The sequence below is a fragment of the Muscardinus avellanarius genome (genome assembly GCF_963383645.1).
Source record: "Muscardinus avellanarius genome assembly, chromosome: 9".
NCBI classification, from domain to species: domain Eukaryota; kingdom Metazoa; phylum Chordata; class Mammalia; order Rodentia; family Gliridae; genus Muscardinus; species Muscardinus avellanarius.
In genome coordinates, this window is record NC_137795.1 from 77,193,803 (window position 1) to 77,265,891 (window position 72,089).

Here is a 72,089-nt window from a genome sequence, read left to right on the forward strand (position 1 = left end):
TCCGTTTTAAATGGAATTTCTGAAAGAAAATATCTCAAAGAATAAAATTCTTCAGATTAAAACAAAAAGCAAGACTATAATCTTGAGAAATCTACTATTAGAAATCAAATGTTTCTACATTTTCAAAGACATTCACAAGTTTCATCAAATTTAGTTCTAAACCCAGAACAATAATAATGATGACACTTTGTAGCACAAACCCAACAAGAGTAATCCAGAAAGTTTCTGCCACTGGAAGTTTGCTTCCAAACTTTGGTTTCAGGCAACATCCCTACAAAGGCAAATTTTAAAAATGACCCAAGTATAGTAGCACGTGCTTATGATCCCAGTACTTGGGAGACTGAGACAGGAATATGGCATGTTTGAGGCTAGCCGCAGAAACTTAGCCCAACCCTCAGCGACCTACCAAGACCCTGTTTCAAAATAAAAAAGATTTTTTTGCTGAGAGTTAGAAGGTCATGGGTTCAATATTCGGTACCAGAAATATAAATAAATGGAAAATAAATAAGTAATGATGAAGTAGGAGACAGACTAACATTTTCAGGTGGCACTGTTGAATTTTATCCGGAGATATGCACCTGTGCTCTGCCAACTCTCTTTTAAAAGGCAGGGAGGAACCGGGTATATTGGTGCACTTTTATAATCCCAGTACTTGAGACAGGAGGATCACCGGTTCAAGGCCAGCCTCAGCAATTTAGTAAGACCCTCAACAAATTAGCACGAGCCTGATTTGAAAAGAAAAAACAAAATGGAGTTGGGAATGTAACTTAGAGTTAAAATGCCCCTAGATTCAATCCTCAGTACAACAAAAATAAGTAAGTAAATAAATATGGAAATAGTTATGTGCTTGTTTTTAATAAATAGAAAATTATTTGTTTGTTTGTAATCTTTAGCTTCCTCATCTCTAACATGGTTGACCTCTAAAATAATCTATGTCCCATTTTCTCTATATTATCTAGTAACTTAGAATCCATGAGTTGACTTTTCATGCTGCCTCTAAAAAGACAAGGGCAATTGATCTGCCACCTACTCATTTTTAGTAAATGATGTGAAGAAATTTATTGACTTGCCACCAAGCCTAAAGTTATCTTTGTGGGTATCAAAGGGGAAAAAAATGTGTATACATCGCCCATTCATTTCAGATCTTGTACCTATGCTAACAAAGTTCGGCATCTTTATTTCTCGTGAAGTTGAAGCTGTTTCTCTTTGGTGCCAGCTTCTTGTTGAGACAGGTTACTTAAACCGTTTGTGGTTTTTCCACTCATTAGAAATTCATTTTGGCATAGACATCGCTTGACTGATCATTATGATCCTGTGAGCGGCTGCTGATTTGCCTTCCACATGGACTTCCCCAGCGAGGTTGCCTCCCGCCCCGAATACTGGTTAAGCATTCACTCAGGGGCCTCCCCAGAAAGCCCTTTCCTTGCTGGAATGCAGGACAAGCTCCCAGCGTTCCTGTTGACTTTTTCAGTCAAGATTACTCATGCAGCCAAAAAGCAACAATAGATGAGAACCGGTTTTCATATTTTTTTCCATGGAACAGAATCCTAACTTTGTAGCAAATATTTATGAAGAAGGACTTATATGAACAGTAACCTTTTAACAACGGAGGCACTTTATAACCCACCGAACCTGATACCAGCCTTTTCTACTGATATCATATTTATTAATACACAATTTGTTCAAAGAATTTAGAGAGGCGGTTTGGCAGGAATAAAATTCAGCTTTTGAAGACCGTTATTCTTGTAATGATGAGTAGACAGCATAAAGTCATCTAATATTTGTGACACTGTGATATTTTTCTTGCCATTCCTAGTTGAAACTGATAAATTTTTTTTTGTTTTTTGTTTAACCTAAGGGGCATTCTACCTCTAAGCTACATCCCAGCCCTATTTTTCCATTTTTCTTTATTCTGAAACAGGGTCTCACTGATTTGCAAAGAGCCTCACTAAGTAGTAGCTGAGGCTGCCTGTGAACCATGATCCTCCAGTCTCAGCCTCCCAAATGCTGGGATTACAAGTGTGTGCTACTACACCCGGCTGATGCTTTTTTAAACAAACAACAACAACAAAATAACTTAATGCTAATCACCCTGATTTGATTAGGTCAAACTATGCATATGTTGAAATATCACACAATATTCCATGAATATGTACAATTATTATATGCTAGTCAGAAGTAATTAGTTTACTAAATGACTTGCCTCTTTGCTGTCAATAATAGCAGATCCTGTATAGTTCCCTCATATTTTCATGTGTTCTCTCCATCTAGCTATTTCATTTTTTCAGGGTTTCATTTTCTATTTCCTCTTTACCTCCTCTCCTTCTTCCTATAGTCTCCTTTCTAGACAGCTTGTGTTTTTTTGTTTTTTGTTTTGGGTTTTTTTTGTTTTTTTTTTTTTTGGTGGTACTGGGCTTCTGGGAAACCCTTCTACCTCCATCCCAGACACCTATTTTCTTTATATTTTTATTTGGAACCAGGGTCTCTGGCTTCGAACCTGAAGGATCTGGCTTCGAACCTGCAGATCCTCCTGTCTCCACCTCCCAAGCGTGGGGATTATAGGTGTGTCACCATGCCCCGCCCAACAGCTTTTGTTTTAATTTAACCTGTGCCACTTCATGTTCTCACATTCTGCTCTTTTATTTCAAGTGATTGCATATGGATCCTTAGGTAAAACATCCTTTCTACTTTTTGGAAAGTTAATTTTCCAACTGCTTATAGTAAAAAAGTAAAATTCTTCGTGTGTGTGTGTGTGCGTGCGTGCGTGTGTGCGTGTGTGTGTGTTGCTGGGAATTGAATCCAGGGACATTCTCCCTCTGAGCTACACTCTCAACTGTATTTTATTTTTTATTTAGAAACAGGGTCTTGCTAAGTTACTGACAGCCTCATTAAAGGGGCTGGCTTTGAACCTGCAATCCTCCTGTTTCAGCCTCCCAAAGTATTGGAATTACAGACACATACCATCACACCCTGGTTACTCATTGTTTAATTTTTTCTTGTGCTGCTTTATTAATAAAGAACAGAGAGAAGCCCCCAATTCAGAAACAGATATTTTAATTGCTAACACTCTTTTTGAAGTCTAGTCAATTTGTAGAAAAAAAAAAATCGAGCCTCCCCACACAGCCAAGCACAATTTTAAAAATAAATCATCTCTAGTAATAAACTTGCAGCCCTAATTAAATTTTTCCACCACTGTAAATATTCAGTGTGTTTTATAAATATGGCATAACCTGTTGGCATGAATTTCTTTTGTTCCAGGAAAGATCAGTAATAAAATTATAGAAAAGTTAAACATTTTCATTTCTTATTTCAAAAGCGAGTGGGAAACGTTAAATTGTACATGTCCCGGTCTCCAAGTTTCCATCCACACCGACTAGATGTCAAGGAATATCATCCTATCTGTGCCACACACAGGCTCCCACACAGATTCTTCCCTTATATTTAGATGTGAACTGAACCCAACGGCCCCGGCCATTCTTCATCCCTACCTCGGTGAGACAAGGAGACAGATGCTTCTTAGGCCAGTAATGGAATGTGGGCGACAGGGAGGGAAAATGGCTTAGGATAGGGCAGAGTTCTGTCCGCCTCCCTGGCTGCTCCTACTGGGCATCTCTGCAGTCTCCCGGGCGCCCTCCGCCCCTGCGGGGTGATGCACGGCGCAAACATTTGCTCTCCCCAGGACGCCTCCCCGCGGTTCAGGGCTGGGAAAACGTTGCCCCAAGGTCTGAAATATCTGCCCAAACAGCCTAGCGCGAGGAAAGGCTTTCTCACTCGCTCCGGGCAGGCTGTGGGCGCTCCCCGCCCTCTGCTGCCAGAACCTTGGGGATGTGCCTAGACCCGGCGCAGCGCACGTCCTGGCCAACTGCGAGCAGAACAAACCCTGGCGGGCAGCCAGGAGGCTCCCTCCCAGCCACCGCCCCCCGCCAGCGCCTTTCCCCCCTGTGCACTACAAGATCTTCCTTCCTTAGTTCCCTTAAATCGCAGCTCAGGGAAACCTCCTCAGAGCCTGAATCCAGCCACGCGCCAGCATGTCGGGGGGCAAATACGTAGACTCGGAGGTAGGCTTGGGTGCGGGCGCGCCGCCCTGGGCGCGCGGAGTGCCTGCTTCTGCTATCCCCCACTCCAAATAATCCGCCTGCTTTCCCGGCCCCAGCCCCCTCTCCACTTCGGAGCACTCCTCTTGCGCTGGCACCGCAGAGGAATGGGCCTGGGCGGGGAGGTGGCGAGAAGTCAGGAATGTTTCGTGTTTTCCTCCTGGGGAGGGGACCAGGGGAGCCCCTGAGCTACGAGGCGACGAAAAAGGGGGTCAGGGTCCTGGGGTAGGATCTGCCGCCCCGAAGACACGTTTTCCGGATGGGTCCAGAGAGCTCCCTGGTTGCGGGGCACCCTGGCAGTTCATCCCTTGCGGGCTGGGAGGCGGGGAGCCGGAACGGCCGATGGGGGTCATTTACCCTCGGTCCCGAGGGCAGTGCAGCCAGTCTCCCTGCCAGGCGCCTCGACACGCTGGCCCAGACGACGGCGCGCGAGTTGTTTGCACTTTCCAAAGTTCTTGGGACATCTCAAGAACTCTCCTTGTATCTCGCGGGCTGGAGGGGCGTTCCGAGGTGCGCGGAGAGGACGCCCCTTCCCGGGCAGTTCGCACCTCGGCTAGCAGCCGCCTCTCGGAGCTCGGGCTCCACCTGGGTTTGGATAGCTGGTTCACCCAGACGCGGCCGCAGTTCAGCCACCTGCTGGGCCGCCTGGGAGCGACCTGAGGGTGGGTCGGGGGAGCCGCGCAGGTGAGATAAAGATCTAGGGAGTTTGGGGAGGGGGGCTGGCACATGGTTCTGCCCAGGGATGAGAACTGTGGATGCTACCGCGATGGGGGAACCGCGGAGGGACGAAAGTGCGTAGAGGAGGGGTGGGGACGCGCTCAAGGCGCAATGAAAATAGGGTCAGGGGCCTCCACGGTCAGGAGGCGCCGGCCGGATCTCGTGGAGAGAGCTAGAAGGGTCAGAGGAGCCGGGGTGGCGGGCCCGGGGCCGCGAGATGGAGCAGGTGGAGCTCCGGGTGGGGGCGGCCGGGGCCTCCCCGGGGGTCCCCCAGGGCGCGGCAGGGCGGCTGGCGGGAGGGCGGGCGGGCCGCAGGGCTCGCCCTGACCCCTGGCGGCGGGCGGGGGAGGCCGGCGCTCCCTGCCTGGTACGGAGGGGTGTGGTGTCCTCTCCGCGATCCTCTTAAAAAGCTGGCTGCGCGCAGGAGTTTTCTGTGAGCGAAGCCGTCGCTGCTGGAGCGGTGAGTTAGTTGGTCCGATTGCGAGCTCGACGTTCGCCCCGCCGCCCGGCAGACTCCTGACGCTTTGGTTTTTTTCTTTTTCTTTTTTTTTTTTTTTACTTTTTTTTCCCCCACCGCCGTCGCCGCCCTTCTCCCACCTCCTGGCCGTCCGCCCTCCGCAGGGACATCTCTACACAGTTCCCATCCGGGAACAGGGCAACATCTACAAGCCCAATAACAAGGCCATGGCAGACGAGGTGCCCGAGAAGCAAGTGTACGACGCGCACACCAAGGAGATCGACCTGGTCAACCGGGACCCCAAGCATCTCAACGAGGACGTAGTCAAGGTAAGCGCGGGCGCGCCGCCGTCTCTGGCCCGCAGCTGCGCATCCTTGCCCAGCCTGGGGACACACTCGCACGCACACGCACACGCCCTCTTTTGGCTTGGTTTATGGCAGCTCCTGTGGTGGCCAGAAATGTCGCATCTCCCTCAACTTCCTGCCCGGTAGTTCTACTGGAATTTAGTTGAAGTGAGTTTTGTAGAAGTTCATGTAACTACACGTTTCTCCTGGCCAAGGAACCCCCTGACAACCACAGATGAACCAGTGCTCCTTGGGAGGAAGAGAGGGTTCTCCTGCATCCTCAGGTTGGAAGGACGGTGATGTGTCCTTTTGCACATGGGGTTAAGCTAGTGAAATAATTGTGTATTGTGCCAAAGGTGAGAGTCAAAATGCAGAACAGGGAGGTACCAGGAGGAAACAGGCCAAATAATGTTGTTTGCATATTTTGATATATGACTATGAATCTCGCTAAGATGTTCAGTTTCCGCTCACCAATAAGTAAGGAAAGAAAAAAAAAAAAAAAGAATGGCATGCTTCCCCAACTAAAATAATCTGAAATGATTCTCTTAAGAATAATAAATGGGTAGAAATGCTTAGAATTAAGGGAAAACAACATATATGTGTGTGTAGATATATATTACACAGATACACACACAACATGTATTTTAATGAGGAAAACTTGGCATTGTGCATAGCAAATTCAATTTACAAAACCAAAAACAAAATGTCCCTTTTTTTCCTCCCCTAGAGACCTCTAGTTCTGAGTGGAAAGTTGCTTCTCTAGTGCAGAATATACATGGTGGAATTAGTAATAGATCGATTGCCTAGATTATTGGCTAAATTCACATCTAACACAGTGGTCAGTTTTTGATTAGCACTATGTTATTCAACTTTGACCCTTTTAGCGAATCTAGTAGGAGGAATTTATCGTCTGAACCCATCTGGATTAGTTGGGAAATCGTGGACTTGAGCCATCCTTGGCAGAGGGCTTCCTTTGAGGGGCTGGCAGGGCCTAGGAAAATCCTGGCCTCCAGGGAGAGTGTGCAGCCCCAGTTCTGTACAATCCGGTGCAGCCAATGAGGTGTCTGAGCAATTTCCACCCACCCACCTGCTTCCCATCTATGTGTGGGAGGAGCAGTAGTTTAGCGACTGTTCACATTTATGAATAATGTATTTCAAAAAGGGGAACAATTTAATCTGTAACTGGGAGGAAAGCCTAGCTGTTAGAATTGCCTCTCTTGGCTTGGAGGCAAAGGGAAAATTGGACCATTCGTGGGTTTTTCTACTAGCCAGATTATGGAATATTTAAAAGTAGCAGCACCGACAAAGGGACCTTATGCAGTTAGTGTTGCTAAGAACTATTTGTTAACCACATTAACTTTAAGAAGAAAGGGCATTTTTTGCTGTTTTCCCCTTCTCATGTAGCTTTGGACAAAAGGGAGCGCAGCCAGGAAAAGAGACCGATTTCAGAAAGGCCTTGCGTCCCTGGACCCTCCCTGTTCCACTGTGAGCAGGATTCCCGGGAGCAAATGAACCTCCCGGGATGAGTCAGAGAGGCCAGCAGAGATGTGGGTCTCCACACATAGCATGACTAAGTTGAGAAAGAGAGGTCCCACTGGGAAGAGACTGCAACCCAGATGGAAAAAAAGCATAAGAGGCGTAGAGGAAATAGCCGTTTGCAAAATAGCATTTCAAAGAGCAAGTGTGGGGATCCTCACATTAAAGAAATTAAAAGACAGAGCTGGAGCAAGCTCCTGCTGGCCTGAAGAAACCCAATCCCGCCCACTTGCTCAGAGAACTAGGAGCAAGACAAGAATGTCAGACAAGAAAAATCAACCTTGAGAAGTAGTTGGCAGGACCGCTAGCTAACTCAAATGCCCTGGCTAGGAGGAGGACTCCAGAGATTGCCCGCAAAGAGAGACCAAATTCTGCCCAGAGAGCGGGCCAGTACAAGGGGACCTACCTATACCGCATCAAGACTCTTGTTTTATCCAGGTACAGCGGCTCATACCTGTCATCTCAGTACTTGAGAGGCTGAGATGGGAGGATTGCAGGTTCGAGACAAGCCTCAGCAACTTAGTGAGACCCTCAGCAACTTAATGAGACTTCAAAATAAAGAAAAAAGGGTGTAGCTCTGTGGTAGAATGCCCCTGGGTTCAATTCCCAGTACCCAAGGGGATACCAAAATACTCTTGTTTTATAAAGTTTTATTTTTGAGTCTAAGCGCTAGTATAATGATAGAAACAGGGATGATTCTCTCCCTTGTTACCATGACAATGAATTTCCTGAAATTTTACTTTTGAAAATATTGACTTCTTAAAATAATAAAAAGGCATTCAAAACTTTACTGCAAATTCATGCAGCTTATAACCCCATACACATAATGAGTCAGTATCAGTGGAGTCAACTATTAAAGGTACCAAGTAAGGAAATTTTGCTCTAGAAGGAAGCAGCCTTGTAAAAACTGCTCCATACAATATCTGTGGTTATCATCACATATGTGGCCATTTCAATTTAATTTTCTTGTATTCAGAGTAAGTAGAATATAAAATTCAGTTCCTCAGACACATTAGCTACATTTAAGTGCTCAGCATGTGAGACCAGGGACAGATATCAACGTTTCTCTGTCACTTGTGCAATAGATATAGAACATTTCTATCAACACATAAATCTCTATTGGGGGTTCACTCTCCTTTGGAGGCCCCTAGAAAAGAGGGGAGCTGCTTTTGTCTTCTGTCTTTCTTTGATTTAAAATAAACTTTCATAGCCGGGCATGGTGGCGCAGGCTTGTAATCCCCGCACTTGGGAGGCTGAGACAGGAGGATCGCACAGGTTGGAGCCAGCCTCAGCTACTTAGTGAGGCTTTCAGCACCGTAGTGAGACCCTGTTTCCAAATAAAATATACAAAAAGGTCTGGGAGTATAGCCCAGAGGTAGAACGCCTCCAGGTTCCATCCCCAGTACCACCAAAAAAATAAATAAATAAAATAAAATAAATTTTCATGAATATATTTTTTGTGTGTATTTGTAGTACTGGAGATGGAACTCAGGGGCCTCCTACTTCTGGGCTATACCCTCAGACTTACTTTATTTCTTATTCATAAACAGGGTCTTGATAAGTTGCTTAGCTCCTCTCTAAGTTGCTGAGGCTGGCTTCTAACCTTTGATCCTACTGTCTCAGCCTCCCAAGTACTGGGATTACACGTGTGCATCACCATGCCCAGCAAACTTTCATATTTCAGAAAGCAAGCAAGCAAGCAAGCAAGCAAGCAAGCAAGCAAGCAGGAAAGAAAGAGAGAAAGAAAGAGAGAAAGAAAGAAAGAAAGAAAGAAAGAAAGAAAGAAAGAAAGAAAGAAAGAGAAAGAAAGAAAGGGAAAGCAGGCTCTATTGGACAGTGATCAACTAGTATAATTTGTATTTTAAAAGTCCCCATACCAAGATAAAAAATGTAAAAATATACTGAGATAAAAATTTTTATAAGTAAGCCAGGCGTGGTGGTGCTCGCTTGTAATCCCCGTACTTGGGAGGCTGCGACAGGAGGATTGCAGGTTTGAGACCAACCTCAGCAACTTAGTGACACCCTCAAAAACTTAGTGAGACCCTGCTTCCATATAAAAAATAAAGGGAGTGCTGGGGATGTAGTCCAGAGGTAGAATAGCACTGGGTTTAATATCTAATACAAAAACAAAATTAGAGGCTCACAACCCCACTGTTAAATCACTGCCAAATAACTGAGTCTTTTAGTTTTACTTTAACTGCCAGAAAACATGTAGCTAGACTTTAAAGTCTATTAACCCATGTTACTGTCTTCCACACATGGTTTTGAATTTTCACTTCCTTTTTTAACTGGCCTGCTGTTTTATTAGGTGTCGATTGTAAGCTTTCTCATCATGGTTTTGGAAATTGGCCACCTATATACTATAGCAAATCAAAAGTAAATACTATTGAGTGTTGCATGATAAAGAGGCTTTTCAATAGTGACTAGTATTGATGTTAAGTGTTAGCAAGGCCCTGCTGTGGGCAGGACAACGGGGCATGCGCAGAGAAGGAAGGAGTATTGTACATGGTCCAGTGGAGAAGGGTTTGAAGAAGGCCAATCTGAGCCCTATACTAGAGGACAGATGGAATGCAATTACCTGAGAAAGGCATGGGAGGGTATTCTAAATGAGCAAGGCGGGGAGAAAGGAATGTCTCACACAGGGATGTTTTAGTAGCCTGTTTTGACTGGAGTTTGGGTGTGTGGCAGAGTAGTAAATGATAAAAACTCAAAGGACTGATCGTAGCCAAATTCATTTCATCCTGAATCTGTATTCATGATTGGTTCGACCGTTTTCACCTCAGCAGTAGGAAGCTCTGGAGGACTTCCAGCGTGGGCTTTGCATGATGCAGGTGGCTTTTCAAAAGACGACTCTCATGAAGCACAGGATATAATGAAAGATACCCAGCTGCCAGGCGTGGTTGCGCACGCTTGTAATCCCAGCATTTGTGAGGCTGAGACCAGAGGATCACGGTTCTCGGACAGCCTCGGCTACTTAGTGAGGCCCTCTGCAACTCAGTGAGACCCTGTTTCAAAATAAAGAATAAAAACTAGGGCAGGGGATGTAGCTCAGAGGTCGAATGCTCCCGGGTTCCATCCCCAAACCTGCAAAAAAAGAAAGAAAGATAGCCAGTCTGGATGAGCAAAAGAGTTATGATATTCAAGACATCTGTGACCTGCAGTGATTCAACATGATTATTCGACACAATTGATGCTCTACAGTGCACTGTGTGACTAACAAAAAAGATGTTTGATAGGTTCAAGGTATTAAATGCATTTTCAAACTTCTGATATTTTTTGACCTACAGTAGTTTTATCAGTTTATCAGGAGGTAACTCCATGGTAGCTGGAGGAACATCTGTAATTGCACCAAAGCCCAGATGTGAAATGCAAAGGCAGTGCATGTATTGGGATAAAATCATATAAGCACAGAATGGCAGAATTTTAGGAAACAGTGGTTGCCAGTCTAGCCTCCAGTTCCTTTTTGTTTTATTTTGTTTTGATTACTAGGAATTGGGCCCAGAGCCAGTCTACTGACTCCAAGCTACACCCCCAGCCCTATTTTATGTATTTATTTATGTGTTTATTTATCTATATTTAGTTTGAAACAGGGTCTCACTAGGTTGCTGAGTATTTCTACATTGTTGAGACTGACTTTGAGCCTGTGATCCTCCTGTCTCAGCCTCCCAAGTATTGTGATTACAAATGTGCACCACCATGCCTGGCTCAATTCCTCTTTTTTTGACATTAATAGAAATTAAGAGCTAAAAAAAAAAAAGTAAGAGCTAAATGAAGCTTACAAAGTTACTCATATTTTTCAAATAGTTACTGCTCAAAGCATATATTTTGAAATGTACCATTAAGGAAGAATAGTCAAGATTATGTGACTCATCCTGGATTATTGTCAGAGGGAAGAAATGAGTTTAGAAGATTTTGAGATTAACACTGAGACAAATTAGAACATCTGGGAGATCATCTTTGTTGAAAAAAAAATTTGTGTTTCTAACTTTCTTCCTAAAATTTGAATAAAAGAATTCTTACATATGGAAGCTCAAAATTTTCTCTAGGTATCAAGAAGAGGTACATGAAACAAGGTAATGAGATTCGTGTGGGCCTGATGCCCCTACCTGATAAAGATTCTAGAGCTACGGTGATTGATAGTAGTATAATTATCGCTTATAAAATTATGCTTACTTGATAGACATACCATCAGAGTATATGATTTATTTATAAGACTAGATTGTCTAGAACCACTCGGCACCGTGTTAATTTTCTCTTTTGTTGGAGCTGGCATCAGGTTTGCTTGTTTGTTTGTTTAGGAGGCAGCCTCACGAGATGTTGATCGATAGTTGGCCACACATGATGGAATTCAGAATCCCCAGCTTGTAAAAATATCATCATGATCATCTTTGGTGAGAAAGTATTCTCACATAACTGAGCAAAGAATGACACTAAAGCAGGGGGCATTATTCATTCTTAAGCATCTGAAATGCTTTCAAGTTCAGCCAACAATGATATGCTTCCTCAATGCCTATTAAAAGAAAATCCTTTTTTTTTCTCCATCTCTTAACTGTGGTAAAAAAAAAAAAAACAATGAGAAATTAGCTCAACTTCTATTTTTACTGAATACAATTGTGTAGTATAGATTCAAAATTAAAGCAAGAAACACAAATATCTTTGAATCATGAAAATATTTATAACACAGGATATTCTTTAAGTTAACAGCACCACTGGCTACACTTTTGAGAGTGCACAAGAATGAACAGCTCTGTGATGAGCAGTACCTGGAAGGTCGAGAACTTTCAAAAGCGTCTGCTCGCGCATCCTGCCTGCTCAGGTCATAAAATAGCAGACACTTTCATATTCCAAATGCAACTGGTTTTTAGTTTGCCCTTATTTTTTAAAACAGTTCTCTATGATGAAATGCCCAGAGAACCCTGGTCTCTGGGAGAAGGGGTTTTGTGCAGCAGGGAAAGAGGGCTGCTGTCTTCACATAGAGATGCTTTATGCCAATAAACAAGATAAGATAAGGGACATATTTCTTTTTAACAATTCACCCCAAGCCAGGCATGGTGGCACACACTTGTAATCACAGTACTTGTGAGGCAGAGACAGGAGAATCACAGGTTCTCAGCCACCCTCACCTACTTAGTGAGGTGCTACACAACTTAGTGAGACTCTATTTAAAAAATAAAGAATAAAAAAATAGGGCTGGGGGTTTAGCTCAGATGTAGAATGTCTCTGGGTTCAATTCACAGTCCACACATGTGCACGCGTGTGTGCGCGCACACACACACACACACACACACACACACACACACTTACTCCTGTTTTAGTTCTATAAAAATTGCAATTAAATTGTGGAAAGTATTTCAGTCAGATGCTCAGATCCACCCCAAATCTATTAAATTAGAAGATCTAGAGATGAGGACTGAGCTTCAAATGGTAAGCATTCAGACAGGAAGATCACCCAGGCTTAAGAGACCCTGTTTCCAAATAAAAAAAAAAAATTAAAAAAAAAAATATATATATGTCTGGGAGTGTAGCCCAGAGGAAGAAGGGCTTCCAGGAACCCCAGTACCACCAAAAAAAAAGGACTACATTGTTAAGTCAGATTTAGAAGTGATTGTACTAGGACTGGTTTAAAGATATATACCCTGAGCCAGGGGCAGTGGCCTACACCTGAAATCCCAGTCCTTGGGAGGTTGGGACAGAAGGGTCACAAGTTAAGTTTGTGGCCAGCCTCAGCAACTAGTGAGACCTTCAGCAACTTAGCAAGACCCTGACTCACAATGAGCGTGCATACACACACACACACACACACACACACACACACACACACACACATACACACGCGTAAAAAAAAAGCTGGGAGTGTAACTTGGAGGTAGAATGTCCTTGGGTTCAGCCTCCAGTACCAAAAATACATACATACACATATGTATATACATATATCCAATACCAAATATGTGTGTACATGTAAAAATGTATACACACATATATACCCTATTTGATTCAACTCTAATAAAACAGATGCATCATATGGGTCATAATTTAGAGGTCTAGAAGTTTCCCCTGCCAGAAAGCTGAAGGAGGGAGAGTTTTGAAACATGTGGAGGACTCCCAAATCAACCTTGCTCAATGGTTTTTCCACCTTCGGAGGCCATTTGGGCTTAGAGCCAACTGTAAGCACAGAGCCTCAGGGTGACCTCCTCGTGGGATGACCGTATGTTCTACAGTGTCCATCCTCATAGTGCCCCCCCATTTTTTTTGGTGGTATTGGATATGGAACCCTTCTACCCAGACCTTTTTTTTTTTTTTTTTTTAAATAGGGTCTCTTAAGCCAGTGAGGCTGGCTTCGAACCTGCGCGATCCTCCTGTCTCTGCCTCCCAAGCGCGGGGTGCACCACCATGCCTGGTGATAGTGCCCCTTTTATACTCAGAAATTCCCCATTAAATTGGGCACAGTGGTGAACACCTATAATCCCAGTACATGGGAGACCGAGGCAAGAAGATCGCAGGCTCAAAGCTACCCTCAGCAACTTAACGAAGGCCCTGTTTCAAAAAATAAAAAAGGGTTAGGGGGTGTAGTTTGGAAGTAGAATGCCCCTGAGTCCAATCTCCAGTACTGAAAAGAAAAATGTCCCTGTTTAGAAAAATAAAACTAAGATGGTCACAAATGGAGAAGCCCTAATCAGTCACTGATTCCTATACCTGCAATATGTCAGAAAACCCTACTCATACTTTTTGTAGCAGAAACAGCAAAATGTCTGCCTCCCAGCATGCCATGGCTGCTCCCCACCCCACCCCAGTGCTCTAGTGCTACCCTTCCCCGGCCCTTCATCAGAGCACTGAAGCTGCATTAATGCCTGGAGAAGAAGCACTTGAACTCCGCCCACTTTTCCCTTGGTCCTTCATTTCTTTTCCTAAAACATAGGGTTAATAAAACTGACATCCTTCCATCTCTTATTTTTTAGCTATTCAATCGAAGTTTCAAATGTTTAAAATAGTTTTAACTATTTTTCAGCTAGTCCAGGAAACATAAAATGGCAGGCTTTCATATGAACCATTGTTTAGGGAGGGGGAAGTGTTTTTAATTTTGTCTTAGAGGAAATCTGCATGATCCATGTACTGTGCAACTACCCAGGGAATTAGTTGGTGGAACAGATTTACACCTGAACAGAATACATATTTCCTGCCTCTCACGGGAAATGTGTTGATGTTTCAGATATCAGACACGTTTTGTTTTCTTTATTGAACCTTGAGATGATTTCTCTTGTTGGTTATTTCATGGCAGGGGAAGTACATATTCCTTAAGACACAACTGAGTTTCCCCTTAACCACTGTTGGCTGTTTTGGCATTTAAGAGCCAGGAGACTTTAATAAATGTTGTTGGTGAATGTGTGTTTTATATTCCATTTCATGGTCATTTAAGAGTATATTATTTTTGGTACTGAAGACTATACCCAAGGGCATTCTACCTCTGAAACCCGCCAGCCCTATTTTATTTTTTATTTAGAAACAGTCTCTCACGAAGTTGCTAAGGGTCTAAGTGGACCAGGCTGACTTTGAACCTGTGATCCTCCTATCTCAGCCACCCAAATACTGGGATTACAGGCGTGTACCACTGCATCCAGCTAAAAGTAAACATTGTTAAAGCTGTATTCAATACATAAATCTTTCTGAGCAGAGTAAGGACATTATAAAACTGATGGACATTGATGGATTCTCTGTGGAAAGGTAAATTATATTTAGAGATTACACTGGGTCACGTATGTCACAGATATCAAACACAATTACATTTTCTCATTTGCAATGAATAATGAAAAGATGTTGAGTCCAAAAAGTGAAAAAGGAGGAGATGGGGAGGAAAAGAAGCAGAGATGAAGAAAGTCCCCGCAGGGCCCCTCTCTCTAGCTTCTACCTGTCTGTGCTGGAGTGGGCTGTCCGCATCCCAATGCCAGGATTCCCCAAATCTATTTGTTTGCACAGTGCTGCCTTTCTGAAGACCCCTCAGACTCAGGCATCCAGTGAATAGTTACGTCACAGCTCCTGCCCCCAAGAAAATGAGAAATTAGTGGAGAAACATGAATGTAAATAAATCCGATTGAGATCACATAACCATGGATGGACTCTGATTGGGCACAAAGCAGAGAATCCTCAGCAGTCTCCTAAGCCAAGCACAAGAAAAGGGGCCTGGTGGAGGAAGCAGCCAGGGGCAACCAGAAAGGTAAGGGTGCCTGGCACATTGTGGGCACCTTTGGCAGGTCAGCATGGCCAGAGCCAGGAGTATGAGCAGAAGCCAGGCCAGCAAGACCTGCTTTGCCCAGCCAAGACATTTGTCTCTTTATAGGAAGCAGTGACCCACCATGGGGCTTGGGGGCCAGGGAGTGGCCAGAAGGGATATCCCTTTTCAGTGGACAGCATCAGGGCAATGGTGCTAGATGCAGGTGGACTGAGACAGGACATGGAGGCTTCCTTCAGCACTTCCTCCAGCTGGCTCAGAGCCACAGATTATTTTACTGACTTCACCAGTGGCTCCATGAGCTGAGTGCTATTATTAGTATCACCATCGACTTCATTTTGCAGGTTTGAAATCCAAGAGTGGTGCCACATGCTTGTAATCCCAGCATTTGGGAGGCTGAGACAGGAGGATCGTGGATCGAGGACAGCCTCAGCTACTTAGTGAGGCCCTTTGCAACTCAGTGAGACCCTGTTTCAAAATAAAGAATTAAAAATAGGACTGGGGGTGTAGCTCAAAGGTAGAATTTCCCTGGGTTCCATCCCCAGTACAGAAGAAGAAGAAGAAGAAGGAGAAGGAGAAGGAGAAGGAGAAGGAGAAGGAGAAGGAGAAGGAGAAGGAGAAGGAGAAGGAGAAGGAGAAGAAGAAGAAGAAAAAGAAGAAGAGAAGAGAAAAGAAGAAGAAAGAGGAGGAGGAGGAGGAGGAGGAGGAGGGGGGGAGGAGGAGGGGAGGAGGAGGAGGAGGAAGAGGAAGGGAAAAGAAAAGAAAGGAAAAGGAAAACTTGAGCTTAGAAAGTTGATTAGAATAACACAGGTTCAGAGTGGGAAAATGAGGGTTGGACCCAGACAGTGCAACTTGAAAGCCTGGGTTCTTAACCACTGTGTTCCCGTATCTTCATGTAATAGATCACAATCCAAGCCAGACACTATAGGGTTGCCAGAAAGCTAAAAGAAGTAATGGTGTCCTCACACTGGACAGGTAGCATGTGGAGACAAGGACTCCAGCAGTGGTCTGTGATGAGACACAGACCTTCAGGTCTAGGATCTGCCAGCAGGCCTGGCAGGTGGATGGCAAAGGAGAAGAAGGACCAGTGTCAAGTAGAGGCTGCACAGGCCCGCGCCAAAGCAGGAGAGGTAGGGGTGTGTCTCAGCATGAGAAGAACCAGATAGTTGCAGTGCTGGCTCATGTTGAACTACCTGATTGTTTAAAGTGCCCCGCTTGGTCACACACAGAACCTGGGGTGGGGCTGGGAGGGGTAAGTGTGAAAACAAAGCAGGTCGGGAACCAATCAGCTTCTTTGAAGGCTCTCAATTTTCTGCTCAATTGCTACATTCTTGCCACTAAACCTTACACTGCAAAAACAGGAAGCAATTGAGAAAAACCTCACTTTTATGCTGGTGGGAGAAATACCTATTGAATCCTGCAAGTAGTTTCTGTGAGACTTCCTCCCTAGAAATTACATATTTGTTTTAAAAGACAAACACCAGAAGCAAAGACAGACTCCGTAGTGCATTTCACAGGGCTCCACGGATTCCTCAGAAGAACAATGAAAATGTTTCATCAATCATAACTCACTGTCTTCCTTTTCTATATTATTAGCAACAATGTCTATCTAGAAATGGGCATACCAAATTATGTCAAGGAAAGAAAATTTGCATTCATTAGATTTTATCACTAATTATTCTGGTTACCATAATAAAACTTTCTTCCTTGCTTGATCTTGTGAATCAGGCTTTTTGAAAAATTAATTAATTTGCTTCTGGTACTAGAGATTGAATCCATGGGCACTCCACCTCAGAGCCACATCCCCGGGCCTTTTCATTTTTTTATTTTGAAACAGGGTCTCACTGACTTGATGTGGGCCTTGCTAAGCTGCTAAGGCTGGCTTCAAATCTGTGATCCGCCTGTCTCAGCCTCCCAAGTACTGGGATTATAGGTGTGTACCACCATGCCCAGTGAGAATCAGGCTTCGAAACAGGAAGATAAATGATCTAAAACAGTCATTGCTAACCCACCAGTTTATTTTGGTCAAGGCCTTCTAGTTCTTTAGTTATAAAAGTCTGAAAATGAGAGCCATTCTCTTATACTGTGCTTTCCAGAAAACCCACTCGACCAATATTTAGGAAGCAGGGAGAACTCACTAGAAGTGAAGTCCTGTACCAGGGCCTGCCTGACAGAGCTTCTGCCACCTGCCGGTGCTGGCCTCAGGAAAGTGGACCTCAGAATCAGCCATCTCTTCTCTTTGCTTCTACCATGGTTGTTTTTAACAGGATCACAGCAATTATTACAGGCTTATAACTCTTCTGTTTCACTGTCCATCACATACTCTCCTGTCTCCCCACTTACTGCTTGTGTCTTCAGAGAGGGACAATATCCCCTTGCTTCTGTAGCTGCCTAGTGCCCACAGGTGGACCCAGGGCCCCACACTGAGTTGCCATCAGAGGACAGAGACCGAATTACAACAAAACCCTGAGAATAATAAATACACATATTTAATATACCTTGTTAAAAAAATACTCAGCTATAAAGAAGAAAAAAAAATCATGTCATTCTGAAGAAGATTGAAAGACCTGGAGAACATTATGTTAAGTGAGATCAGCCAGACACAGGAAAAGAAGGGACTTATGTTTTCTCTAATATGCCCAAACTAGGGAGGTTGATTAATGGATGAGCTACATCCAAATATGTGTAAAACTATGAATGTAGCATGGTCAACCTGGACACTCATTGTTGGGGAGGGGAGAAGTGGGAGGGGAGAGGGCACCAAGCACAGTCTGATGTATGCCATTTTCGATATGTTCCACATAAAGTAAAAATAATTAAAATAAGTTAAAATAAAAAATAAATGCTACATTGAAAATGAAAATTACAAAGCATTAATAAAAATAGTAAAAACACTCATTCTATTAAGATAAGGTGAAAAGCCGGACATTGTGTCACACGCTTGTAATCCCAGCATTTGGGAGGAGGAGACAGGAAGATCACTGTTCGTGGACAGCCTCAGCTACTTAGTGAGGCCATTTGCAACTCAGTGAGTCCCTGTTTCAAAATGAAGAATAAAAAATAGGGCTAGGAGTGTAGCTCGGAGGCAGAATGCCCCTGGATTCCATCCCAATTATTGAAGAAAAAAAGATAAGGAGAAAATTTGTCCTAATATGTATATGATGAATATATATGTACATATATATAAGTGTGTTTTAATCACCAATACTAGAAGGACACAAATACATCTCTCTGGAACATTCCAGTGGTGACCCCCTGGGGCCCTGAGAGCAAGGCTAATCTCCTGAATATCTGACAGGAAGTGCAGGCAAATTCCCAGGATGCCATTGGCTGCTGCTTGGCAGTGCCCACAGAACCCAGAGTGTGGAGGCTGGGTGTTGGATCTCAGGCCACCTGCCACAGAGGGGTAGAAGAACTCTCTGAAATTCCCATCCATCCCTCCACAATGGCCAGACTAAGGGGAATGACTAAATTAGGTGACAACTCTGAAGAAAAATCTAAAGCCTTCCATGGCTGGAGGAGAAAATAGTCCAGGGACGCCCAAGCCTCTTCTTCCTTCTCTTTAGTTTTACTATTTCCAGAGCTCTGAGCTTTTTCTTGCTGGGAGCTTGGTGACTGTTCATCCACTATTATGATAGCAGAGAGATTTTCTTTTACCTCAGAGGTGGTCTCTCTTATGGATCTCAGCTCTCTCTTCAGGAAATAAAGAAAGAAAAGAAAGGAAAAGAAAAGAGAAAAGAAAAGAAGAAAGGAAGGGAAAAGAAAAAGAAGAAAGAAGAGAAAGGAAGGACAGAAGAAAGGGAGGAAGGAAGGAAGGAGGAGGAAGGAAGGAAGGAAGGAAGGAAGGAAGGAAGGAAGGAAGGAAGGAAGGAGAAAGGAAGGAAGAAAGGAAGGGAGAGAAGGACAGAGCAGCAAAACACTTAAATGTCTCTAGAACAGATCCAATAACCATTTATTTCTGATGTCTCTGCCAAGTTAAATGAATGTCAGCTCATTCCCAGATATGCTTCCTTCGCTTATCTCCTGTGATAGGATTTACTGCAATATGTATTAAAATAAGACTTATAGTGTTGACCTCAAGTTTCCCTATCAACAGGCTAAATACAAAATATCTGGTTCATTCTTCAGTTAAGAATAGACAGGACTAGGAAGTAGCCACCCAAAAGGGAGAAGATGTGTAGTATGAATTTTAGGTGTGACTTGGTACCTAACATACAGGCAGGATCACATTCCCAGCACATTTAATATTTTATCAGAGACTGGAGTGAACAAGTCAAGAGGACTCTCAACTTAGAAATGATATCCATTACAGTGATCTTCTTAACAACTATGATAAAATAAGATCGGAGTGACTCTGACAAATTACAAATAGCTCATGAAAACAAGATGAAGACCAGTACAAAATACAATAATGTTAAAGGACTAGAAATGAAATAGATACTAACTGGGAAAGAAATAGGTAGGCATATAAAAAATAAGAAAATGCAGAAAGAGGAATGTCATTTTTTGAGGGATCCTGTGATGTGGAAAACCAAGATGCCTGGTGAACCAAATACAAAATGAACCCTCTTGGAACAATTCCACAGCCCTAAGGAGACCAAACTCTTCTGGTTGAGAACCTATTGTAAACATACCCTCAAAGAAATCCACACTGCATACTCCTTGAACAATGAAAAGCCCGAACTGAGTGTGTCGGTTGTTCCGGAGTATTAAATATAATCCAGTAATGTTCCCAAGAAAGCCTAATGAAGCATCTCAAAGGGAATGCCATACGCATGATCGCATCATTTGCTATTGGTCAGACTTACTAATAATGGGGTCCTGTTTTAATCTTAAGGGGGAGGGAGAGATTTTGGAGACATCCCAGAGAAGAGCAACATGTAGTAATAACTAGTAAAGAGGAATTCCCAGGTGAGACCGTGTCGTCTAGAGGACTTTCTGGAAGTTAAGGGAAGATGGAATGACAACTATCTTTGGTTACGCCAGGTTATCACAAGACTTAAAAGAAAAACATTGCCCTGATACAGTCACTATTCAAGACAAGAACTAGGGGGGAAAGCCAGCTTTAAAAAATAAAATATTTTATATTATATGGGGAAAATACTTTCAAGTAATAAGAGTGGTTAATTCCAGAACATGTCATAGGCCACTGTTTGGTAATAGTGGTGTGTTAATTTCCTTACTTCTTCTATTTCTAGAGTTGTAATTAGGAGTATAACAATCTTCCTAATAGTCTCCTAATTAAATGCAATCATACGTATAAACAAGTTCCTCGATTCTAGTAGGATACCTGTTTTGTTTTTTAAGGGGGAGGAATCAAGAGGAATTGATGTGGTATTGTTCTAATCAGTGGTTGAGAAGGCAAGTGGTAAACATTTGAAAGTAGAACACTGAAAAATGCATGCATTGTATGTACCAAAAGGTCAGCATGAAACATCATCTTTATGGCAAGCCTGCCCATCCACTCCCGCCTACACATGGCATACTCACACAATTTTGCAGCTGACATAAACTCCCATTGTGATATAAATGCATGGGAGAGTGTGACTTATGCAAAGTGGGGTGGCTGTGCAAATTTAGACCAGTGGCTCTTCACCCTGACTGAAGACCATCTAGGGGGCATTTTAAAACACTGTTGTGAGCCAAGAGCACACCTGTAATTCCATGCTGAGGAGGGTGAGACAAGAGGATCACACAGTCAAGGTCAGCCTCAGAAACTCAGCAAGAACTTGTTAAAAAATAAAATAAATAGAAAGAAGGGCTGAGGCTGTAGCCCAGAGGTAGAATGCCTTTGGTTCAGATCCCAACACCAAACAAACAAACTACACTGAAACAATTGTTATGCAGACCCATCCCTGGAAACTCTGATTTCATTGGTCAGTGGTAGGACCCAAGCCCACATTTTATTATTTTTTAGATCCCAGGTGCTAATAATACACATCAAAAATTGAGTCTGGCCAGACAAGGTGGTGCACGCTTGTAATCCCAGCATCAGGAGGCTGAGACCGGAAGATCGCAGTTCGCAGACAGCCTCAGCTACCTAGTGAGGCCCTCTGCAACTTAGTGAGACCCTGTTTCAAAATAAAGAAAAAAAAATAGGGCAGGGGGTGTAGCTCGGAGGTTGAATACCCCTGGGTTCCATCTCTAGATGCACAAAAATAAATAAATAAATAAATAAATAAATAAATACGTATCATAATTTTTATTTCACTAGGTCCTCATGGAGAGGGCTCTTAGTATTTTTATTGAAATATGATATTTGCCACTCAAATTCCTATGACAAAAATACTTCTTGAACTCTGCTGCAGCAACTGCATAAGATCCACCTGGAACATTGAATAAGAGCATATGACTATTATGCAATTTGGCTCCATTGTTTCTGATTTTCTTTTACCTGATCTCTGTTCTCCCCAAGAGAAAGGTCTGCTGGCTAGAGTGCCAGGTGTCATCCCACCCTATGGAGCTGACAACATGCACTGGGTTTTTCTCCCCAAGGTGCAAAAAAAAAAAAAAAAAAAAAAGAAAAAATTCCCACAGTGCTGGTGGCCACAGGGAGCCCAGGAATAGGTAGGTGTCATTCATTGTCCAGTGCCTGGCAGCGAAGAGATCCATGCCACCCAGAAGTACTTTACTGATGGAAATCAGAGCAGATGGGGACACTGAATTCAGAGGAATCTGAATTCCAGCCTTGGGGCCCTGGAAAAGCTATGTATAGTCTTGGGACAGCCATATTTTCATCTATAACAATCAGAATGTAAAAGCAGATGATCTTTGAATCACTTTTGTTTTAAAACTCTGTGATGCCAGTTGACCAGTATTCATATGAGTGGGACTCTTCAAAGGCTCAGGGAGGGTGGTGGAGAGGTTCTCAATCGTGTTTTTATTACCCTTTTCCTAGATTTTACCAAATGGTATCTTCACTCTTAATTTTTGGACTGTGGGACTTAATTACCTGGACTTTGAAATACTGAGTTTACAGATGGCCCCTTGGATGCAAATGTACCACAAGTAAACATTTGGCACTGAAGATCAAGAACTGGAATCCATTTTCGCTCTCCAGTCTGAGCTCAGTACTCTGCAATCTTCCTTTTTACTGCCCTGGCCTCCAAATCGGCCGTTTGTGTTCCGAGATGGACCAGAGAGTTCGTTCCGAAGTTGGCTACAAACTCCCAGTATTTTTATTTTCTGCCACGAGGCAACTCATCTTAGTTCACCTAACCGAGAAGTGCATAACTTCAATTAGAACAACGCTCTTTAAAAGGACAACCTTTAAAAGATTTAGCTAAATAGAAAATGCTCAGACTTTCTGAGTGCCGACAGTTGTCAAATCCACCTAGTTCATGCAGCCATGTTCATGAACTTCTAGCAGCCCATCTGTGAGCAATAGGATCAGATGACTAAGAGCTACACGGCAGAAGCCCTGTTACTGTGAGTCACATTTTCCCATCACCCAGCTGTAAAGTTTGTTTCTTTCTGACCCATATGAAGTTTGGCACTGAGGGCCCTGTGTGCTTTTAATCTTGTCACTTAGCCCCCCAGCTCTATGATTATGCAGGTAAACGGAATGCTGTCTGAATTCCAGGCCACCTGAGCAAACCTAGGGAACAGGTCACCTCTCTGAGCAAAGCTGTGTCAAAATCTGTAGGTTGAGTCCAAATTTTATGACAAGCCAGAATTGGCAGTTTGTCTTTCCTGTGATGAGTCGCCTTTTGTTCACTTTTACCAAAATTATGTCTGGCTTTAAAAAATATGGATGCCATCAAATGAATGCAAGTACGAATCTCAGATAATAACACATTCAGAATTCACCTTCCTGAAGGGGATATTATCCGAATGGTGTTCTTGTATATAGGAGAAAGTGAAAAATATAATTTAGAAAGTGGTTGTATTCACTAATTCATTCATTCGTTCATTCGGCCAATAGTAATTTAGTACTCTTGCCTTTCAGAGCGTAGAGTCTAGTAGCAGAAATAATAACCATGCATGCACAGAATCATACCATCAACTAAGAGTGTGGTAGGCTGGATGAAAAAAAGATCCAGGTGAGAAAGGAGGAGGAGGGCCAGAAAGAAATCTTTAAGAAAGAATATTTTGGTTAAGACCTTAGGAATAACTCAGAATTATCCAGTAGTGTTCCAAGCCAAACCAACAGCAAATGGGCCTCTGTGGGGCTGGAAAGGGCTGGGAGATTTTCCTGGGAGAAATTATCCAAGATTCCAGTCAAAATCCTAGAAGTGAGTAAGTTGGAGAGGCGAATAAAAAAGTGATTTCCTCTCACCTTAAAAGTAAGAGAGTGCCAGGGTGGTGGTACACCCCCATAACCCCAGTACATGAGAGGCTGAGACAGGAAGACCCCAGGTTTGAGACCAGCCTCAGCAATTTAATGAGACTCTCAGAAACCTAATAAGATCTTGTTTTCAAAACAAAAGAATTAGGAAAAAAATGGCTGGGGATATAGCTTGGAGGTAGAATGCTCCTGGGTTCAATATTCAGTACCACGTAATAAAACAAGCAAGGGAGTGCATTGCAGAAGACATTGACCTCCATGGTGATGACCCCTGAGCCAGTTTGAGCGGCAAAGGCCGTCTGTATTTTGTTTGCCCTGTCCCCTTTTCAATGACCCATAGCCAACCTTTCGACCTTGACCTGGTCCTGCTTCCTCATTGCACTTGTTCCATCCTAAAAATCAGTGCTTTACAAATATTGAATTGAATGAATCAATGAACCACAAGACCACAGGATTGTAAACCAAAACGTCCTGCCATAGATAAGCAAGCATTCTAGGCTCTAAATATTTCTAAAATTGAGGTCCTGTCACATCACACCACATGGTGATTCTCTAGAGAAGGCTTCTCAGTCAGGTGCAGTTTTGCCTTTCCTCCAGTGGGACACCTGGCAATATCTGGAGACATTTATAGTTCTCACCAAGGAGAGGATGTTGCTGACTTCTAGTGCAGAGAGGCCAGGGATACTGATAATCATCTTTTGGTGCACAAGACAGTGTCCCTACCACAACCAAAAAGAAGTGTGTGGCCCAGAATGCCAATGGTACCCAGGCAGAGAATCCCTGCTGTTGAAGTTAGGTACTGTGTTCTAACCGCCCCCTTATGTAGAATGTCAACAGTTCTGTACAATGGGCTAGACTTTGCAAGAACTATCTTCTTCCTCACTTGCCAAGCAACGTGCATACCTGAAGAGATTTATTTCATTCACTTTCTATTTGTTTAATAAACAGACTCAAAGTACTGGAAGGAAAAAAAATATCCAGCAATGAGGTAAGGTGAAGGCTGCTAGCAAACCCACTTTGACTTGACCGGGAGGAAGCAACCTCTGCCATCGGGAAGTATACCGTAGAAACTGAAGAGAAGTTAACAGTGTTTTAAAAGTTCTGGTTCAGCCGGGTGTGGTGGAGCACACTTGTAATCCCGCGCTTGGGAGGCGGAGACAGGAGGATCGCGCTGGTTCGAAGCCAGCCTGGCTGGCTTAAGAGACCCTGTTTCCAAATGAAAAGGTTAAAAAATAGGTCTGGGAGTGTAGCCCGTGGGAGTGTATCCCAGGGGTAGAAGGGCTTCCAGAAACCCCAGTACCACCAAAAAAAAAAAAAGTTCTGGTTCAAACAAATGTGTCCTTGGACCAATGGGTAGCCTGAAAATGGTGAAGATATTTCCATTTCTTGTGCCTTTTATAAAATAGAAAGAGTTTTTATTTTCTTTAGTGTGGTAATCATTCATATTTGTCTTATGTCACGCCCAGAAGGTTAAACAATAACAAACTCCTGAGCGTAAACAGGGAACTTGGTGAGCAAGCCAACCCTCTGATGAATCCCTTAATTGCATATTTGGATAAACTCAGGCTTCCATGCATTAAATGAGGCAGGGCTTCTCTGTTTTGAGTCAGAACTCTCAACACTCGGCAAGGCTGTAGTTATTTATCTTCAAGGCTGGCAAGCACGAGTTCCCCAAAGCAACACTTGTCTCTGTCCAAGTTCACTAACTAATCACCTCCTATGGCTGGCCTTTGCTTGGCCTATTTTTACACTGTTCTCTGTTCTATGTCACTTGTTTTTACACTCAACATCAACAAGTGCCACCAAATAGATAACAGAGGCTGTGCAGAAAAAAAAATAAAATAAGAGTAAAGAGATGTGCAGGCTGCTTTAGACTAAGCCATCTGCAAATAGATAATTTTCTCTTTTTGTGTGTGTATGTGTGGAACAGGGACATTCCACCTCCAAGCTACACCCCAGCCCAATTTTATTTTTATTTTGAAACAGGATCTCACTAGGTGGTTGAGAGTCTCACCACTTGCTGAGTCCTTGAACCCGTGATCCTCCTGCCTCAGCCTCCCAAGTACTGGGATTACAAGTGTACACCACCATGCCTGGCTAGATGTTTCTCTTAATAATGAAAGTGTGATTTTGCATGGACAAAAAAGGCCAGGTTCTTGAAGAAGTTTTCTTTCTGGCCAGCTGGTCTGGAGTACACCACGTGTGGCTATAGGTTCCAACCTGGGGTCTCCCCAAGAAAAGATGGGCATTCTGCGGGAAGAGGTAAACTCCTCTGGAACCCCAAATCCTCTTCTTATTAAGGATAGGTTTTAGCAACTTCAAAGGGGGATATGTATGCATTTCCAAGAGCTTTCCTAATAAAACACCACACACTGGTGGCTTAAAGCAACAGAAATGTATTGTCTCAGGGTTCTGCAGACTAGAAGTTCAACTCAGGATGTCAGCAGGGCCTTCCCCCCCCCCCCCCCCCCCCGGCAGCCCCATAAGGGCTCCTGCCTTGTCTCTTCCTGGTCCCTGGTGGCTTGCTGGCAGTCTTTGGCATTCCTTGTATTGCAGCCACATGACTCCAGGCTCTGCCCGCATTGTCACATGACCTTTCCCCTGGGATTTTCCTGTGGCTATTATCTTAAAAGGACACCAGTCATCTTAGATGAGGGGCCTACACTACTCGGTATAACCGCACTTCAGCAGATTACATCTGCAGTGACCCTGGGTCCAAATAAGGCCACATTTTTACGTCCTGGGCATTAGGACTTCAACATAACTTATAGAGGAGACATAACTCCATGCATTATTATTTTCTATTGAATGTAAACTAAGAATGCACATCTGTGTTTCAGAGCAGGAGGGCTTAAAATCTCAAAGTATGAGCCCCTTTGAGGTGGTATATGCCTATAATCCCATTATTTGGGAGGCTGGGACAGGAGGATCACAGGTTCAAAACCATTGAGCAGTAATGTAGTGAGACTCTGTTTCTAAATAAATAAATAAATAAATAAATAAATAAACCCCCACAAAGGTCTGGAGGTGTAGCTCAGAGGTAGAATGTCCCCTGGGTTCAATTCCCATTACCAAAAATAAATTTTTTTTTCAGTGTGCATTATGAGCACCACAATGATTCATTCTTCCTCCTAGGAGAAGCAACAGATGGAGAATCCTGGTGCTTGCCTTCAAAAGAAAAGAGGAAAAGATAGAAAGGAAATAGTCCAAAACAGAGAGTCCATCACATGGGGCGGGATGCCGCTTGCTCTGACACTCCGTGCCCTCACCTGACCGGGGCATCTTCTCCCCTACAGCATACCAGCCACAGTGTGCCTCATCCTAAAGAGCACCAGAAGCTCATTGACTTGCTCCTGATGACCTGATCCTTCCTGCTCATTTAATAGCAGGGCCTAAAATCAGAAGCCACTGTGTGGAAGAATTTTAGGAATGCCAAAAGATTCTCTTTTTCCAAGATAACTCCTCCATCTCCCCAATACTGTTCCTGGAATGCCTGACATTTTTTCTCATTTCTCCTGGCCAAGACACTTGGGCCAGAGCTCCTGATGTAGCAGGCACCATCCTAAACATTTTGCATAAGTTAATACATTGTTCCATACAACAAGGAGGCAGGCATCTTCATACCCACACTTTACAAATAAAAACCAAGGCACAGAGACATCTAGTCATTTATGTGAGATAACAGTGCAGAGCAGAGATTTAAACCCAGCTTCTATGCTATCATTATTTTTTTCTGTTTTGGTACTGGGGATCAAACCCCTATCCCTTTTTTTTTGAAACAGGGTCTCAGTAAGTTGCTGAAGATCTCACTATGTTCCTGAGGCTGGCCTCAAACCTGCAATTCTCCTGTTTCAGCGTCCCAAATACTAAGATTACAAGCATGTGCCACCAGGCCCAGCTCAGCCACTATGCTATTAACCAGGGCACCTTTCAAAAGCAGCTCAGTACCATATCACAATCACTCAGATTTGAGTGTGAATTTTTTAAAAATCATTTTTGCCTAGCAGAGAATGAAGCCTAAAAAAGGTTTATTTCTCGGTGTCCTCCCCAGAAGACCTTCATCAAAGTGGGAGGATATGTTAGATCTCTATTTCTGACATAAAGGAGGAGAGGTATAGCAGGTTGTGGGGGGTGCATGCATGTAGTCCCAGTACTTGGGAGGCTGAGGCAGGGAGATCACAGGCTTGAGACCAGCCTCAGCAACATGACAAGACTCTCAACAACCTAGTGAGACCCTGTTTAAAAAAAAAATTAAACTGGGCATGATTATCGTCCCCTAAGACTCCGACCCGCAGGGGCTTAGAGAACGACACAGACACCTCTTCAGCTGAAATATGAATTCTTCTTTAATGGATCCTTAATATGTTTCTTCTTCATATGTCTCTCAATATGTCTAATATGTCTGACAATGCGTACAACAAGCACAATATATATCAGCATCATAATCCCTCCTTCTATTCCCTACCAACCCCAAGCTTCCACAGCTAGGGCATGCACATTTCTGACTCTCTCATAGGCAGGCTGGTGGTAGCACGAGGTGCTGCGTCACTGATCATTCTGCAGGCACGTAGCATGGCACACTGCGCATGCTCAAGGAGACGTCCATCTTGTGAGTCTCATGACTTGGCTGCAAGCCTAGGCGCCATCTTGAATCCACGCTGGCAACAAGCCTGGGTGCCATCTCGGTCCAGCCGAGTGGGCCCCGACACATGATGGCACATGCCTGCTATCTCAGCGATAACGCGGGTAGGGGGAGGTAGAACCCCAGAGACAGAACGAGTCTGCCTGGCAATAGTATCTCATGAGAATCATGTGTTCCCACGAGTAAACCCCACCCCCCGAGATGCATATCTTAAAAGAAGGGCCCTCCCCTTCTAGCCTCGGATGGGCTCGTGGGTCCCCGGAACTGCCCAGCCCCATCCCCGGGAGAACCATACCATTAAAGTTGATACCAAGCGTACTGGACTTCTCTTGTGCTTTACATTGTATATGGACTTGCATTTTACTTTACACCTGGTGGGAGACTGAGACAGTAGGATTGGAGGTTTGAAGCCAGACACAAGTTTAGCAAGGCTCTCAGCAACTCAGCAAGACCCTGTTTCCAAGTAAAAATTAAATAAAGCAGAGATAGAATGGTCATGGGTCACACTTGTAATCCCCGCACTTGGGAGGCTGAGACAGGAGGGATCGCACAGGCTCAAAGCCAGCCTCAGCTACTTAGTGTGGCTTTCAGCAACTTAGTGAGACCCTGTTTCCAAATATAAAAAAAATATAAAAAAAGGTCTGGGAGTATAGCCCGGAGGTAAAAAACCTCTGAGTTCCAACCCTAGTACCACCAAAATAAATAAATAAATAAATTAATTAATTAATTAATTAAATGGCTAAGGCTGTAGTTTGGAGGTAGATGTCCCTGGGTTCAAACCACAGTACCACAATAAATAAATAAATAAATAAACAAACAAACAAACAAATAAATAATAAGGAGGAGAGATTTCTTTTAGCTCGTGGTTTCTGAGATTTTAGTCCATGGCCATTTGGCCCTGTCATTTGGGGCCTGCAGTAACACAGTACATCATGGTGGGGGAATGTGGTGGAAGATGCTGTTCACCTCATGATTCTTATAACCCTTCAGTGCCCGAACTTCATTCCACAAGGCCTCACCTCCCACAGCTCTCACCAACTTGAGGCTGGGAACCAAGCCTTCAGCATGCAGGCCTTTGAGGGACCGTTTAGATCCCAACCATACCGAGAAGGCAGGATGCCTGGACCCTATTCTCAGATGACTGAATCAGACTTAAAGATCAGGGGAACCTGTCTTTTAGCAGGTGTCCACATAAAATCCTTAAGTATACTAATATTTAAGAACTATTAGCCCTAAGGAATAAGGGAGTAAGTCAAACATCTGGACAAATCAGGAAAAGCCAGAAAGAGATGACAAGGTAGTGGGGACCTTGGCACTCAGTTAATGACCCCAGAGTCCTGGATAGAGAAGAGTGAGGTGGTGCAGACATGAGGATCAGCTGAAAGTGGGGAGTGGAGAGCAGAAAGAAGCCAACCTTCCCCCTGCTGGATCGCACACTCTTTCCTCAGGGAGATGGTGAATTGCTGAGTCAGGAAATATGTTTTCCATTAGTTTGGTTGGGAAGTGGGGTGTGGACAACACGGAGCAGCAGGACCCGTGGCTTCACAAATCCCACATGTCTCTGTGTATGATAGCAGACCATGGTAGCACATTCCTGTAAGCCCAGTACTTGGGAGGCTAAGACAGGAGGATCTCAGGTTTGAGACCAGCCTCAGCAATTTAACGAGACTCTGTTTTAACATAAATAGGGCTGTGGTTGTAGCTGGGAGGTATAATGCCCCTGGGTTCAATCTCCACCACCAACAAAACAAAACAAAACAAAACAAAACAGAACAAGATAAAAAAAGAAACCTACATTTATAATACCAGGCAAAGAATTCATAAGAAACAATATCATGGTCAGTGAAATTTTAATGTATCCCTGCATCTTCTATTCAATAACATCACGTCTTTTAAATATCAAGGCTATGAAAAGAAATAACTATTTGCTAGTTAACATGTACATGGAAGTACTAGGCATTATGGGGGATACCAGGACCGCTGCAACAGACACAGCCATGCCTTAAGGCCTAATGTTGGTCCAGTCATTTATTAGTTGTGACCTTTGCTTGGCCCTAATGGGAAATAAAATGCAATTCTCCATTAATATTATGAAGATAATCTAGAACTTCTCAAGTTTGTAAAAGAAGGGGATGAGTAAAACAGGGCACTGTAAAGGTGAACTATTATTCCAAGGCCCCTGTGGTGACTGGGAAGGGATGAATTCTGGGGTCCAAGCCGGAGGGCCAGCCCATGACCACAGGGCCCTGCACACCCCACGCCTCACATCCCAAAGCTCTCCCCAACCTTGCAGCAGTAGGTGAATTCTGCCTGTCTTCTTCCCTCTTCACAATTTGTTCATCTCCCTTCCTCCCCAAGAGGCAATCCTGTGTGTTTGTGCAAGATGAATCTGCCTAGTGTCTGACACGGCAAGGGAGATGCATCTTCAAGCCCAAGAACACAAGTCAGTGTCCGCACCCCAGTCTAGTTTTTTTCTAAATCTGTGAGTGGGTCACTGTAAATGCAATCCCAGGCGCTTACAGTACAACCCGGGCCTCCTGCTTTCAGTACGAGCTACAAGACACTTCAGCCTCTTCCCCAACAGAGCCACTTTGGCCTGGTAAGTCTTGCCTCTGAGAAAACACATTGGTATTAGAGCAAAATTTCTATGTTCTGGTAACATTTAATTGTGCTATTTCTCAACTCCCTGCACCCACATGCTAATGTACAACATTAATCCCATCCACTTCAAAGGCAGCTCATGTTGGAAATATGTGTGGGAAGGAAGAAGGGAGTTTGGAATTGGTCGAAGCCTTCTCTTCATATGACTGAGTTTAGTACATACACTAGGATTTTGGAAATATGTATTTGATTTTTTAAAAACATGTATTTGTTTATACTGGGTGGAGAATAATGAAAATAAATCAGGATTTCTATTGTCTAAATGTTTTCCATGATAAATAATGATCATCCTTGTCCAACAACAAACATTTGTAGGTTTAAATTAGAAAAAATCTTTTTTACAAGAGAGTTTCCATTCATTTATTCACCAGAGTTCAGATGCCAAGTGCCCAAAAAGAAACAAGAAGTAAATCAGGGCTTGGAGGCATGGCAAGGAAAGAGTGGCATGAACAAGAAGCTGTCATTAAACCCAAACAGCTATGGCATACTCTATCTATTGCATAAGAAGGTGGAGAAATCTTATTACAAATGTAGATTCCCAGACCACAACCCAGAAAGTCTGATCAGAGTCTCAACTGGAGCCAGAGAAATAGGCTTTTTTTTTTTTTTTTCCTATTCTTGGGAATTGAACCCACAGACACTCTACCTCCATGCTACACTCCCAGCCTGATTTTATTTCTTATTTGGAAACAGTGTCTCACTAGGTTGCTGAGAGCCTCTCTAAGTTACCAAGACTGGCTTTGAACCTGCGATCCTCCTATCTCAGCCTGTCAAGTACTGGGATGACAAACATGTGCCACCATGCCTGGCCTGAGAAATCTGCATCTCAACATACATCCTTCCCTAGATGATTCTTTAGACACATTAATTCTGCTGAGAACTCCTGAGATGTGAGACCCCTGTGCCAGCATATTTTGGAGCATTATATTTAAGAATCTAGATTTGGCAATTGGTTTTCTAGATGTAGGTGCCTCTTAGTCTTTGCAGCCTATCCGGTTATAAATCCAAGCCATTTGAATATATTTGGGTAGTGCTGTAAAACACTATCAATACTCTAACAGTTTTCTAATTTTGTATTGGCATACTTGCAGTTATAATATAAAGATTGACTATGTAACTTAGAAAAAAGAAGACTTATTTTTCTTATAGTTTTGGGCTCAGTCCATGTAAAGCTGAGGACCATGGATTTCAGGGCATGAAATCCCTGATAAGGGAGGTGGAGAGAGAGCCTATGGACTGAGCATATGGACTGTGCTTCTCACACCACAGAGTCCAGAAGGAAAATAGGAATCAGGAGGAGAAAGAACCATTAATAATATAATCTCCAAAGCCAAACCCCCCAGGGACCACCTCTTACAGCCACAACCTGCGACCCACCAGGTACCACCCAAGATTACAGATTTACCCGCTTCTGGAAATACAGCCCTCATGATTTGTTTACATCCAATCCAAACACTGATAAATGAGCTCTTTAGGGAACATTTTGTATCCAACTATAACAGGCATGAATTGGAGAAAGGTGAAAAGGCTGTATTGCCGGGGGCTCTGTACTAGCAGGTCGGAGGACAACATGATTAAAAAATGCTCTTGGGACTTTATTCCTGTCCTGGAAGAGGTGAGAGGGAAGAAGGCAGGAGAGCCAAACTCCCTGAGAGAAACTCGGCTCTTCCTTCATGACAATTTTCCAGAGTTAAAACTGGGTTGTTAAATCATGGGCTGTCTTTAGCTGGGGAGCAAAGCATTGGGTTAGGAATGCTTCAGAAGGTAAGTTGTTATCTGGCAGTCTTGCAGGTGAGGCAGAGGTTGCTGTCTTCAGCTTCCCCCTCAGGGCAGTTTTCTACTGCCCTAAGGTGTAAACAAACTTTAAACAAAGCAAGCAAAAAGAAAAAAAAAAAAAAGGATTTAGCTTAGTGAAGGGGCATGAGGTCACTGTCTTTAATTCCCTCAAGAAAGGTAATCTTCTACCAAAGCAGAGGAAAAGCTAATAAGTCTTTAAACCAATATATTTTTAGATTTAGAACAGTTTCCCACATTTCTCCATTTTTTTGTTTTATAAATGATATAGCTTCATGAAGGCCAGGAAATTTCCTGTTGTCTTGTGGTGATGTTGAATCTTGCTTTGAAGCTTTTTTTTTTTTTTTTTTTTCAGTACTGGGGATGGCACTCAGAGGCATTCTACCTCCCAACTATATCTCTAGCCCTATTTTTTATTTTTTATTTTGAAACAGGGTCTCACTGAGTTGCAAAAGGCCTCACTAAGTAGCTGAGGCTGTCTACAAACTGCAATCCTCCTGTCTCAGCCTCCCAAATGCTGGTATTATAAGCATGCACCACCACACGCAGCTTCTGAAGCCTTTTGATTACTACAAAAAGAATGAATAATATTAATAGCAAATACAATCACATCCAAATGTATTAACTGAGTCCAGAAAACCATGTTTTGAGGGTTTATCCACTGGAGAACATTCTGTAGGTCCTGTAGCAGATTAAATTGAGTATGTTTTATCATAATTATTTGATATTTTAAATTCTGTGCCAAACTAGTTCTGTCTTGCTAAAGGTTACCTTGAAAAGCTCCTAAAAAAAGCCAGGTGGGGTGGTGCATGCTTGTAATCCCAGCATTTTGGAGACTGAGACCGGAGGATTGCAGTGTGTGGACTGCCTCAGTTACTTAGGCCCTCCGCAACAGAGTGAGACGCTGTTTCAAAATAAGGAATAAAAAGTAGGGCAGGGGGTGTAGCTCAGAGGTTGAATGCCCCTGGGTTTCATCCCCAGACCTGCAAAAAAAAAAAAAAAAAAGCTCCTAAAAGATGTTGTTTTACCCTAGACCAATCATGATGGGTATTATTACTGTTCTCCTATCCAGTGTCACTGGCATCTCTAAGGTATCCAGTCTCATTGCTATCATTGAATCTATGTGTATCTGATGGATCATATTTTGGGTGACTGAAAGGTCATTGGCGTGTCCCCCAGTCGCATAGAGACACGCAGAGATCCATAATCGGTATTACGGATGTCTTTATTCGTGGGAGATCGGCCTCCAGTGCCACGGGGGCTGGTGGGGGGGGAGTGTGTCCCTCTGTCTCTCTGTCGGGCTCCCCTCTGAACTCTCTTCTTCCTGACTGGGAGGCGTGGTCCCCTCCCAGAATCACCGGGCTCCACCTCCTAGCTTCCGGCCCTGCCCCTTTTTGGGGCTGGGGCAGCTCTAACCTTTCAGTGACATTGGTCATAACTTGGTTGTTTGTATGAGAAATATGAATGGATTCAGCAAGGGGATTCCAGAAATATTTTCTATGACTGCAATAATTATGGCAGACACTAGAAAGGTAATTAAAGTGGCAAGGAATTGCTTAGGTCTTAATTTGCCTAATTCTGCTTTGAAAATTTGTAATCCTGAATTTTCTTGCCAAAGATGTGTGAGATTTACAGAGAGCCATCCTTAGGATTGTCTTGTTACTATTCATAAGATGAGGAACACACACCATAACAGAGTCACTAATATGCATAAGGGTCATGATATAATTGGAAGAATGAGTATAATTTTCATGTGAGATTTTTCTAGAAAACCATGGAAGACCCAGCCTTCAAGCATTATGATAGAAGCATCTTATTTCCCAGTTCCATTAATTTGTAAGATGGACACTGAATATCCCCCTATAAAAAGACTATAAAAGCCGGGCGTGGTGGTGCACACTTGTAATCCCCATGCTTGGTAGGCAGAGACAGGAGGATCGTGCAGGTTCGAAGCCAGCTACGCTGGCTTAGACCCTGTTTCCAAATTTTAAAAAGTATAAAAATAGGTCCGGGAGTGTACCCCGGAGGTAGAAGGGTTTCCAGGAACCCCAGTGAGCTTCTGTGTTGTTGAGCGTCTCCTTAGCATACTTGGTGACCTGTTTTATGTTTTCCTGGGTTACCTCTGAACTTGTGAGTATGGTGACACATAAGTGTAAGTTGAATGGAGACAGTATTAATGGCTGGGGGTCAGCATTGCTTCTAATCCAGCAACATTGCATCTGAGGAATTGGGCTGGTTGGTTGATTTTTTCAGCTCATAAGGCAGATAGCCAAAGTTGTGAAGTTTCTGTGCAGACACAAGCATCTCCTCTTTTCCAAGTTAGCAAAGTAGCAGAACAATGCCATCTTCCTTCACCATGTGGATTTTTGTAAAGGACTTAAGGGTCCTTGCAATGAATGTTTTTTGAAAATGTTTATCGATATCACAAACCAAAAAATTAAAAGTACGTAGAACTTTGTTTATAATACCTTTATGAGACAATCCCTGACTCTTTTTTTTTTTTAAATTATGGTTAGGTATATCCTGTTTTGAAGTAAAGTTTGTAAGGTGACAAATAGTTTTAAAAGTTGGCAGTTAGGGGCTGGGTGTGGTGGCGCACGCTTGTAATCCCCGCGCTTGGGAGGCGGAGACAGGGGGATCGCACAGGTTCAAAGCCAGCCGTGCTGGCTTAAGAGATCCTGTTTTCAAATTTTAAAAACGTATATAGGTGATGTGATCACAAGGATGGTGATGCGATTCCGGTCCTCTTGGGCTGTTGGCCTCGGGGCCTCTGCATCTCAGTGGCTGTTGATCAAAGGCCCCATTACTTCCTTTCAACACTCATCATGGCAGCTGGCTTCCAGCTGAATAAGTGAGAGAGCAAGACAGGCAAGCAAGGCAGAGACCACAGTCCTCTGTAACCTCACCTCAGAAATGACACTCTATCACTTTTGCTACATTTTGTTATTTAGAAGCTATCACTAATTCTAGCCCACGCTCAAGGGGAGGTTATTACAGAGGGCAAAATACTAGGAGAGGGGATCGCTGAGACCCATCTTAAATGCTTTCTATCACATCTAAATGTGACTTTTTTTCTGGATAAAATAATATGTTAGTTTCATCCAGTTTGTCACCTAATTCATGCTTTGCTAAAACTAATATTAATAAGAAGCAAATGTTTTCTGATACAGGTCAGGCAGCACATTGTGGGGGGAAAGTCAGGCAGTGTTGGAAGGAAATCCTGAAGTCAGAAATGGAACTTATGTTTCTATATGAGGAGATGGGCACCCACTATGATAACCAACAGGAAAGAGTGTTCTGACAGTCTTTCCTGAACAGGTCACTGAAACCTATAAAGCTGTAGTTTTAAAAGTAGGTCATATATGTGCCACAGAGAGAAGAGGCAAGGATAAAATCTGCTGGTATTGTTTAGGAGCTTGAGGATAGCAAAAGTGGCATCTTGTCCAGATTTTTGTCCTGTTAAACAGGCAGGTCACTTCATGGTCAGGAGATGGCTTCTCTTCATCTAGGCAGCACGGTCCATTCTAAACAGGGTGAAAAGAGCACAGGACTTCCAGACACGCCTCTTTGTCTTTTCATAAGGAATAAAAAGCTTTCCTGGAAGTCCCACCCAACAGACTTCCACATAGATTTCATTGGCCAAAACTGAGTCACATGTCTACACTGAACCAATCAGTCACCAAGAAGACTAACATGGCAACACCAAGCGTAACCAACCATGACTAACCTCTGAGATAAAAGGGTTACTCCACTTACCTGAATCAGGCTTCCATTGACAAGATGTGGAAATATGAATGTTGGGTAGATAATAGATAAGTCTTTGGCAAGCATCTTAAGTAATATATGTGTGTATATATATATATATATATATATATATACACTATATATTGCTATATATATGAATACATAGTATATAAACTATATATAATACATTTTAATAATATATATATACAACATATATAATACATTTTAATAATATGCATTATATGTAAAATATATATAATACATCTTAATACTATATATATGAATATATAGTATATAAATCATATCTATAATACATTTTATTTGCTGGTGTTTATTCAGCAAATAAATCTTCAGGGCTTCTTGAGAGCAATACGGTGTTCAATAATATAATACATTTCATATATTCCAACATAATCATAGTTTCCACTAACAATCTAAAAAGATGTTTTCCTATAGAAACAGAATGTGTAAGCACCATTGCATATAAAATCCCAAATGTATTTAAAGTTTTCTTTTTGAAAATTCCTTATTAAAGAATAAAACATTCAGATTTTGAGACCAAAAAATTAAAAAATGAGCCTGTGCTTCTTTTAATCCATGTACATGTAAACTGTTTTTAAAATATTGCCTTCAGATAAAAACAGGATGAAATCTTCTGAGATTTACTGCGCTAGCCAAGTATTATCAAAACACAACAAGACAGATTGCTTTCCTTGACGTCTGCTGCTAGATTTTTGTTAACTTGTGTCTCTGAAACTGAAGCATCAGAAGCCAATGCTGTGCAAAGGTATTTAATGTCATTTATAAAACTCTAGTAATATAAACTGTTGACTCCTTATAAAGCATCTACTGAGACACAGAAATATCACTGAAGCACACTCATGCCTTTGGTCTTTACATTAGCATATGATTCTTGCCAAAAGGGCAACTCATTCCATAGATTACAAAACAGGAAATCAGTTCTTTGGAGAAATAGCTCAGCTTCATCTGAAGCATCTCATTCTGAAAAACTAAATGGCACCTGCACCTCTTGGGTGGTAGTTATTTTTTAAAGCAAGATCTGAAGGCCTGTGCTTCTCCAAATCAAAGTGAGCTGATAAAGTGCTGCTCCAGGCAAAACCAGCTCTTGCAGAGGGGAAGGTGGAACGAGTCTCCCAGGAAATAGGACCCAAGAGTGATTGTTTGATAGAGATTAACCAAGCTGACACTGCATCTGTGCAATGAGCACGTTAGGTACTATCAGAAAGATGCATGGTTGTTCACTCAGCAAATAAATCTTCAGGGCTTCTTGAGACCAGTACCGTGTTCAAGCACAGATGCAAACCTAGCATCTGTGATTGGAAGCCTGGAGATCTGAAGGGGATAGGCAGGGAAGGTAGTGGAGAGGATGGTGTCAGTTCACAGGGAAACAGTGTACTACAGAAGGCTGGGCGTGTGCTTGGGAATTGTGGAGTTACCGTTCTAATTTCAACTTTTCCATGGATTCACTGGGGACTTTGAGAATGTCTAGCCCATTTTAATCATTCTGTGCCTCAGTTTCCATATCTTCTAAATAGAGTAAACATTCCTGGCTGAGTGCCCAGGATTGTGAGAACATACTGTTCAGGGCCATAAAAATATAATAAGTACTAAAACTCCAAAACATTCTCATTACTAACTGTCCTGAGTTAATGTGGCAACATTAGCAAGAATCGTTCTTTAAATAATCAAAATGTAAAGGTTTCAAGAAGCTCATCTCTCTGCATGAAAATTAAGCCAGTAGGACTATTTTAAGGGTTGTATTCCCAGGATACAGAAGCAAACAGTGCAGACTTGATATACACCAAGTTCCAGCCTTGCTACTTAGCATCTGGGTGACCTGGAGCAATTTCTTAGCCTCCCTCAGTACCCTCATCTATAAACAGGAGATGGCAGCGGGCAGCCCCAGTGGGCTCTGATGAGATGCTAACAGATTAAGTCAGTTCTGTTTAGCCAGTGGCAGGCATTGAATTCACAGCCACTGCGTGCTTTGCAGCTGATTGTTTCCCTCATTAAAATCGTCTATTAAAAAACCGGGTGTGGCCGGGCGTGGTGGCGCACGCTTGTAATCCCCGCGCTTGGGAGGCGGAGACAGGAGGATCGCTCAGGTTCGAAGCTAGCCGCGCGCGCTGGCTTAGGAGACCCTGTTTCCAATTTAAAAAATGTAAAAATAGGCCTGGGAGTGTAGCCCGGAGGTAGAAGGGCTTCCAGGAACCCCAGTACCACCAAAAAAAAAAAAAAAAACGGGTGTGGCGGGGCGTGGTGGCACACGCTTGTAATCCCCGCGCCTGGGAGGCAGAGACAGGAGGATCGCGCAGGTTCGAAGCCAGCCGCACTGGCGTAAGAGACCCTGTTTCAAAAATATAAAATAGGTCTGGGAGTGTAGCCAGGAGGTAGAAGGGCTTCCAGGAACCCCAGTACCACACAAAAAAAAAAAAACCAAAAAAAAACAAAAAAAAACGGGTGTGGTGGCGTACGCTTGTAATCCCAATACTTGGGAGGCTGAGACAGGAGGATCTTGCAGGTTCGAAGCCAGCCTCAGCTACTTAGTGAGGCTCTCAGCAACTTAGTGAGCCTATGTTTCCAAACAAAATATAAAATAGGTCTGGGAGTGTAGCCCAGAGGTAGAAGGCCCTGAGTTCCATCCCCAGTATCCAAATAAATAAATAAATAAATAATAAAAAGATAAAATTGTATATTGAAAAGCCTCCTCACCCAGAGCAAGGAATTGGTTAATGCTGCTACTTACTGAGCATTTACTATACTACAACACTCTGCCTGTAAGAATTTTGCACTGTGTTTTCTTAACCTGCCTTACTTTTTCTTCTCAGCTGAACCTAACTGCTATGCTTTTAGCATTCTTTCAAGCCACTTTAAATTTTCAAGACTAGAGTCACAAACAACGAACTGGCTATACTTATACAACATATTATTTTGGTTATGTTGCTGTCTACATTCGGAGACCTACTCGAAATTCACTTTGGATGTTTAAGGATAAATCATGTTCGCGAGCTGTTCCTAGAACCACTGAAACTGCAGACAATCAGAAATGTACTGAGCAACTTAGAAGAAAGCATAAGAGCTTCCAAGATGTTCATGGAAGAAAGCACTTATATTTACATTAAGAAAAATAGTTATTATCAAGAAATATTAAAGTACACACTCATATGTTCATAGATATCTTTGCTAAATGAATATACTTTTTTTTTTGGTGGTACTGGGGTTCCTGGAAACCCTTCTACCTCTGGGCTACACTCCCAGACCTATTTTTATATTGTTATTTGGAAACAGGGTCTCTTAAGCCAGCGAGGCTGACTTCGAACCAGCACGATCCTCCTGTCTCTGCCTCCCAAGTGCAGGGATTACAAGCGTGCACCACCACGCCCAGCCTAAATGAATATACTTTTATAATATAGACCAGTTGTATGTATGGTGTAACGTTGTCCTCAGAGGCAGGCTATGGGAATTATTATTTACTATGATGGTTAAAATCAGTATTCTTTTCTTTTAACATACCTGTTAATTATGGTGAGATTATTATGAGGTAATTATTGCCCACCTTGGAGAACATTTTTTAAATACTTATGTAAATTGGTATGGTTTTAAAGAAAAAGTTGGTTTCTTTTAGATCAGATTTAAACCTGAAACTCACCTTTTATTGATCTGGACAACTCATTAACATTTAGGAATCTCACTTTTTTCTGTAAAGTGAGAATAACATAGAACTCTCTGAGTTAAATAAGAAGCATTGATCATAATAACCAGCCAACAAATGTTAGGAACTATCTGTTCCCTTGGAAAAGAACTTCAAGACAGAGTCTGTTCTATAAACAGGGAGGAATTGCCTCTCCCCTGTAAAGTATTTCTTATTCTTCTTTAGTAACAGGCTTTATTCTCTAATAAAAGTGATGGACCTTTTCCCTTTGTATCCTCAATGTGTGTGCCCATCTCAGGGCATTTGCAGACCACCATTGCTCACCTTTGACCATGGATTAAGAGCGTTTTCCTAATGTATCAATATCAACTTCATCAAATTCTCTTACAAAAATAAGTTCATTTTTAAAAAGTAAAAATTTCATCAACCTAGCAAGACCCTGTTCCAAAATAAAAATAAAATAGGACTGAGGGAGTAGTTCAGAGGTAGAATGCCCTGGGTTCAGTACCCAGTAACACATATACACACAAAAATAAAGCAAATAAAATTCAACCAATCAATAAGCAGGGCATGATGGTGCATGCTTTTAATTCCAGTACTTGGGAGGCTGAGACAGGAGGATCACAGGTTTGCAGTCAGCCTCAACTACTTAGTGAGATCCTCTACATCTTAAACCCTGTTTCAAAATAAAGAATTAAAAATAGGGCTAGAGGTATAGCTCAGAGGTAAAATGCTTCTGGGTTCCATCCCCAGTACCGCAAAAATAATAAGTAAATAAATAAGTAAATAAATCATAAATGTGAGAGATTTTGCAGTTGAAGGAAGAAAAACCACAGGCCTTTATTTTTCATAGCTTTGGGGAAAATGCAGTGTCTGAACACAATCCCATCACAGACAAATAAGTTTCACAGAAACTTCATGAAAAATTAATCCAATCCATTTCTTATAATCTTTTTCAAAATACAAGTAAATGTTTACCTCTGAGTCTAGAGCAAAATAGGAAAAGAAAAATTCAAAATGACAATAGATTTGTTCATTTACAGAGTCATGCATATTACACTATTATATTGAACACTGTTGCACTATTACATTTTTTGCATATTAGACTATTAGGACACTGGGCAATATATCAAAAACAGAATGTTCTAGAAAACAAACTTGAAAAATTGGTGAGTATCATGTGTGTTTTCCAAAAGACATTTTATTGTGTTGAATCAAAGGTGACTCTGGCACTGAGCATCTGCATGGAACCATCCAAGTCCTCGATCACTAATCCTGAGCTTAGCTGGATTGTGGCTGGCAGTCGTCAACTTGTTTGGATTTTAAACTATGGTAGACGCCTTTGGATAGCTTCCCCACCAAGCAACTGAGCTGGCTCTGTCCTCCTTTTCTGTTAGCAAGTTGCCTTCACCTCTTTTCTTTTGTACAATGACAGTGACCTACCTTCCCAGATAGGTTTGAACCCCAAGATGACATGGAGACAATTCACATAGAATCATGTGGTGACTATATGTGTTATGTGACTGCAAATTCATTTGATCGCTTCCTGGTGGCCACCAACAGGGACTTCTATAGGATGCATTAGGTGTGGACCACTGATATTTGTGATTGTCATCACCTAAAACTTTACTCTCAAGTTGCTTAACTCAAAAGTGGAGCTCTGTCTGGTTATTTTTAACCGCTTTTTCTTTATTTATTTACCCTCTTCTCAATGTCTTTTCTGCAGATCAGAAGCCTCATCCGAAACTTCTCTCTCCCCCAACCTTTGAAGTAACCATGTTTCTTCCCTGATATTCCCAGAATCTCTTTTCTTTGTTTTTGTTTTGTTTATAAACACTTTTCTAGACTGAATCCTACCAACTCCACCTTGAGCTGGAGCAACAGTTTCTCTGCCTGCCATTGACTGTAACTGCCCAATATCTTCAATCAACCACCACTGCACGAAAAATAACATCTAGTCCCGTCTCAGCCTGTCTTTCCAGGCTCAGCCACACCAGTTCTCTCTGACCTGTTACTCACCATCCTCACCGTGGCTTGTTCCCACCACTGTGCTTACAACTTTTCCCAGACTCTTCTTCCTTTCTCTCCACATCATCCCCCACTTCCCAAGCCCTGCCTGAGTCTCACCACCCCTGAAGTCTTCTTGATGCTTCACAGCTGACAGTGAGCGAATTGCCTGGACTAATTCTGTAAACGGTGTTTGAAGAGTCCTTTATCAGTTCTGAACCAACTACTCCTTAACATTGTGCATGTGGGCTTGTCATCGAAGGCAGCTAAATGAGATCACGTCCTTCCCATTTTAGTGAGAACCCTGTATCCTTGTCCAGGTGGCTGGGTTTAACTTTAAGGCAAGGAATTTAATCATGTCCATTTGGTTGACCCTAGAGCAGTAGTTCTCAACCTTTGGCATTGTAAAGAAACACCTGGAGAACATGTTAAAATTCTTTCCAGCTCCACCCTGGAGATACAATGAGGTCAAAGTGGAGGCCAAATATTTGTGTTTCCAATGAATTCCAAAGGATGCTGCTGCTGCTCACCCACAAGCATCTCGCAAAGGACTAGTACATAAATCTAAGAGAGGTGTATAAATACAGAGTGGTGGTTTTCCCCCTCTTTTCTCCAGCTTCACTCTCATAGCCCATCACTTCTTCTTTTTTTTTTTTTTAGATTGACTTTGAAGATGTGATTGCAGAACCGGAAGGGACACACAGCTTCGACGGCATCTGGAAGGCGAGCTTCACCACCTTCACTGTGACCAAATACTGGTTTTACCGCCTGCTGTCCACCCTCCTTGGCATCCCAATGGCGCTCATCTGGGGCATCTACTTTGCCATTCTCTCTTTCCTGCACATCTGGGCAGTCGTACCGTGCATTAAGAGTTTCCTGATTGAGATTCAGTGCCTCAGCCGTGTTTATTCCATCTACGTCCACACCTTCTGTGACCCCTTATTCGAAGCTATTGGCAAAGTATTCAGCAATATCCGCATCGGCATGCAGAAAGAAATATAACTGACATTTCGAGGATAGAAGCGTTCCTGATTCTTTCGGTTTTTTTCCCTTTTACTTTTTCTGGTGCCAATTTCAAGTTTCAAGTTGCCAGTACGGCAAAAATTTATGAACGATTTATCTTCGTTCAGAACAAAGAAATCACTTTCTCAGTTTTCTCCTAACCATTACTGTCTCTTCTGAGCTATTTCATCTAGTTTTGGCAGTCTGGATTTTTAGAGCCATTCCAATTTTTTCTTACTTTTTGATTTACATGTGGATCATTGGTTTATTGGCAAAGAGATGAACATATTGCCGAAAGATAATTTGAGAAAGATATGAAGAACTGAGAAGGGAAAAAAAGAGAACCAATAACCTCAACTGCCTACTCTAAAATGTTGGTCACTTTATAGGAAGGGAAGAATTCCAGGTTATGGCCATGAGTATATAGGTATGTGGGCAAATTTAAGGCAAGCATTGCCCCCCACCATCTGAGGAGTTAGTGAATTGCTGGCATTTACTTTAATAGTTCCAATGGGATCTAGTGGCTCTTATCAAGCTAGAAAGCATGGTCTTCCTGTATTCATATGATCCCACTCATTGCTTTTTTTTTTTAATTTTTAACCTGTGATATTTTCTGTGCCTGAGCATTTGTTGTATAGGATAACAAGAGCCAAGTGCCTTCCTATTTTCCACATTTTGTTTTTCAAATAGGGTCCAACACATCAACTTTCGTTAGCTCAGCAGCCTCCCTGAAGACCGAAATTAGCAAATCCACCACCACCTAGCCCTTTATACTTGTTTCTGACTCTGAGATACAGAATCCAGGGAAGCTCAGTTCTGTGCCTGTTCATGTAGCATCTTTATCCATGCTGAGTATAGTCAACATGGGTCTGATGATAGAAATTAAAGTGGACGAATGGGGCTGAGCCCTCTCTGGGCTGGCAGGGGTGAAAGCCAACTTTCCTGCCTCTCATCAGCTGAATGAGATCAGCATGTCTATTCAGCTTCGTGTATTTTCAAGAATAATCACGCTTTCCTGAATCCAAACTAATCCATCACCAGGGTGGTTTAGTGGCTCAACAATGTGTTCCCTTTTCAGCTGACCAGTGGGCCTCTGGGGAAGGGCTGTCAAAATGGAGGCCATTGTGTGAGACTGTCAGAGTTGAGGCAAACATGACCCCTTCTAAGTAAAGCACTTGCAACCTTCTGCTGTGCTGTGACACTCTGCCCCTCCCCCTGCCAGGAGCCTTGGACCAAACCCCAGCATCACTGTGCTCAGAGGGAAGATGGAGGAGGAGGCAGTAATACAACATTGGGGGAATTTTGCTGGAATTAGTTCAAACTCTTCTGAACTCAAACTGAGGAATTTCACCTGTAAACCTGAGTCATACAGAAAGCAGCCTGGTACATCCAAAAGCTTTTTATTCCTCCTGCTCAGATTGCAATCCTGCTGCTGGGTTGTTTTTTTTTTTAATTTTAACCTCCAGTTATGCTTTTGTTTTTATTTTTGTACACTTATTGAAACTCTGCTTGATTTTTGTCCTCTTCCAATATTTTTGACACCTTAATTACTAGCCCGTCACCTACTTTGATTATTTGCATTTAAAACAGACACTGGCATGGACATAGTTTTTCTTTTAAACAGTGTACATAATTGAAAATGTACTATACTGTGTACTTTTTAAGTGTAAAGATATTTTTATCTTTATATGAGGAAAATCACTTGGGAAATGGCTTTGTGATTCAGTCTGTAAACTGTGTATACCAAAACATGTCTGTTCTTTATAGATGCTTAGTCCCTTGTGCAAATCAATTGCTGGTCCAAAAGATTCCTAAAATTTTATATGCTAACTGATATATTTTACACTTTTTTATCCTGCATGTCCTATAAAGGTTATAAATCTGCACAATAAAAATGTTTAACAGTTCCACTGTGGGCTTTATGTTTTGCCCCAAAACAGATATTTGTATGTCAGTGTGTATGTGCATTTGTGTTTGAATAGACTGATGTGTGTGTAGTGGATGTGTACATGTTTGTACTGTACTGTGTTGAGGGGCAGGTAATGATCTACTTTTCTTTTCTTTTCTTTTCTTTTCTTTTTTTTTTTTTTGGTGGTACTGGAGATGGAACTCGGGGGCCTTCTACCTCCGGGCTGCACTCCCAGACTCATTTTATATTTTATTTGGAAACAGGGTCTTGCTAAGTTGCTGAGAGCCTCACTGAGTAGCTAAGTCTGGCTTCGAGTCTGTGCGATCCTCCTGTCTCAGCCTCCCAAGCGCGGGGATTTACATGTGTGCGCCACAACGCCCCGCGATGATCTACTTTTCTATTATTACAAAGTCATTCCGGTGAGCTCTTTCTGCTAAGGTCATCATCATTCATTGGTTATTTTAGATAACATTATAGCCAATGACAAAGGATTTCTAGCAGTTCCTCCAATATTTTATGATACATTACCCAATTCACCAGCCTTGTGTGATGGGTATTAATACTGTCATATAGTTAATGAGATAATTTGCATAAAGCCTTAAACTTGGCCATGTCTCAACTAGGACTTATTAACAAGTCATAATTTATTTTTGTCCTTGGCCAAGTTTATATTCAGGACTTCTGTATTAGTCAAAGTTCTCCCAGGAAACAAATTTCATAGGACATAGAGACAGAGATGATAGATAGATAGATAGATAGATAGATATAAAAATAGAGAGCAGGGGATTTATTATAAAGATTTCTCTTCATTATTATGGAAGCCCATAAGTTCTAAGATCTGTAGAGTGAGCCAGCAATCTGGAGACCCAGGAAAGCCCTGCTGCAGCTCCAGACCAGACCTAAGAAAAGCCTCAAATAAAACAATTCTATCTTTGGATATACACTTTGAGTCCAACGACAGGAAACTGAATGTGCCAATTGGAAGGCAATCAAACCAGGAGTCCTCTGTGATGCAGGGGTGGGGGAGTCTTCTGATCTCTCCACACCTACAACTGACTAGTAAAGCCCACCCACACAAGGAAGGGAGATTCACTTTATTCTGTCTACCAGTTTCGATGTAAATCTTATTTTTAAAAAATACCCACAAAGAAACACCCAGAATAATGTTTCTAAACCAGATTTCACAAAGGAGACCTTATGATTTCTCTCAACCTGCAGTTTATTTCATGCAGTTTTCTTGGGCTGTTTAGATGGTATTTTAGTCTGGGATTTGTATTCATTCAACAAATCCATTCCCAGCCTGCGCGTGGATACTCACCCTAAACAGGGTGGGATTTGAGATCCTGGCCAAAGTGGCCCCTCCTGTTCAAGCAGAATATATGAAGTGACTACACAAGGACTATCTTTCTTTTGGTTTTCTCGTTTTGAATATCTAAATGAATACATTTTAACAAAATCAAGGCTACTTTTTATATTTTGATTTAGCTACACAAAACAATTCTATTGTTGGATATACAAGTGACTACATGGCTTTGGAGAACTTTGACTCTCTTGGCAGTCTTCAGCTTCATATATCACACATTTAGTAAATGTTAATTATGTAGTAATGTACATCAGCTAGATGTGATGGTGCACACCTGTAATCCCAGTACTTTGGAGGCTGAGACAGGACTGCAGGTTCAAGACCAGCCTCAGCAACAATGACTCTCAACAATGTTGTGAGATCCTGTTTCAAAGCAAAAAATAAAAATAAAAAGGGCTGGTGGTGTAGGTCAGAGGTAGAAAGCCTCTGGATTCAATCTCCAACACACCACACACACATACACACGTATACACAAATAATAATAACAATAATAATAATAATAATAGTAATAGTAATAATAATAATAATAATAATACACATCAGCCCAGTGGAGAGTGGCTCAGTCTGAATAGCTGGATTGTACTTTTTCTGATACAGGAGCTCACTTTCAAATGTCCTGCATTTTACATTCTCCAGACTGATAAAATTGGAGTAGGGTAGAGAAGTGAAGAAAATAGCCTTAACATAACTCAAAGGGGGGGGGGTGAAAGCATTAAAAAAAGATTCAGGATTACATAAAATATTAAATTTCTATTCATTAAAAACAGTAGCAACAATACAAAAAGAGAGAGAGAGAGAGAGAGAGAGAGAGAGAGAGAGAGAGAGAGAGAGAGATAAAGCATACTAAAGGAAGCCAGCAGTGGTAGCACATACCTGTAATCCTAGTACTTGGAAGGCTGAGACAGGAGGATTGCAGGTTCACAGCCAGCCTCAGCAATTTCCTGAAGCCCTCCACAACTTAGTGAGACCCTGTTTCAAAATAAAGAATAAAATAGAGCCAGGTATATAGGTATAGCTCAGAGGTAGATGCCCTTGGGCTCAATTCCCAGTAAGACAAAAAAGTGCTAAAAGAAAGTTTTGTGATTATATATATATATATATATATATATATATATATATATATTCTTTATTTCAAGTATTGTAGTATACTTGAAAAATGAAGGTTTTCATGAGTTAAAAACAAATTCACAAGCCAACAGAAATAGAAAAATGGGCAAAGATATGAAAAGATAATTTCACTGACAAACAATGCCTAACAATCACATGGAAAAAATCTTTATATTCACTAGTAAGGAGGTAATAATCAAAGCATAGGGATGCCATTTTCACCAAAGTTTGCAGATATTGAAAAAAAGTAATGCTCACTCCCCTGCAGATGCAGGAGAACAGAACCCTTGCCTGTTGTTGCTTCTGTGAGGCAGTCAGTACGAGCCTTTTGGCAGACAACTGAATGTGCATTAATCCCTCGATTTTACCTACTAAATAAAAATAAATAACAGGCACACCAAAGATTATCATTGTAGATGTTTGTTATTTGACTGTCAATACTGGAATAACTTGGGAACAACATAAATATTCACAAAGAAGGAATTAATTAAGTAAACGTTTGTGATCACTTTTAATAGACTCATAGGCTTTTCAGTCTTTTAAGTAACAGAACACTAATGACATGAAAAATATTTCTGATACTATGTTAACTTTTTTTTTATGGTACTGGGAATGGAACCCAGGGACCTTCTACCTCCGGGCTACACTCCCAGACCTATTTTATATTTTATTTGGAAACAGAGTCTCTTAAACCAGCTGAGGCTGGCTTCGAACCTGCGTGATCCTCCTTTCTCAGCCTCCCAAGCACGGGGATTACAGGTGTGCGCCACCACCCCCAGCTTACTATGTTAACTTATAAAGGAAAGCTAAAAACTATATGTGGGATATGCTACTACTTTTTGTTTAAAAAGATGGAAAGGGAATTAAATTCAAATAATTACATTATTTCTGACTTCCTGATATGGGCATTATTGCATATGTACAAGATTTTGAAATAGATATCGATGACAAAGAAGATTTAGAGCATGGTATTGAGTCACCAGTTCACATAACTAATACTTATTAACACTATTGTCTAATCCATGTGTGCCAGGTCCCCACACCTCTGCTTCTCCTACTCCTCTGTTCATCTTTGTATAGCTACTTGCCTAAGCCTTCCTCCTCTTCATGAAGCTTTCTGTTTCCACAAGCTTGGAGAATTATTTCCTTCACCCTGAAATGTATAATAAGCATTTAGTATGAGCAGGGTTGGGGTAAACTTTAACAATATTTAATAGTGAATAAAACTTGTAATATTCTCTATGTGCCAAGTCTATGTACTTTAAATATACTAGTTCAAACTGGGAGTAGTGGTTCCAAAACTTGGGAGGCTGAGACAGGAGGATTGCAGACTTGAGGCCAACTTCTGAAACTTAACATGATCCTCAGCAACTTAGCAAGACCCTGTTTCAAAATAAAAAAAAAAAAGCCTGGGGTTGTAGCTTGGAGGTATAATACCCTTTGGTTCAACCCCCAATACCAAAAAGAGAAAATACTAGTTTACATAATTCTCCCAATAACCCCAAATAATATCAATTATCATTATAATAATCATCTAAACTTTACAGATTCGAAAACAGGCTCAGAGGAGTCACACAATTTATCCACAATTTATCCACAGTTGCACAGCCAGTAGAGTTAGGGTTATAAGTGCATAGAGTGAGGGTCCAGGGCCTGGGAGTTGAATCGTAACACCAAACCATACAGTTGTAATGCTGAGAAACAGGAAGAAAAGCATCTCTCTACTGGGAAAAAGTAACGGTCAACAATATAGGTAGCAATTAAAATATTTTACATTTAAGATATAAACCTCAAACTGCCTTCAGAAATTTATCAAAATTATTTATTTAGGGGTTTAAATATGTTTTCACGACATCAAAAACTTCTAATAGTACATATTCCGTGTCATAAGTTTACTGATTTTTCAAGAACACAAAATTACTTACTAAGTTTAGTTGGTATACAGACTGCAGGAAATATACTTTCATGGCAGAAAGAAACAAAATTTTTGAAATTAAACATAATAGAGTTATTTAGAAAAAAAAAAAACCCTCAAGAGCCCAATGGAACTAAATTAGGTGCAGATAACTAATAGAACCATTTGGCCACTAAGATTCAGAACCACTATTTTCTCCTCTAAGAACCTCCATCCTCTACTCAACTCTCATATTCGTTCTCCAATATGCAAAGTGTTTGGACAGTAACACATCTCTGTCGATGTCATTCAATATCCACTTAGCTGGAGCTAACACAAAGTCAGTACAAACTCCCTCTTTTTCGACAGTTCTCAGCAATCTTCTGCATTCATGCCCATCTTCTCCCTTCTTTTGAAAGGAACAATTCCCTCTCCTCCCCAAGCCATTTCCTCCCAAGATCTTTGCTCCCTCGGTTCTCCCCCCACTCCCTGTAATTCCACCTCGCTCCCTTTACTAGTCCCCCTTTTCTGTATTCTAGACTGTTCCCACTGGTCTCCAAGCATCGTGTATGTGTCTTTCTCACTTAAAATGATATGCACACAATGGAATTCTACTCGACCGTGATAAAAGAACACAGTCCTGTCGTTTTCAGGAAAATGGATGGAACCTGAGAGCAGGGTGCTTAGTGAGATTAGCCAGTCACAGAAAGTGAAGGGCTACGTGTTTTAACTCATAGAGAGAAAGTGGAAAACAAAGAGGGCTTCAGATAAGTGAGGAGAGACACTACTGGAATGATGGAGGGGACCTGGGGGGAAGAAAGGGGAGATCTGATGATGGACACTATTCAAATGCTCTTTTGGCCGGGCGTGGTGGCGCACCCTTATAATCCCCACGCTTGGGAGGCGGAGTCGGGAGGATCGCGCAGGTTTGAAGACCCTGTTTCCAAATAAATAAGTATATATATTAAAAAAAAAATAGGTCTGGGAGTGTAGCCCAGAGGTAGAAGGGTTTCCAGGAACCCCAGTACCACCAAATCATCATCATCATCATCATCATCATCATCATCTTTTGTTCATACATGAAGTTATCTGAATCATCTCCGTTGGGGGAGGATCAGGGAGGAACTCCAAGGGAAACACAACAAATGCTGTGTGTCTGCATCTTTCTGTCATCCCGAACCTCACTATGATGTATAATTACAGTGCATGCAAAGAAGAAAAAGAAAAAAGCTTTCTCCCTTGTCCTGGGATCCTACTCTCTGATCATAAATTATTTTTTTCTGCTTTCCTTTTCTGTCAAACTTCTCAAAAGCATTGTCTATAGGCGATATTTAAGCACTATTAAATTATCTTAGTTTACATCCTATTTGTTTATGTGTGATGCTGGTGATAGAATCCAGGGACATTCTGCCTCTGAGCTACACCCACAGCCTTATTTTTTATTTTTTTATTTTTTAAGTTGCAGAGGGTCTCACTACTGAGTCTGCCTAAAACCTGCGATCCTCCTGTCTCAGCCTCCCAAGTACTGGGATTACAAGTGTGAGTCACCACACCTAGTATCACTATTGAAAAGTATAATGTCAATTGTGTCACTAAACATTTTCTTTTTGTCTATAATAGTTTTAAGTCTCAATATAATATATCTGTATATTATTATTATTATTATTATTATTAGTGTGTATATGTAGAACTACATACCTCTGAGCTAGCCCTTTTTATTTATTTATATTTTTTATTTTGAAACAAGACCTCACTAGGTTGCTAAGGCTGGCCTCAAACCCATGATCCCCCTGTTTCAGCCTCCCAGGTACAGGGATTAAAGGTGTGCACAACCACACTTGACTCCTCTGCCTCATTTCTACTGCTACCACTTCAGCATAAGTGACCATCATTTAAATACCATCTCTCCTAGCCAGTCTTTCTGGTTCCACTCTTAACCCCTATCCAACTCATTTGGTCATTTTACTATACATAACACAAATTGTCACACACACACACACACACACACACACACACACACACACACCAGTTGAAAACCCCTCCAGTGACCTTTTTATTGCATTCAGTATAAAATCAAATCACCGTAGCACGGTTTTCATGATCCTCCCCTTCCTATCTCTCTGGCCTCTACATCATCACGGTCTGTGCTCCTTCCTTCAGTTCCAAGAGCATGCCATACCCGCTCTGATCACAGGACCTGGCACGGCTATTCCCTCTGCCTGCGATACTCTTCCATCTTTCTTTTTACTTTGTTACCTTTAGGTGCCAGTCTCGAATTGGCCAGGCTTCCTGTGTCTTTCCAATTGGAAGCAAGTCATTTCTTTTTCATCTCCATCTTGACCTCTTTTTTCTCCTTCACATCATAGTTATTTTACTCGACTATTCATAATATTTAAGTATTTTCCCCCTCTAGGATTTATACTCCATGAGGCAAAGATTTTACCATAAGAGATTATTAATGTTTGCTGGATATGATTGGATGGATGATCACACTGCCTTGGGATCTATGAAGGCATGAGTTGCCGAATATCTGCTTTACCACTAATAAAGTCCTGAAGAGAGTCACATAACCAATTCTGAAACAAATGACAGCATATCAACAACACATGCTGCATTCATTTTCCTTTTTCCATTTCACAGTTTCCCCATGATCTTGTCATTCATCAAAACTTTCTCTATTGTACCCTTTTTGGCCACTTTGCTATGTCCAAACAGGAGTTTCCCTCATACAAATTTTAGCAAGGACTAGCATGGATGCTTGATATACATATTTTTTCTGACTTGAATAATAGCAAACACATGTTGATACAGCTATTAAGAAAAAGGATGTTTTTCCAGCAGCTGTTGACTTCATCAGTTCCACTATGCGATGAGTCACCCTGACTGCCACAGAGCTAGAAAGTTACAACTAAGGAAGTAGATATTTTTTATTGCAATGAGAGAGGAGTGGGAAGAGTTAGACATGGAGAGAGCTGAGAATAAATTCAACTCAAAGAAGGGACTGGATACCATAGACAGTTGAGCAATTTATATGTCAAAGGGGAGAAACTGTACACCTACCTAGTATTTTAGCAGAAAAATGGAAAAACAAGTGAAAACTGGCATAAAGGGTAGAGTATTTGCAATAGGAAGAAGGCAGTAATTAAAAAAAAAGAAAAAAGCAACAGCTGCCAGTGTGAGCCACTGTAAGCATGGCCAACAAAGAGGTCTACTCGCCTTCAGTTGTATTAACACGATGCCAACTATTAATGACATAATAACTATCCCAGGCTTTAGTCAACATCCTTTTTAAGAAGATAGTTCTTTAATCCCCTATCATATTACACAACCTCTTGGAAAACATAAGATTTAATCACCTGCAAACTCTCAAACAGAAAGTTGTGTTGACTGGATAACACAAGCAAACACTCTACATGCATAGCGTAGTATATTCATTGATTGAGGCAATTTGGCTTGACAAAGATTTTGCATTTTCATGGTGACTTTTTATTTCCTTTGCCTCATTGCCTTTCATATCGCTCTCAAAATAACAAAAGCTTTCATTTACTGAACATATACCATATACCAGGCTATGTGCTAAATATTTTTAAAATGCTATTAACAATGTCCTATGTCTAATATTTTATTAATTAAGCCAAGAAGAGGTTAAGTAACGCACTCTTGGTTGTCTAATGAGTTTAACATTCATAACGATTAGCTTCAATGCTCTTCTTTATGGAGAAATTCACTATATGCTTGGGAGACTGTGAAAAAGCGCGGCACCTTTGAAAGTATTGCAGTACCATTGTGCGACACCTGTGGGAAAAGGAGGGATAAGTAGTTAAAAACCATGTAACTAATGGATTCTCCAGTCTAAGGTTATGTTAACAAGTTATTTACTTGATTCCCTCAACAGGAATTTATGGAGCAACTACTTGGTGTCATAGGAAATAGATAAGACAAAGATGAGTATGTCAAAAGCCTTGAGCTTTATGGAAATCAGTAAAATATCTACGGAGGCAACTTCAAGATGGAATTAATCTTTTTCTGTTTTCTGCTGAAAAAAACTTTTATAAAATAGAAATTATTAGCAATAAGTCTTATAACTGAGTACAGTGGCTCTATAACTGTACTCAATAGAATTCCAAAGACGGAAGAAGTGGAGCCAGGGTCCGGATCAAAGGGATGGTGTCCACCGTTCTCCTTCAAACAAACAAGTTCTAGTTTAACTTATTTTCATATGAATTTTCAGCATTGCCGTTTATTTAACTAAATAGTTTAATTACCAAGCACATTTGAAAGACATCAATTGACTTGGTGAAATAAATGCATATTTTATAGCAATTTGGATCTTAAATAAAGTGTTGGTCATTAGCACTCAAATATGTGTTGTTGTTGTTGTTGTTGTTGTTGTTGTTGTTGTTGTTGTTTGTGGTGGTGGTGGTGGTGGTGGTGGTTGGTACTGGAGATTAAACCCAGGGGCAGCCGGGCGTGGTGGTGCACGCTTGTAATCCCTGCGCTTGGGAGGTGGAGACAGGCTGATCACGCAGGTTCGAAGCCAGCCTCACTGGCTTAAGAGACTCTGTTTCCAAATAAAAAAGTATAAAAAAAATAGGTATGCGAGTGTAGCCCAGAGGTAGAAGGGCTTTCAGGAACCCCAGTACCACCAAAAAAAAAAAAAAAATTAAAAAAATTAAAAAATAAACCCAGGGGCATTCTATCTCCAAGCTATATCTCTTACCCTTTTCAATTTTTATTTTGAGACAGGGTCTTGCTAAGCTGCTGAGGCTGGCCTCAAACTTATGATCCTAATACCTCAGCCTCCCATTGAGATTACAGGTGGGTACTACCACATCCAGCTTCAAATATTATTTTTTTAAGATCCAGGCTTGCCTGACATGGTAGCACATAGCTATCATTGCTGTATCGAGAGGTTGAAACAGGAGGATTGCAGGTTGGGACCAGCATCAGAAGGGAGCAAGACTTTGTTTTAAAACAAAAAATAAAAAAAGTGCTGGGGGTTTATCTCAGAGGCAGAATGCTCCTGGGTTTAATCCCTAGCACCAGAAAGAAAAAAAAAATCCAGACTTAACAGAGTAGATGACCAAACACAAAAAACATCTCTCGAAACCATGAGAAAATACCAATTAAAGTATACGAGAGTCTTGCAAATTCTCACACTCTTTTTCTAATAGAGATGAGTAATGACTGGAGTGGGATGAGTAGGAACAACGTGGTGGTGTCACTTACATGCCGGAGCACAGAATGAATGAAACACTGAGGTTACTGGCAATCAGAAAAATGGCTGGGATACAGCAAAATACTGCTCAGGCCAATTACAGATAAATTATCAGCCTTCAGTCTCTGCATGAGATGAGACCAGTTTCTTTAGGCCTGCTTATTTCACCTACAAACTTTAATTTTGAGCGATAATGAAAGCAAACAATGAGCCATTGTGCAACAGAAAAGACTGAAATTAGAAGCAGGAATCTATAATCAAATTGCTAACCAACTGGAGAAGCAGCTGTGTGACCCTAGGTAAGTCCTGTAAATGACTATGTTACAGCCATAATGCTTTGTACCGCATTAAACTGTGCTTTGAATGAAAATGTGAAAATGCCTGGAATGGATCCAGATCTCAGGGGCTTAAAAACGTTTGAGGCTGTCCTTCACTTGAAGACCCTATCTCACTCTTCCCAGTGTCTCTGGCCACTTATCTGCCCTTCTTAACACATCCCAGCCTTTCTCTTTCTCTTGCCCCTTTTTGCAGACTAGATTGAACCTCGAGTGTCTACCTATGAGCTACAACCCCAGCCCTTTTTATTTTTATTTTTTATACTTTTATTAGTACATAGAGTCTCATATTATAATGCATTTCATAGTGATAGCACCATACATGTACACAACACTTGGTGCGTTTTTCTCCTGGCTCTCTCTCTATTCCCCCATACAGAATACTGAGATTGACACTAGTATTCGCACATGTGTATTTTTTGTTTTTAAACAGGGTCTCGCTAAGCTGTTCAGGGTCTAAGTTGCTGAGGTTGTCCTCGGACCTGCAATCCTCCTGTCTCAGCCTCCCAAGTACTAGGTACCGCCACACCTAGCTCAGACTAGATTTCTTCTTTTGCTTCTCAGTATGGATTGAGTTAAAAAATTGTCCAAATCTAGCCAGACATGGTGGTCCACGCATGTAATCCCAGTACTTGAGAGGCTAAGACAGGAGGATCTCAGGTTCGAGGAAAACCTTAGTAAGAAGTGAGACTTTGATCAACCTAGGGAGACCCTATTTCAAAATAAAAATAAAATTGGGATGGGAATGTAGCTCAGAGGTAGAATGTCCCTGGATTCGATCCTCAGTACCTCACACACAAAAAATTCCCTAAATCTTATGGCCTTTTACCTCAAGGACCATCAATGTTGGGTTTCTATTTCTGGGTTTCTTCATTCAAGGACTCCAGGAGACATCTGATTGGCTCAAACTAAATTGTAGATTGAATCCTCCTACATTCTTTTGTCCATTCTGGTTCCAATCAGTGGCAACTTTGGGAGCACAATCGCCTACTTTAAGGTTACCCATTTGAGGGGTTGAGAGAGGACAGGAGAGTTAATTATAAATAGGGATTTGATTAGCAAATATGTCTCTTTACAGTCTAATTATTCATACAACTCTAATCTTCCAAGCTCTGCTATATATATGTCTTCCTGTATTCCTATGAGATAAGATAGGAATGGGGGTATACTCAATACTCCATTTTATAGATGGGAACGAAAAAAACCCAAGCATAAATGACTTGCCCAGGGTCACTAATTGAGTCACCATTGAAACAAGAAATAACTACAGGTTGAAAGCTTGGGCTGTATAGTCCCTTTAACAATTAAGATTGCAAAAAGGTCAAAACATACAGTGAGTCTAATAAATGGTGTATCTGTATCCATTGCAAAGGCAAAGACATAGGCTCAGAGAGAATGAATTACCCAAAGTCACTAAAGTGAGGGGAAAAACCAGCTAAAAACAGACTTGTATCTGCACAGAGCCCTGCTTTCACGCCTGGACAACTTCCTCCCTGTAGAGGAATGAATACCAGTGGCTAAGGGATTTGAGGGTTAAACCCTTGGCCCTAGCCCCAGTGGCAATGGAGAGCTCCCCCCATAACTCAGCAATAAATAGATGTCTCTTTCAGACAAGTCTCCAAAAAAGTTAATATTCAGCCACTACCCACTAATAATTGAGCTATCTTACTGTAAAAGACATAACTGTTTCATTATCTGTGCAATTCAAATGAAATATGCTGAAGTGGGAAGAGACAGAACTGGCAGAAGTTTCAATAAAAGATTGCTGCTGGGCACCCTTAGAACTGTGGGGCCATTATGAAGCATAAATGTCTCTCCACCTGACCCATGGTGGGGGTGGGGGCCAGAAGGCAAGGGAGGCTCTCTCAGCTCTAAGCAGCAGACTGCAATGAGAAGCATCATTGGCAGGAGGTCTAATTGCCTGCCCTGTGATTAATGTTGCTAAGCAAATTTAGGAGTTGTCACGGTTCCCACCCTGTGGGCCACGCTCATTTGGAAAATAGAGCAAAGGAAGCCCAGTGCTCTGAGACTGTGAATTCAAAATTATAATAATTGCTTATTACATAATGCAGTTATGAAAGTATTTTCTGTGTTGTTCAAGAAACAAGGCATGTACATTGATGAAGAAGAAGGAAGAAATGGGCATAATTGTGTTTTCCTCTTATAACTTTCCCAGACAAAGAACTTTGATCTGGTCCCCAAGGCCTTGAAGACATTTTATTCCTATCTCTTTTGAATTGTAAACTACCAGAGGGTAGAGGCAAGCTTGTATTCATCATTGTATTCATTGAATTTAGCATAATAGCTGGCACAATAGATATCTGCTAAATTAAACTGACACCATGTAAGAGAATTTACCACTATGTAGAATGTACCCTGTTATAATACTAAGTTCTAGTATAGGCATACAATAATGACAAGTTTTTTAATAAAAATACTAGGTCCAGTTCTTTTACATCTTTGGGGTTTTTAATATATATTTTATTGGTACATTGTAATGTACCAATTGCACACCAACACTTGGTGTAGTTCTCTTTAAATCCCCCTCCTCTCTGCTCTTCCCTCTCTCTACATGTTAGTGAGATTGGTAGTGATACTGTCATATATAGACATAATATTATCTGGATGGTTTCCTTTCTCAAGCCTCCTTTCTCTCCTCCCCACCTCTAACAGCCAGTCCTCTTCCACTATTACACTGGTCTTTTGCCTCATTTATCTGAAGTCCCTTTTGTTTCTAATTTTCTCTCTAGCTTCCAAATACGAGATAAAACATACAATCTTTGATGCTCTAACACTGGCCAATCTCAGTATAATATTCTCTAGTTCCACCCATGTTCCTGAAAGTGACAAAATTTTGTTAATTTTTATAGCTGAGTAAAATTCCCCAGTGTGTGTGTGTGTGTGTGTGTGTGTGTGTGTGTGTGTGTGTATGTGTATCACATTGTCTTTATTTATTTGTTGATGGACACCTAGGACGGTTCTGTAATTTGGCTATTGTGAACTGTGCTGCAGTAAGCACAGGTATGCAGGCATCACTACCATATTCTTAACTTTAATTCTTTTGGAAAGAAACCAAGGAGTGGTATAACTAGGTCACATAGTGATTCCATTCCTAGTCTTTTGAGGAACCTCCATACTGATCTCCATAGATGGTTGCACTAATTGATGATCCCACTAACACTGTTCAAGGGTTCCTATTTCCCTGCATACTCATCAGCATTTATTGTTTTTTGTATTCTTGATTGCCATCCTAACTAGAATTAGATGGAATGTTGGTGTAGTTTTGATTTGCCTTCCCCAATCTGTAAACTCTTTGTTTAGACTCTTGATTATTTCTTTTACTGCACAGTGGTTTTTTAATTTATTGATTCTTAGTTTTTATTTATTGAGCTTTGGGGGTCTTACTGGGGAAGTTTCTACCAGTGTCTATATGTTGGAGAGTTGGTCCTATACTTTCTTCTAGCAATTACAAAGTTTCTTCATATCTTTGTAATTCTGAAGTAGTGCTGTGATCATGAAGATGCTCTATTCATATTGTAAGAAATGGAAACTTCTTTTTAAAAATATAGTCCTGGCCAGGCGTGGTGGCACACACTTATAACCCCAACATTTGGGAGGCTGAGACAGGAAGATCGTGGTTCATGGACAGCCTCAACTACTTAGTGAGGCCTTCTGCAACTTGGTGAGACCTTGTTAAAAAATAAAAGAAAATAAGGCTCGGGGTGTAGAATGCCCCTGGGTTTCATCCCTAAGGTACTAAGGCTGAAACTCAGGGATATATGTGAATATATATGAATATATCTATGAATATGAATATATATGAATATATCTATGAATATGAATATATATTCATATATCTATGAATGTACTGTCCAATAAAGAAGTACTAGACATATGTGGCTATTGAGCATTTGAGATGTGGCTAATGTGACTGAGGAAACAAATTCTTAATTTAATTTTACTTCTTTAAATTTAAGTCACTCCTTTGTGGCTCAAGGCTATCATGTTTGACAGAGCTGCTATAGGATGATGCTTGGCTCATAGAAGTTGTTATCTGAATGTTTCTTAAAGATGAACAATGACTGCATGTGCCTCATCTCTCCAGAAACCCGCATCCTTCCAGGTAGCTCTCAGCTACAGAGGGCTGGGAAGCCTTGATAGGAACTCAATTACTTGCTTCTGTCAGCACAAGATAATTGCATTGTACTGAGTGGATTTGTAGTTAGCATTGGCCTATTATTTTTCTGACCACCTCTCTAAGAGGAAGAGTTTATATTGTGTTTCCAAAGGCCCATTGAAGTGTTATATAAGGATCCTCTCAGAAATAAAAGACTCTGTCATGCGTGGTAGCTCAAGCTTGTAATCCGAGCATTCAGGAGGCAGAGACCAGAGGATTGCAGTTCACAGACAGCCTCAGCTACTTAGTGAGGCCCTTCACAACTCAGTGAGACCCTGTTTCAAAAATAAAAAGACTAAAAATTGAGGCTGGGGATGTAGCTCGAAGGTACAATGCCCCTGGATTCAATCCTCAGGACTGCAGAAAAGAGAGGAAGGAAGGAAAGAAGGAAGGAAGGAAGGAAGGAAGGAAGGAAGGAAGGAAGGAAGGAAGGAAGGGAGGGAGGGAGGAAGGGAGGGAGGGAGGAAGGAGAGAAAGAAAGAAAGGAGGGAGGGAGGGAGGGAGGAAGGAAGGAAAAGACAAGAAATCCAGGCATGGTGGCACATGCCTGTAAGCCCAGAACTTAGGAGGCTGAGACCGGATGGTAGGTTCATGGCTAGCTTGAGCAACTTAATGAGGCCCTCTACAAATTAGTGAGATCCTGTTTCAAAATAAAAAATTAAAATACAGCTAGGGGTATTGCTCTGAGGTAGAATGCTTCTGGTTCAATCTCTAGTGCCATAAGAAGGAAAAAAAAATAGAAGGCATAAAAAAGAAAGACCAGAAAACAACATGGGAAATACATCAAAGGTGTGTGGGCTCCACAAGCACTGGCAATCTGTGCCCTAATTCCCGTCAGGCCCCCAAGACCCCAGAGCTTTACGACCTCAGGAAGAAATAGCCACCTAGAATTCCTAATGCATGTTGTCAGTGACCCCAGAGTCCCAGGATGGAAGCCCAGCAGAAACTCCATCCTCAAGGAACAGGACAGCTTTGGATCTGAGCATCTCCACTGTGTCTCTGAGACCCAGGCACGGGCATTCACGTGGCACTGTGAAGTCCACCGCCATGATAAAGCTTGACCTTTCCACCAGTCAGGCCAAATGAGAGCTTGGAGCATATTCAATTTATTTAGAGGAAGGAGAGAAATGTAATATTACTCACATCCTGTGTTTTAAAAGAAAAATCACATTGCTACCCACTTTATGCCTGTGATTCAGCACAAAGCTGCCTTCCACGCTACATGTTTTACCAAGACTATAGTGAAGTAGATTTTTTATTCACCCTTTGTCAGAGCGCCCCATCCACACAGAATTGGGAGGGCTGAGAAAAGTCCATTTATACTCATCAGGCTGTGTTCATAAGACCAGCATTTCTCCCTAACCTCAAGCAATTTTCTTCGATCAAGGGGGTGCACCTGGGAAACTGAGTTAAGCAAACTTGGTTGTTTATGGGTTCTAGGTTCCCCTGGAAGATGGCTCTCTAGGAGCTAGAAACAGGTGCGAATTAGAATTCTCCTTTTCTACAACTGCATAATGGAGTGACATGTTCTACTGAATGAATGAAGATTTGAGACCAAAGATATCATGTGCTTAAATACCTATTAAAATTAGGCTCCAAAAGAATAATGCAACTAGCCAGTCCAAACAATGAAGTCCCAGGCAATACCAAGTATAAAAGGGCACTCAAGCTGGGCATGGTGGCGCACGCTTTTAATCCTAGCATTTGGGAGGCTGAAACAGGAAGATCGTAGGTTCGAGGACAGCCTCAGCTACTTAGTGAGGCCCTTTGTAACTCAGTGAGACCCTGTTTCAAAATAAAGAATAAAAAATAGGTCTGTGGGTTTAGCTCAGAGGTAGAATGCCCCTGGGTTCTTTTCCCAGCACTGCAAAAATAAATAAATAAAATAAAAATAAAATAAAAGGGCACTCGAGACAGTACACTGGAATTTTTATGAAATCAGTTTCTAATCAGACATCAATCCACAGGATTTTTTTTTTGCTGCACTTTTGAATAAAACCCTGGTCCAAGAATGCCCTGTGAAGGGGGCAGCTGGGGCGCTGTCTGCAAATACGTCTCCCCCGTTGTTTACATGAGGCAGAAGTGTCCCTACAATATCTTATGCTATTCTACATATCTTGATCTCCCCTCACTTCACCATGAATATTTCCAGCATCCCTTATGTTACTTAGCAAACTGTCTTGGGTTGAATGTAGATAAGGTTATGATAGGAAGGCTGGTTATGGTCTTTCAGAGGCCAAAGATCCCTGGAGTGTGATTTCCTTAGCCAACTCTTGTGAAAGTTAACTGATCACCACTTAGGTGTTCTTTAATACACACACACACACACACACACACACACACACACACACCCTTCTGTTAGTGCAAAAGGAATATAGTATAGTTTACAGAGAACTAATAGTATAATAGTATTGCTTTCTCTTCAGGAGAGCTCTTCCTCTGAGTGGCTGAGAGGTTTGAACTTTTGCTTCTTGCCGGATGCAGGGCTTAACCTTGGAGTTCAGTGTTTCCTTTCATTGTCTCTCCTCTAGGTCTCCCATACAAACAAGCTGCAGGACCGACTTTAGATAGCCATTCCTTTGAAATCATTGCGAACACACAGCGTGCACACACCCTGCCCTGGCCTTCCCAAACAGCCAGCACGTGCATGGGCCGTCCTTAAGAGCAAATGCAGACCCAGGACTGCTGTGATGCGCCTTTGGGATCCTCCCACCTGACAGCTATCTATTGGCACAAGTTGATTCCAAATCATTTCTTCTCCCCAGAATGGGGACACTTAGAGAAACACATGCAGGGGGCCTCAATATTCTGGCACCTGTAATGTACTGACTTTTTTCTTTCTGCTAGGAGTCTAGAATGGTAATAAATTGTGTTTCTAACAGCAAAGGTCTCAGCATAGCTATCAGTGCTATGCAGTGATAGCTATGAAGGATAACCAAGAATAGTTCTGCAAGTTCCCTTCTTTAGACTTTCTTCCTCTGCAAATCCTGTTTTATTGCCCTGCTTTGTGTCTTCTTCATTGAGTTATAGTAGAACTGTGAGTACTGACCTATTGCCTTGGTCTGTTCGGGCTGTTATGACAAAAACACCACAGGCTGGGTGGCTTATGAATAAGAGACAATTATTTCTCATAGGCCTAGAAATAAGAAAATCCACTGGTCGAGGCCAAAGCAGACTGCCTGGTGATGGACTCCTTCATAGTCTTTTTGCACCGTTGTTTTGCTATGTTCTAACATGATACAAGAGAGTGCAAGGAAACTTTTTCCAGAACCCCATTTTTTTCTTAAGGTACTAGGAATTGAACTTAGATGCATCCTACCTCCAAGTTACCCCAGCCCTTTTTTTTTTATTTCTTTATTTTCATACCAGGTCCTCTAGATTGCTGAGAGTCTCCACGGATAATCCTAACTTGAAGCTGCAATCCTCCTGTAACAGCCTCCCAAGTACTGGGATTACAGACATGTGCCATCAAGCCCAGCTTGCCCTAATCCCATTCATGAGGGTTCTGCTCTCATGACCTAATTATCCCAAAGATCCATCTCCCTAATGTTATTCCCTGGAGGGTAAAAGTTTCAACATAAAACTGGAGGGGACACAAGCATTTAGATTGTAGCAACTATTATAGAATTGTGAAATAGATTTAGTGAGTAATGACTGTTACTAATGAAAATAGGGAGAAGAGAAGAGAGGATGAGAGGGAAGAGAAGAGAAGAGAAGAGAAGAGAAGAGAAGAGAAGAGAAGAGAAGAGAAGAGAAGAGGAGGGGAGGGGAGGGGAGGGGAGGGGAGGGGAGGGGAGGGGAGGGGAGAAGAGAAGAAGAGAAGAGAAGAGAGTAAATAGATCACAGTAAAGATAAGATGAGTTTTAAGACTGGTTTCACTTTTATGAGAGTATATGCAGTGTTGCAGCATAGAGCATATTTTTTACTAAAGATGATATCAAACATTTTTTTCAGCACTGGGGGAGGAACCCAGGGGCTTTTCTACCTCTGGGCTATACTTGCAGACCTATTTTATACTTTACTTGGAAACAGGGTCTCACTAAGTTGCTGAGGCTGGCTTCGAACCTGTATGATCCTCCTGTCTCAGCCTCCCAAGCGCTTGGATTACAAGCAAGTACCACCATGCCCGACTAATATCAAACATTTTTATGCCACTACCATAATGTATTTGGAAATAAATTTTCTTTGGGTTTCAAATTAAATCAAATAAAATTCTAATGGGAAATGTCATGTGTCTATCAAAATTAGCAAGGGAAGAAGGTTGGGAAGAGACTTTATCATCATCCCAAAACATCTGCCTGGGAAAACATTATTTTCAAAGTGTCAGAATGGCCAGGCGTGGTGGCGCACACTTGTAATCCCCGTGCTTGGGAGGCAGAGACAAGAGGATTGCACTGGTTCGAAGCCAGCCTCGCTGGCTTGAGACCCTGTTTCCAAATAAAAATATAAAATAGGTCTGGGAGTGTAACCTGGAGGTAGAAGGGTTTCCAGGAACCCAAGTACCACCAAAATAACAAAAAAAAAAAAAAAAAGTGTCAGAATGACCCCCTCATGCAGCCCAGACCATTTTCTGGAAAAATGGAGTTTTAGTTTGCATCCTCCTAGAAGCCAACCTTGAGGCAAGGATTCACGTGGACACGGTCCATTTGGGAAGAGAAGAGAGTAACTAGGAAACTGATACAGGGAAGGAAGGCAGCTATAGGGAAATTATTAAGTCAGTACCACAGTCTGTTTATAGGAATGATAAGATTCAGGGGGAAAAACACATGTGGCAGAATTGATCCTCTCCAGGACACAGAAAACAAGTCCTCGTACCCAACTCTCAAGTAGGTGGAGGACTGCTGCTGGAACCAGGGGTAGGGGGTGGCAGGTGGCAATCCCCAGACACTTGTGGCCTGCCTGCTCTTGGGCAGAGTAAGACAGAGAAACACCCACTGCTCTGAAGGTATCAGGAATAGGGGGGAAGCCTTGGACCCTGAGACGCAGACACTGACAGGTCTGCGGTTTATGAGCAGAGCGCTCACAACATCTGCTCAGGTGGCCGGATCCTAGAGACTCACCTGAAAGGCCAGGGCTGCTCCGCATCCTTGCCCCCACACACTCACCTTGCCCAGGTAAGACCGAGGATGGGAAGCAGCACGAGTAATGGCTAAAGTGTTTGGGTGCTAGTTGTTTGCAGCAAATGGAGAGTAAGTGGAACCTTTTTGATCATCCTAAAATCTCCACGACTTTGTGATGAGAAAATCCACGTAAAGGAGAGCTCTAATTCTTGCAGATGTTAAACTGCTCCTGTAGGTTTTCTGTTCCTGAACCACCAGCCATATACTTCAACTTTGCCCACTTCTGGTCCCTCTGGGTATAGCAGTGAGCTTGAAATCTTGCATAATTTCTGCGTTAGCCCACTCTTCTAGTCTCAGCTCCCCCTGCCAGCCGGAAAGAAGGGGGGCAGCCAACTGAGGTCCCTAGAGCTGAGAACCCTCCCACTTTTACCCCTGTCTTGCATCAGATCTGCTCTCTGGTCCCTGCCACATGAAAGGGATGGGAATTTGCTAAAGTTCCGTGGTTACCTGGATTTCCTTCAGCAGAGATTATCAGATCCAAATGCATCTTCATTCCTATGTTGGGAAAGGCTCCACCTACAAGATAGGTTCCACAGAAGTGTAGAGTGATTCCAAGACGGCTACTAAGGAGGCCCAGAAATTCCTATTTCCTCATCAGTCACACAATGGCAGATTCACCTGTGGGATCATGGCTCACAGGTTGCCTAACCAAGAAAACTGGACAGAATTAGCAAGAGAGGTTTGGATATGTAGTGGAGTAGAACTTAAGGACTCTACCAGCATGTCTACTCAAATAAAGGAATAAAAAGAATGGTGTGTGTATATAACTCTATATCCTTCAACCCTAATCAAACACAACATCTGAAGACCTATATAGACTCAGCTCCAGGGTTAATTCTATAAAGTCTGGCAAAGCACAGAGGTCCCTCTCCAGGAAGAATGACCTAGGATTTAATTTAGTACACCATGTCCAGAACATTTGTTCCAGCCCCTGAGCACCTCCCAGGAGCCCAGGCAACACCTCTCCATAGCTGATCACATTGGCCAAGGAATACAAGTTTGATTGAATTTCTACCTTAGAGTTCCTGAGATCACTCCGGCTTTTCCCAGGATTGGAACCTGTTTGGACCCAGATAATTTGGCTGTGAACTTACTGCCTTGCAACCCTTTCTATTTCTTCCAAGTTATTTTTAGGGCACTGAACCCTCTTCTCCATGCCTCGGCCACTCACCTCTTCAAACTAAATGATTCTTTTAGAAGCAGATGTAACTCATCATCTGACTTCAAAATTCTCCATTGCTTGAAGGCCAGCACCTGTGCTGGACTGACCATTAATTTCAGCTAAGCTGAGGAATAGACTTTGGCTGCCTTAGCAGAAACTGGCCAGTTTGTATATGAAACTCTCACTTTTCCTTCTAGGCCTGCACTAGACTACATGTCCCAGCTTTTTAATGCACTGGTCATATGCCTCAAATCTGGGACCAGAACTTAGGTAGAAATCATGTGCTCTATTTCCAGACCTGAGCCATGAGAACTTCACATGCAACCTCTACCCCTTCCACTATCTGTTGGCTATATATATAAAAATCAAGGGCATCCATGCAAACCACATGTCGAGATGGCAAAGCTTCTTAGCTTGGGTCCTCAGAAGGCTGCAGAGAGGACAGTGCCACCCCCCCACTCTCCAGCACTAATGGGCTTTTCTGTAAGAAACTGATGTTGAGCTGAGCTACTAAGACTTCAGGGTTTGTCTCTTGTAGCAACTACACTTACATTATGGAACACATCACCCATGACAAAGGTAAGACTCGTGCCAAGTAAGTTACTCCAGCTGTCTGCAGTTGAGGTAGCTCCCCCCTCACAGTTGTGGAGGACCCTATAGAGGCAGTTGTAGTTATTAAGACTGGCCTCCAGCTTGTGATCCTCTTGTCTCAGCCTCACAAGCACGGAAATTACAGGCATGTGTCACTGTCCCTGACTCAGAAGCATTTTTAGAAATATAGGGTGAGTAGTTGGGTGGGGGGGCATTGCCAGCCAGAGGATGTTTCTCCAAAGAAAAACATGGATTTTTCCATTCATTTTATCATCAGAATTTCCCAATGTCACACAGTGAGTCAGAGCAAAGCCAGTGTTTTGTCCTCCCTCTGCTGAGGCATCTCTCCTCTTGCAGAAAGGGGACTAAGCTCCATATTAGAGTCTTGGGGGATCAATCATGAGAAGTGTCATGGGCTCAGGGTCCTTCCTTCTGCTGGAAAGAAGCATGCCAACCCCAGATAAGCGAGGAAACAAAATCAGCCAGGCAACCCTTTTTTGGTTTAAATATACTAGTCTCCTCCCTCCCCAAGGAATTTTTATCCCATCAGTTTAATCATGTCATTAGAAATGCATGTTCTCATTGTGAATCTGTGAACCACATTGCCCAACGCATTTCTACAAAGCAGGGGATTGAGAGGCCCCCCAGCCCCCATGTGTTGTCCTCAACACACGAACAGCTAAGTGCTGCCACCTGAAGGCAGAGTCAGCACAAGATCTGGGAAGGCAAACAGGTTCCAACAAGTCGTCTTAAAGCTTCCAGCTCTGCCCTTGGTCACCCAGACCAGCTCGCCTTCTCCAGAAAAGGGTTCAGCGCTCTTCATGCAGCCTTGGGGAATTCAGGAATGCTCCATCAGCCCTTCCCTGAGGAGAAAGATTCCTCAGAGCAGTGTAAAAAGCTTGAGGCAGAGAAAGAAAAGGAGGAGGCTGCTGACATGTGGCAGGCCTGTCTGCAGAGAACTGGCTAGGCCTGGGAGCAAGCACACTGCGGCCTATATTTAGTTCACGCAGAGACATCTGAGTACCTCAGCGCCATCGCTCACAATAGCAAGGGCCTGGGAGACTGAACATTTTTCTCATTGTAGCAGGGCTCTGACTCACTGGTTTTAAAAAAAATTATATATATATATATATATATATATATATGAACAACAAGACCCACGGGGACATGAGAGTTTCAAAAAATAAAAAGAGAAAAAAAAGTCCGTCATTCCTGCAGGCTGAACAAAAAAGACAAAAACTCCTAGAAATTTTTCCAAGAGGCCTCCAATAAGCAATCTCTCTCTCTCTCTCTCTCTCTCTCTCTCTCTCTCACTAGAGCACAAATTCAAATTACTAGTTTGTGATTTTCATTAAGTTCTTTTTTTTCTTTTTTTGGTGGTACTGGGGGTGGAACTCAGAGGCTTTCTACCTCCGGGCTATACTCCCAGACCTTTTCTATATTTTATTGGGAAACAGGGTCTCACTAAGTTGCTGAAAGCCTCACTAAGTAGCTGAGGCTGGCTTCGAACCCGTGCAATCCTCCTGTCTCAGCCTCCCAAGCGCGGGGATTACAAGCGTGCGCCACCACAGCCAGCTTTTCATTAACTTCTGAAAAACAAGATCTATTTTTATAATGAACATTAAAAAAAACAACAACTAGAGACCAGCAGGGTGTCTCACTGTCCAAGAACTACCTTGTTCAAGTCAAGTGATGGCCAATCTGAGTTAGGTCTTGACCCCCAAGAGATGTTAGAGACATACTGAATATTTCTCAACCAACTCTCTTCCAATTTTTTAAATAACTTACTTCAGGGCTTAGGAAACATTTTTTAGAGCCAGTGTTAAATTTGAGGAATACATGGACTTTGTCACAACTAGTGAACTTCGTCACATTTGTCCCAAAGCAACCACAGACAATAGGTAAATGAATTGGCATAGCTCCATTTCAATAGAACTCGAGTTCACTGGGATAAAAAAAATAGGTGAGATGGCAGGCTAAGTTTAGCCTGTTGCCATAGCTTGCTGATCCTTGATTTAGTGGTCAGGGGCAATGTTGATGATGTCAGGCTCACAAATACCACCAAGACTTTGCCCTGTCCTATGGCCAGAGCCACCTCTACCTCTGTCCCACCCAGGAGGTTGTCTCAAAAATCCTCTCCTAGTCCAACATGATGGAGCCTGTAATCCCAGTACTTAGGGAGTTGAGACAGGAAGATCACAGGTTCAAGGTCAGTCTCAGAACTTTAGCAAGCCTCTCAGCAGCTTAGTGAGAGATACTGCCTCAAAATAAAAAGTAAAAGAGGAATAGGGGTGCAGCTCAGAGGTATAATGCCCCTAGGTTCCATCCCCTAATACCAAAACAAAACAACTCTCCTGGGTAAAGATCAAACAATACAAGGTGGATTTATTTATTTATTTGTTTGTTTGTTTATTTTTTATTTTTTATTTTTTTATACTGGGGACTAAACCCAAGGGCATTCTACCTCTGAGATACACCCTCAGCCCTTTTTATTTTATTTATTTTTTTATTTTGAAGCAAACAGGGTCTCGATAAGTTGCTGAGGCTGTCCTAAAACTTGCACTCCTGTTTTAGTCTCCTAAATTCCGAGATTACAGGCATGTGCCACCATACCCAGCTCTATCCCTACATTTCTATCAGCACTACAGAATTATCAACTCTAACTTTGCAGGAAACATAAAGTTTCTGGAATTCTGAAAATAGTTTTTCTTTTTTTTTTATTGGTTCAAAGGATCTTTATTGTTCTAGGTTTACACTTCATCAATTGTATTCATTTTTGTATATTTGTCCTCTCTAGACCATGGCCATCTTTAAGAGTTTATAGGTATAATATCAATACTTGAATTTTCATAGAATCTTAGTAAATTCATGAAATAAGTATGCTAGTTAGATTCATCTGTTTGTGATTCTTACATCTTGTGAGAAATATGTTGAGCCTGAAAGCAGAATGGAGTTTTCTGAAACTCCTGCACCTCCTAACAGGAATCAAAATCTTAGTCACCTTACCTAAAGTGTGATGTTTGATAAGACCTGGTTTTCTTGATTATGCAGAGGCCACGGTCCAGAGCCATTATATAAGATTTGCCTTCAGAGCGCTGTGGGCAGTGTTCATGGAGTGCGGGACTGGTAGACTCAACTGCTAAGTACTAAGCCTAATGGTTGGTTGAGTGTTCCACCCAAAGTGTGGACGTCTCTACTTTCCCAGTACCTGGTTTGAAGTTCTTTGGGAAAATAATAAAAGGAATTACCTACTTGAAAACAGCACACAGGCTTATAAATATCTCATGTAGCCATGTTTCGCTAGTATTTATTTCCTCAATAAGATGGTAAACCCTTACCATCCCCAAGTAAAATATTAAAATTTAGGTCCTCTTTCTGACACTTTTCACAGGGCAAAAAGCATGGAGTTGGGTGAGAAAGGAAGGAGGGTCAGTGTTTTGAAGGCAGGAAAATTTGTATAAGACAGGAATTTTGGGAGGCACTAAGGCCTGATTTTAAACTAGTACAGTTCCAAAGGGCAAAGGGAAATAGACACACATTAAACTTAGCACGATCTACTGGTGACCTCTTTATTTCTTTTTAATATTTTAATTCTGCTATAGTACACATAATATTTACCTTCATAATCATTTCAAGTGTTCATTTAATAGCAGTAAGTACGTTCACATTGTTGAGCGGCCAGTCTCCAGAGCCAATTTTACCATGCAACTGAAATTCTATACTCATCAAACAACTCTGTATTTCTCCCTCCCCAAGCCCTAGCAACCACCATCCTACTCCCTGTTTCTATAGATACGTCTGCTCTAGGTACTCCGCATAAGCAAAATCATTGAGTATTTGTCTATTTAAGTGGCTCTCTTTCACTTAGCACAATGTCCTCAAGTGTTTTCTCTTTCGTTTACGGGTTTGTTTGTTCACTTTGTTTTGTTTTGTATTGGGTATTGAACCCAAGGACATTCTACCTCCAAGCCACACCCCAACCCTTTTTATTTATTTATTTTTAATTTGAAAATGTCTCCCTAATTTCCTGAGTATCTCACTAAGTTGCTGAGATGAGCCTCAAATCTGTGATCCTCCCAAGTACTAAGATTACAGATGTATGCCACCACTCCCGGCTGTCTTCAAGTTATGTCTATGTTATAGCATGTGTCAGAATGTCCTTTCTTTATAAAGCTGAATAATGTTCCTTTCTCTGTATATACTGCATATATTATTATATAATATATTATTATACTACATTATTTATCAATTACCCATCTAACCTTCTGTCTGTGGATATTTGGGTTGCTTGTGAACAATGCTGCTATGAACACAAGTACAAATATCTATCTCTTGGGGACTCTAAGTTCAATTATTTGAGGTAAGCACCCAGAAGTAAGATTGTCTAGCCCTCTCTTTAGGTTCACATCCTGACCTCCCTACCACCTTCGGGGGGCCTCAGAGAGGCTGCGACATTTCTCAGTGAGACGAGGGTTTTCTGACCTTCTCAGAGAACAGCTCGACCCCTTCTGCAACTAACTGTTGCCTAGTTTGTATCTTCAAATTCTTGGGCTTGGAATATTAATTTTTTCTGCATCGCCAACAACTCAGTCATTTACTGAAGAAATATTTACTCTGAGGCTGAGACTTAAAAATGGAGAAAATGACCTGGTGAGAAGCAGAGGGAGCAGAGCATTCAGGGCAAAGGGCACAGGTGACGAACTACACTTGGTTAATGACCTGCTATTCGACATCATGCCACACACTTCTTAGTTTCATTCAGTAATGTTCCAGCATTAGAAACAGATTCTAGGGAAACCAAAAATAAAAATTCATAATATTGAAAGTAACTTAACAAGACAATTTAATGTCTGCAGAAGGATGTGCAACCGACAAAAAGTCAGGAAAGCAAGCACACTGAGCAGGCAATCCTCTCAGTTTTTAATCCCTAAGGTGATTCTTCCCCTTGCCCTGATTGGCAAAGGCTTGGGTTTACAACTGCATGATTGGCTGTTTTCTAAGGCAGACAGAAACAAAGCTTTGACAAAGAAACAAAGCTTAAGGTACACTCTGAGTTGACTGGCTTACTGCCAGGACAAGCAAAGTTTAAAGTACAATCCTGGAACAACCTGGTCAATCAGAGGTCAAATGAGCTGAGATGGTTGACATTCAGGAAGAGTCTGCAATAGATAAATGCATATAGATAAATGTACTTCTTATATAATAGATACCCCGGCTATCGTTACAAATAAATGCTCAAGCTACAGCTACAACATGGAACCCCGGCTATCATTACAAATAAATGCTCAAGCTACAGCTACAACATGGAAAGGATTACAAGTGTGCTTCTATGTAATTTGCTACTTCGATAGAAGATTCTTTATTCCTTACACCAGGTACCTTTCTAGCCCTTTGATCAGGAACGTTGTCTCCTGGACCTTCTTCTAACTTGGTAGCCTCACCAGCCACCTCCAACTCCCTTGCACTTACTTGTTTCTGGCCTGACAAATCCCCAACGGATATTCTGAATGCATTGACTCTTGGAAACAATGGTTCTTCCTCTCTCTGTTCTTCAGTGGAGTGGGATAGCTACTTTATTTGGTTCAAGTTCTTTGAGGTTTATATGAACAATCACAAAAGCAATAATCCCCTCAGGACCTCTTCTCCCTTAGAGGAAGGCCTGCCTCTCTCTCCTCTCCTCTCCTCTCTTCTCTTCTCTTCTCTTCTCTTCTCTTCTCTTCTCTTCTCTTCTCTTCTCTTCTCTTCTCTCTCTCTCTCTCTCTCTCTCTCTCTCTCTCTCTCTCTAACTTTTCACTTTGGCAGATCTATTGGAAGACTGTACAATAGCCACTTGTTAATATGTAACAATATTAAGTGTTGCAGCTCACAGTTTTGGAGATTTCACTCTCTTATTGGTTGGCCCTGTTGATTTTGGCCAGTGGTGGCACACCATGACAATAGCACCTCTTGGAGCAAAACTATTCATCTGATGGCCAGGAAGGGAAAGAGGAAGAAGCTGAGACTGGAACTAGGGCTGGGGCTAGGGCTAGGG

The 72,089-nt window shown here is 41.9% G+C and overlaps 1 protein-coding gene across 1 annotated transcript; it reads left to right on the top strand.

Annotated features, from left to right (window-relative positions):
- Positions 1-4,028: 4,028 nt before the first annotated feature.
- CAV1 (caveolin 1) lies at positions 4,029-43,182 on the top strand (the record flags this gene model as incomplete). Its single annotated transcript, XM_080701440.1, has 3 exons — positions 4,029-4,058; positions 5,433-5,597; positions 42,841-43,182. 3 exons carry the CDS (start codon positions 4,029-4,031, stop codon positions 43,180-43,182), a joined length of 537 nt encoding a protein of 178 aa, XP_080557566.1.
- Between the last annotated feature and the right edge of the window lie 28,907 nt (positions 43,183-72,089).